Source organism: Lynx canadensis, chromosome X (assembly GCF_007474595.2).
Source record: "Lynx canadensis isolate LIC74 chromosome X, mLynCan4.pri.v2, whole genome shotgun sequence".
Classification (NCBI taxonomy): Eukaryota; Metazoa; Chordata; class Mammalia; order Carnivora; family Felidae; genus Lynx; species Lynx canadensis.
This window is the reverse complement of record NC_044321.2, coordinates 104040306-104112394: the sequence shown is the minus strand read 5'-3', so window position 1 is coordinate 104112394 and position 72089 is coordinate 104040306. Positions and strand designations below refer to the sequence as shown.

At 37.6% G+C, this 72089-nt stretch overlaps 1 pseudogene; it reads right to left on the bottom strand.

Annotated features, from left to right (window-relative positions):
• Positions 1 to 17746: 17746 nt before the first annotated feature.
• LOC115506889 lies at positions 17747 to 71240 on the bottom strand (annotated as a pseudogene).
• Between the last annotated feature and the right edge of the window lie 849 nt (positions 71241 to 72089).

Here is a 72089-nt window from a genome sequence, read left to right as displayed (position 1 = left end):
ATATCCTTATTGCTTCATAATATCACAAGTTGAGAATATGTAAAAGAAGGTGGAGTAAGTGAATAAATGAAGTGAAAGCTTTCCACAGTTGTGAAGTAACAATTCAGTGGTCATTTTCTAATCTTTCTTTTTTTAGACTTATATAGTGGTAATAGATTATAGGATGAAAATAGACCATGCCTTGACTTGTGCCAGAAAAGTTGGCATTGAGTTGTTTATGTTATCTTTTTATTATCTTTTTAAACATATGTAATATCTATAGTGATATCTCTTTTTTTTATTCTTTATATTGCTAATTTGAGCCCTCCCTTTTGGATTTGTGTAATAAAGAATTTCTATTCTAAAAAACACTTGAACAGATATTTCACAAAACAGGATATTGAAATGATTAACAAGCATCATTAGTCATCAGGGAAATGCAAATTAAGACCACAATGACCTCAACTCTCAGGAAGGCTAACATTAAAAAGACTAACACCACCAAGTATTGTCAAGGATGGGAAGCTCCTGGAACTCTTATTCACTGTTGATTGGAATGTAAACTGGTACAACCACTTTGGAAAACTGACAGTATCTGCTCAAGTTGAATATAGATGTATCCAGTGACCTAATAAATCTGTTCCTGTATATATACAACCAACAGAAATGCATATATTTCTGTAATAGTACCAAATGGAAAGCAATCCAAATGTTCATCAGCATTGGAATAGATAAGTAAATTGTGGTATGGTATATTTAAGTAATAGAATGTCACACAGCAATTAAAAAGAGTGAACTATACTCTTATGTGGATCCTGAGAAACAACAGGAACCCATGGAGGAGGGGAAGGGGAAAAAAAAGAGGTTAGAGTGGGAGAGAGCCAAAGCATAAGAGACTCTTAAAAACTGAGAACAAACCGAGGGCTGATGGGGGGTGAGAGGGAGGGGAGGAAGGGTGATGGGTATTGAGGAGGGCACCTGTTGGGATAAGCACTTGGTGTTGTATGGAAACCAATTTGACAATAGATTTCATATATTTAAAAAAAAAGAAAAATTTAACTTGCAAAAAAAAATAAAATAAAATAAAAAGAGTGAACTAAATTACATCAAACAACTGGATGAATCTCACAAAGATAAGGCTGAGAAAGAAGTCAGATGCAAAAGAGAACCTATTTATATGAAGTTCAAACACAAGCAAAATTAATCTATGGTGACAGAAATCAGAATAGTGGTAGACCAGGAGGGACACGAGAGAGGCTTTCAGGGTTCTGATCTAGTTCTCAGTCCTGATATAGGTGGTGGTAATACAGGTATGCTGACTTCATAAAAATTAATTTGTACAAGTAAGATGTATCCTTATTATATATATGTTATACTTTAATTAAAAGTTTATAAAAATAAATAAAACAAGAATAAACATATTAAAGAAGAGGAGGGGATTACAGTGGATGATTTTAAGGTTCTCTCCAGCTCTAACATGTTTTTATCTCATGTGAAAATGCTTTCAAATTAAAAAGTTCTCTACAAGTATATGGTCTTTTACAGGTTACCAGTGGTACCTGATCTTTATTAGTGATTTCTTGACCAAATAATGGCAAATAATTTACTTAAATGTCTATGTATTTATTTTCTATTTGAAAATTTAAGTTACCTATCTGCTTTTCTGGTTATTGTTCATCTTCCAATTCCTTTGAACTTTTCTGTCAAGACCCTGGATGAGAAGCCAGAGACAAATATCATGGAGAATAATCCTGAATCTTAAATTTTGAGCTAGCAATAAACAATGACAAAGCCTCTAAATTCAAGGTTCAAGGTTAAAGGAAAATGGTTCATGACTTCTTTGAGTCAGCTGTGGCTTTGCATTCTTCAGACTAAGTTTTCTACTTAAATACTTAATGGAAATAACAATGATTTCCGCAATCATTTGACCTCTGTTAGGAGTCCATAATTCTAAAGTTAGGAGAAATTAATGCTAGAAGAATAGTAAGATACATTTGACATTAATTTTCAAAAGTAGTCATTCAAATTGTATCATTTTATCACTTTCTTTTCCTTGGCCTCGTCGGTAAAACTCAGTTAATGAATCTACCAGTAAAGCACAGTTGATTAAGTGGTTTACTTATTCTGAGAGATGAGGCTTTGGCTTCACTGAAGCCACTGAGCTTATTCAAAACCCAATATACAATTTTTTTTACTTCGAAGTTTTTCTCCCTTTGAGGTATTCTATTTATTAAGAACTCAACTTTCCTGGTATCTAAATGAAAGTTTCCTTTTAAGGTATATCGCCTTTCTAATTCGTGGCCTGGGAAAAAATGTCAGAAAATTCTTTAAATCTATTTAGTGAAGTATTTTAAATGCTCATCTTGCACTTTTGAGTGAAGTGTAATTTACATTTCATAAAAGTAGAAGCTGAGCAGTAAGCTGTAAGTAATTATCATATAATTAAATGTCTACTATGAAGGGAATGAAAACGTGAGCTCCTTCGTGCTTTCCGTGACTGGGTTATGCAATGGCAAATTAAATTACAGCTCTTTATCTCAGGAGGCTCCAGGGAACCAATTCAGGGTTTGAAGAGATACCTCTGAGTTGCCAATATAGTTTCAGTAGGAGGCTGAAGTGATGAGTTCACTGTCCAAGCAGGCCATATAAAAATGGATTCTGTAGCTTAGGTTTTAGAAATGGAAACCAAAGTGTCTATCCCTCTCAGTGACTTTGAAAACCACTTTTCCCTATGTTAATATTTATAAATGGGAAATAGCACCATGATAATTAATACTTAATTATCACCATAGATAAGTTTTATTTTTTTCAAATTCACAAAGCAGTTGGATTTGGGGATGATATTCAAATACATTTGTAATTAGGTGAAATGCTCCCTCTAATCTGATTTTATTTAATATCACTTAAAATATGCATTGAGTTCCTGCTAAGTTCAAGATGTCACAGGGCATTCAAAGGTTAAAAAGACATGATCCCTGCCTTGTGGAAGATTATAGTCAGGAAGGGGATAAAAGTTATGCACACAAACTACAAAACAAGGCAAAATTGGATAGTTATCAGAGAATACAAGGTGTGGAATAGCTCAGGGGAAGAAACAATCATTTCTATTTCTGGCTAGGTACAGCTGGTCAGGTTTCAGGAAGATGGTATTTAATCTGGTGCATGAGAAATAGACTTATTATAAGAAGACATATTGAAGAGACCATGAGCAATGATAGATGTGGGAAACCAGCACAGGGGCTTCAGGTTATGAAGTCGACCAATTTTGTTACTTATTCAACAGTCAGGGTGGCAATTTATCCAAATTTGTGAATGCAACTATTGGGTTTTTCAGACTTTCTCCCTAGTCAAAACCTATAATGTGATATTTTTTACGCTTTACATTGGAGCATTAGGTATAGTGAAAGATATGGATGAAAATGGAGATATGGAGCTGGGTTATAAAAGCTCTTGTGTAGATTTTATGCAAGGAAACATTCAATTAAAAAATCTTACTGATGGACTATTGTGTGCCAGGCATTTAAAAAATCATGGGGAGTATAGAGATGAATACCTTCCCTGCCCACAGGAAACTAATTTAGAGGAGGCTATGCATGAGAAGTGCTGAGAGCACCTATCCTAGACAGGATATGAGGGGTCAGGAGAGGCATTCTAGAAATGGTGATGTCTGAGTTGAAATATGAAAGAGAGTATCGGCTTTCCTGAAACAGAAGACATAGGAAGAGTGTTTCTAAGCAGAAAAATGAGAAGAACATTATAAGCAGAGAGAATATGCAAAGTCCCCAAGGTGTAGATAGCCTGGAGAATTCCTAGGAGTGATAGGCTTGAAATGAGTGTGAATTGAATGCTAAAGAGATGAGGCTGGAGGGATCAATAGGGAGCTCACCCTAGAATGCCTTATAGAAGCTATTTTAGTGATCCAGGTGAAGATGACACAACTCAGAATTAAAAATATAGTAGTGGGGCGGGGGCACTTGGGTTGCTCAGTGGGTTGAGTGTCCCACATAGGCTCAGGTCATGATCTCATGGTTTGTGAGTTCAGGTCCCATGTCAGGCTCTGTGCTGACAGCTCAGAGCCTGGATACTGCTTCAGATTCTGTCTCTCTCTCTCTCTCCTCCTCCTCCCCTGATCATGCTCTGTCTCTTAAAAATGAACAAAAGCATTTAAAAAATATAGTAGTGGGGAGGAAGAAGAGGGCATACGTCCATCTGAGAGAGATTGAAGGGGTATAATTGACAGGATTTGTTAATCAATGAAACGTAAGTGTTAAGGTACATAATAGAGTGCAAGGATGATGTTCAGGCTTGGACTTGGGTGTCAGGGAGAGCCATTCACTCAGAGAGGGAACACAGGTAGATGAGAAGATTTGAGAGGGAAGTCATAAGGTAAGTTTTACCTATGTTGAGTGTGAGAGGCCGGTCAGATATCCAAATGGAGAAAATAGCAAAAAGTTGGATATATTATTTGGAGTACAGGAAGGAATGTAGTTTGAGCTGCAGATATAGTTTTTAGAGTCACAGTATCAGGAGTTGCAAATCCAAATGTCTACAGGATCCAGGCAGGTAACATAAATGGATGACTCAGTCTGGGCTGATATGGGGTAAAGATAAAAGGAGGAGATGTACATAGGCCCTGCCCAGGGCATTCAAGTTGAAAATAATCTAGTAAGCCAGCTAAACAAAACCCAGCTACAAAGCCATATGAATTTTCAAGCAGCCAGTTTTCCACCTTTGATAGAGATCACAATTAGCCATAAAGGGAATGTAGAGTTTTGGCAGAGAGAATGTAGAGTACAGAAAAAAAAAATAAAACCAAGGGCATAACTCCAGAGGAGAAATATAAGGAATAGATAGATATTTGGGGTTAGGGGAGAAGAGAGTAAGAGAGAGCGAGAGCAAGCCAGGCAAGAAAAATTAACTGAATTTGCACCATGGAGGGGATTGCTAACTTCGCTAACTTTAACTGAAATCATTTCATTGGTGTGGTGGGTGCTGAAACCAGATTGTAGTGGATTGAGAATTTAATGGAGGAAAAGAAGTGGAGACTGAGTATGGACAACTCTTTCAAGATATTTGGGTGTGAATGAGAGGTGAGCAGTTGGGTGATAGTTGGTTATTTATACATGCATGTATACCAGGAGAGACATGAGCGCAATTGTATGCTAAAGGGACGGGGTAAGGTTGAAGATGGAGGAAAGAAAATGATCTGTCAATTATCTGAGGTCCCTAGAGAGGTGGAACCAGAGGAAATTCAGAGCACAGGTGGAAGGATTAGCCTTGAGGTAAGAAGAGTGGCACCTACCCTACTGAATTTGAAGATAATTTCATTTAACAAAGATTTATGGAGCTTCTGTACTGTACTAGACACTGTTATAGGTGTTAAAGATGTAGCAGTTTAAAACAGCAGGAAAAAATTTCCTGTTGTCATGGAGCTTATGTTCCAGAATGAAGTATGTACAAGAACAAATACATATAAGCCATGCTTGGGCTTGAAGCACACTGTGGTTGAAACATCCAAAGGTCAAAGGTTGACCTTTGTTGTTCTTTAATGACCTATATTTCCTCTGTGACTGATGCAGGAGATCTCAGAACAGTAGGCTCAGAAGATGTTGGAGAAGCTTTGCAATAACTACTGTGGTTCATGTAATAGAGGGGTCTAGGAACAAACAAAGGTACTTCTGAGTAGCAATGAGACCTATAATTGTCTTGTAGTGGAAGAGGGATCCACTGACTTTTCTGTAAAGGACAAGACAGCAAATATTTCGGGCTTTTCAGGCCAGAAAATATCTGTCACAAGTACTCAACTATGTTGTAGTACCAAAGCAGCCATAGACAATAGATAAATGAATGGGCATGGCTGTGTTCCAGAAAGACTATTTACCAAAACAGGTGGAAGTCTGGATTTAGCCTGTGGGCCTTAGCTTGCCAACTGCTGTAGTAGAGCATTCATAGGATGACAACTGCTTCATAAGAAAATTTTATTTGAAGCACCAAGGAGGTGGGTAGGAGGGTGGAGGACAGTGCATTGGTTCAGATGAGTCTTAATAAGGATCTGGAGCAGTGGGAATGGAAACTAGCATTGGAGCAGTGGGGATGGAAAGGCCAGGAGAGCAAGGAGAGATACAGTGTAATGCCAGTCAGGGAAGGAGTTGATAATCAATTATGTCAGATACTGCAGAGAGGTCTAGGAAACTGGGGCTAGAGAAGAGGATTTGTTATTGAGGAGGTTGGTGCTCCCCCTTTCTTGAAAAGTTTACCAAATTTTATCAACACATTGCACAATTGTAAAACATAAAATAGTTAATAGGCCCCGCCCATTCCCTCTCTTCCTTCACATCCAGCCTGCTAGAAGACCAACACTTAAGTCTTCTGACTACTCCTTCTGGTAGTTGTTTTCCATTTGTATAAATAATATGCTTTTAGTGCTATTTCCTGTTATATGAATTCTAGACAGCATCTATTGACATTTTCTTATGGAATATGGGGATTTAATACTTTTACTTTACCCTCTGCTTATCTTCTTTTCCCTATATCCACTCAATATAATTAAATCATCATCTTTGTTCAAATCAGTATGCTGTATTTTTCTTAGGATAGCTATGTAAGTATGGTTCACTGCTGAGCCAAGTAACATACTATGATTCTTATGTCTTTCTGTATACAACTTTTTGTTCATCCTGGAGTTAATAACTGCTTCATATTTTGCTTAATTAGAAACAATAATTATTTTAATTAAACTTTTTATTTTGAAATGAATGTACATGATAGTTGTGAAAAATAATACAGGGAGATTCCATGTCCCCTTTATCTAGTTTCCTAAAATGGTAACATCTTGCAGAACTATAGTACACTATCAAAAACAGGATTTTGACATTGATAGACTCAAGATACAGAATATTTCCATCACCACAGGATCCATTGTTTTGTTTTTCTTTAAAAAAAATTTTAAACGTTGATTCATTTCTGAGATAGAGAGACACAGAATGTGCGCGGGGGAGGGGCAGAGAGAGAGGGAGACCCGGAATCCGAAGCAGGTTCCAGGCTCCAAGCTGTCAGCACAGAGCCTGGTGCGGGGCTCGAGCTCACGAACCATGAGATCATGACCTGAGCCAAAGTTGGACGCCTAACCAACTGAGCTACCCAAGCACCCCTGTTTTGTCTTTTTATAGCTACCCCCACTACCCTTCCACCCTCACCCCCTCCTTAACCCGTGGTAACCACTAATCTGTTCCTCATTCTAAAATTTTGTCATTTCAAGATTCTTAAATAGAGTAATATAGTATGTAGCCTTTTGAGACTATTTTTTTTCTTTTCACAAGAATAATTCCATGGAGATTTATCCAGGTTGTTGCACGTATTGATAGATTAAGCCTTTTTATTACTGTGTAGTATTTCATGGTATGGATGTATCACAATTTAGTCATTCATCCTTTAAAGAACATCTAGGTTATTTCCAGTTTTTGCTTATTATGAATAAAGCTGCTATAAATGCTTGTGTACAGGTTTTTGTGTTAACATAAGTCTTCATTTCTGTGGGACAAATGCCCAGTAGTGCAATTTCTGGGTTGTATGATAATTGCATGTTTCACTTAAAGAAAGGGCCATACTGTTTTCCACAGTGGATATACCATTTTATATTCCCACCAGCAACATAGGAGCAATCCAGTGTCTGTGCACCCTCACTAGCATTTGGAGTCACATTTTTTTATATTAGTGATTTTGACAAGTGTATACTAATATCTCATTGTTTCAATTTGCAGTTCTCTACTGGCTAATGATGAACAACTTTTCAGGTGCTTATTTGCCATCTGTACATCTTCTTCAGTTAAATAGCTGTTCATGTTTTTCCCTATTTTCTAATAGGATTTTTTTAATTTTGAGTTTTAAGCGCTCTTAAAATGTTCCAGCTAAAAGTCCTTTGTCAGATTTGAATTTTGCAAATATTTTCTCCTACTCTGTAGTTAGTCTTTTCATGCTCTTAACAGGGTCTTTTTCAAAGCAAACATTTTTAATTTTGATAAAGTCCAATTTATCAATTTTTCCTTATGAATTGTGCTTTTGTTGTCAAGTCTGAGAACTCTTTGCTTAGCCCTACACCTCAAATGTTTCTCCTATGTTTTTTTCTAAAAGTTCGATAGCGTTATATTTTAAATTTAAATGCTTGACCAGTTTTGAGTTAATTTTTCTATAAGGTATGAAATTTATTTTTTATTTTTTATTTTTTTCAATATATGAAGTTTATTGTCAAATTGGTTTCCATAGAACACCCAGTGCTCATCCCAAAAGGTGCCCTCCTCAATACCCATCACCCACCCTCCCCTCCCTCCCACCCCCCATCAACCCTCAGTTTGTTCTCAGTTTTTAAGAGTCTCTTATGCTTTGGCTCTCTTCCACTCTAACCTCTTTTTTGTTTCCTTCCCCTCCCCCATGGGTTTCTGTTAAGTTTCTCAGGATCCACATAAGAGTGAAACCATATGGCATCTGTCTTTCTCTGTATGGCTTATTTCACTTAGCATCACACTCTCCAGTTCCATCCATGTTGCTACAAAGGGCCATATTTCATTCTTTCTCATTGCCACGTAGTACTCCATTGTGTATATAAACCACAATTTCTTTATCCATTCATCAGTTGATGGACATTTAGTCTCTTTCCATAATTTGGCTATTGTTGAGAGTGCTGCTATAAACATTGGGGTACAAGTGCCCCTATGCATCAGTACTCCTGTATCCCTTGGGTAAATTCCTAGCAGTGCTATTGCTGGGTCATAGGGTAGGTCTATTTTTAATTTTTTAAGGAACCTCCACACTGTTTTCCAGAGTGGCTGCACAAATTTGCATTCCCACGAACAGTGCAAGAGGGTTCCCGTTTCTCCACCTCCTCGCCAGCATCTATAGTCTCCTGATTTGTTCATTTTGGCCACTCTGACTGGCGTGAGGTAATATCTGAGTGTGGTTTTGATTTGTATTTCCCTGATGAGGCGCGACATTGAACATCTTTTCATGTGCCTGTTGGCCATCTGGATGTGTTCTTTAGAGAAGGGTCTGTTCATGTTTTCTGCCCATTTCTTCACCGGGTTATTTGTTTTTCGGGTGTGGAGTTTGGTGAGCTCTTTATAGATTTTGGATACTAGCCCTTTGTCTGATATGTCATTTGCAAATATCTTTTCCCATTCCGTTGGTTGCCTTTTAGTTTTGTTGGTCGTTTCCTTTGCTGTGCAGAAGCTTATCTTCATAAGGTCCCAGTAGTTCATTTTTGCTTTTAAGTCCCTTGCCTTTGGGGATGTGTCAAGTAAGAAATTGCTGTGGCTGAGGTCATAGAGGTCTTTTCCTGCTTTCTCCTCTAGGGTTTTGATGGTTTCCTGTCTCACATTCAGGTCCTTTATCCATTTTGAGTTTATTTTTGTGAATGGTGTGAGAAAGTGGTCTAGTTTCCACCTTCTGCATGTTGCTGTCCAGTTCTCCCAGCAACCATTTGTTAAAGAGACTGTCTTTTTTCCATTGGAAGTTCTTTCCTGCTTTGTCAAAGATGAGTTGGCCATACTTTTGTGGGTCTAGTTCTGGGGTTTCTATTCTATTCCATTGGTCTGTGTGTCTGTTTTTGTGCCAATACCATGCTGTCTTGATGATGACAGCTTTGTAGTAGAGGCTAAAGTCTGGGATTGGGATGCCTCCTGCTTTGGTCTTCTTCTTCAAAATTACTTTGGCTATTCGGGGCCTTTTGTGGTTCCATATGAATTTTAGGATTGCTTGTTCTAGCTTCGAGGAGAATGCTGGTGCAATTTTGATTGGGATTGCATTGAATGTGTAGATAGCTTTGGATAGTATTGACATTTTAACAATATTTATTCTTCCAATCCATGAGCATGGAATGTTTTTCCATTTCTTTATATCGTCTTCAATTTCCTTCATAAGCTTTCTATAGTTTTCAGCATACAGATCTTTTACATGTTTGGTTAGGTTTATTCCTAGGTATTTTATGCTTCTTGGTGCAATTGTGAATGGGATCAGTTTCTTTATTTGTCTTTCTGTTGCTTCATTGTTAGTGTATAAGAATGCAACTGATTTCTGTACATTGATTTTGTATCCTGCGACTTTGCTGAATTCATGTATCAGTTCTAGCAGACTTTTGGTGGAGTCTATCGGATTTTCCATGTATAATATCATGTCATCTGCAAAAAATGAAAGCTTAACTTCATCTTTGCCAATTTTGATGCCTTTGATTTCCTTTTGTTGTCTGATTGCTGATGCTAGAACTTCCAACACTATGTTAAACAACAGCGGTGAGCGTGGACATCCCTGTCATGTTCCTGATCTCAGGCAAAAAGCTCTCAGTTTTTCCCCATTGAGGATGATGTTAGCTGTGGACTTTTCATAAATGTCTTTTATGATGTTTAAGTATGTTCCTTTTATCTCGACTTTCTTGAGGGTTTTTATTAAGAAACGTTGCTGAATTTTGTCAAAGGCCTTTTCTGCATCGATTGACAGGATCATATGGTTCTTATCTTTTCTTTTATTAATGTGATGTATCACATTGATTGATTTGTGAATGTTGAACCAGCCCTGCATCCCAGGAATGAATCCCACTTGATCATGGTGAATAATTCTTTTTATATGCTGTTGAATTCGATTTGCTAGTATCTTATTGAGAAGTTTTGCATCCATATCCATCAGGGATATTGGCCTGTAGTTCTCTTTTTTTACTGGGTCTCTGTCTGGTTTAGGAATCAAAGTAATACTGGCTTCATAGAATGAGTCTGGAAGTTTTCCTTCCCCTTCTATTTCTTGGAATAGCTTGAGAAGGATAGGTATTATCTCTGCTTTAAACGTCTGGTAGAACTCCCCTGGGAAGCCATCTGGTCCTGGACTCTTATTTGTTGGGAGATTTTTGATAACCGATTCAATTTCTTCGCTGGTTATGGGTCTGTTCAAGCTTTCTATTTCCTCCTGATTGAGTTTTGGAAGTGTGTGGGTGTTTAGGAATTTGTCCATTTCTTCCAGGTTGTCCAGTTTGTTGGCATGTAATTTTTCATAGTATTCCCTGATAATTGCTTGTATTTGTGAGGGATTGGTTGTAATAATTCCATTTTCATTCATGATTTTATCTATTTGGGTCATCTCCCTTTTCTTTTTGAGAAGCCTGGCTAGAGGTTTATCAATTTTGTTTATTTTTTCAAAAAACCCACTCTTGGTTTAGTTGATCTGCTCCACCGTTTTTTTAGATTCTATATTGTTTATTTCTGCTCTGATCTTTATTATTTCTCATCTTCTGCTGGGTGTGGGGTGTCTTTGCTGTTCTGCTTCTATTTCCTTTAGGTGTGCTGTTAGATTTTGTTTCTTGAGATAAGCCTGGGTTACAATGTATTTTCCTCTCAGGACTGCCTTCGCTGCATCCCAATGTGTTCGGATTGTTGTATTTTCATTTTCATTTGTTTCCATATATTTCTTTTTTTTAAATTTTTTTTAACGTTTATTTATTTTTGAGACAGACAGAGACAGAGCATGAACAGGGGAGGGGCAGAGAGAGAGAGGGAGACACAGAATCTGAAACAGGCTCCAGGCTCTGCGCTGTCAGCACAGAGCCCGACGCGGGGCTCGAACTCACGGACCGTGAGATCATGACCTGAGCCGAAGTCGGACGCTTAACCGACTGAGCCAACCAGGCGCTCATGTTTCCATATATTTCTTAATTTCTTCTCTAATTGTCTGGTTGACCCATTCATTTTTTAGTAGGGTGTTATTTAACCTCCATGCTTTTGGAGGTTTTCCAGACTTTTTCCTGTGGTTGATTTCAAGCTTCATAGCATTGTGGTCTGAAAGTATGCACGGTATGATCCCAATTCTTGTACACTTATGAAGGGCTGTTTTGTGACCCAGTATGTGATCTATCTTGGAGAATGTTGCATGTACACTCGAGAAGAAAGTATATACTGTTGCTTTGGGATGCAGAGTTCTAAATATATCTGTCAAGTCCATCTGATCCAATGTATCATTCAGGGTCCTTGTTTCTTTATTGACCGTGTGTCTAGATGATCTATCCATTTCTGTAAGTGGAGTGTTAAAGTCCCCTGCAATTACCACATTCTTATCAATAAGATTGCTTATGTTTATGAGTAATTGTTTTATATATTTGGGGGCTCCCGTATTCGGCGCATAGACATTTATAATTGTTAGCTCTTCCTGATGGATAGACCCTGTAATTATTATATAATGCCCTTCTTCATCTCTTGTTACATCCTTTAATTTAAAGTCTAGTTTGTCTGATATAAGTATGGCTACTCCAGCTTTCTTTTGACTTCCAGTGGCATGAAAAATAGTTCTCCATCCCCTCACTCTCAATCTGAAGGTGTCCGCAGGTCTAAAATGAGTCTCTTGTAGACAGCAAATAGATGGGTCTTGTTTTTTTATCCATTCTGAGACCCTATGTCTTTTGGTTGGCGCATTTAATCCATTTACATTCAGTGTTATTATAGAAAGATATGGGTTTAGAGTCATTGTGATGTCCATAGGTTTCATGCTTGTAGCGATGTCTCTGGTACTTTGTCTCACAGGATCCCCCTTAGGATCTCTTGTAGGGCTGGTTTAGTGGTGACGAATTCCTTCAGTTTTTGTTTGTTTGGGAAGACCTTTATCTCTCCTTCTATTCTAAATGACAGACTTGCCGGATAAAGGATTCTCGGCTGCATATTTTTTCTGTTCATCATATTGAAGATCTCCTGCCATTCCTTTCTGGCCTGCAAAGTTTCAGTAGAGAGATCAGTCACAAGTCTTATAGGTCTCCCTTTATATGTTAGAGCATGTTTATCTCTAGCTGCTTTCAGAATTTTCTCTTTATCCTTGTATTTTTCCAGTTTCACTATGATATGTCGTGCAGATCGATTCAAGTTATGTCTGAAGGGAGTTCTCTGTGCCTCTTGGATTTCAATGCCTTTTTCCTTCCCCAGATCCGGGAAGTTCTCAGCTATGATTTCTTCAAGTACACCTTCAGCACCTTTCCCTCTGTCTTCCTCCTCTGCAATACCAATTATGCGTATATTATTTCTCTTTAGTGCATCACTTAGTTCTCTAATTTTCCCCTTATACTCCTGGATTTTTTTTATCTCTCTTTTTCTCAGCTTCTTCTTTTTCCATGATTTTATCTTCTAGTTCACCTATTCTCTCCTCTGCCTCTTCAATCCGAGCCGTAGTTGTCTCCATTTTATTTTTCAGTTCACTGATAGCATTTTTTAGCTCCTCCTGGCTGTTCCTTAGTCCCTTGATCTCTGTAGCAAGAGATTCTCTGCTGTCCTTTATACTGTTTTCAAGCCCAGCGATTAATTTTATGAGTATTATTCTAAATTCACTTTCTGTTATATTGTTTAAATCATTTTTGATCAGTTCGTTAGCTGTTGTTATTTCCTGGATGTTTTTCTGAGGGGAATTCTTCTGTTTTGTCATTTTGGATAGTCCCTGGAGTGGTGCAGGACTATGGGTCACTTCCCCTGTGCTGTCTTGAATACCTTGTGTTGGTGGGCGGGGCCACAGTCAGACCTGATATCTGCCCCCAGCCCACCGCTGGGGCCATAGTCAGACTGGTGTGTGCCTTCTCTTCCCCTCTCCTAGGGGCGGGATTCACTGTGGGGTGGCGTGGCCCGTCTGGGCTACTTGTACACTGCCAGGCTTTTGGTGCTGGGGATCTGGCGTATTAGCTGGGGTGGATTGGCAAGGTGCGCAGGGGTGGGAGGGGCAGGCTCAGCTCTCTTTTCCTTCCGAGATCCAGGAGGGAGTCAGACCCACTGGAGGGATGGATCCGCAGAAGCACAGCGTTGGGTGTTTGTGTGGTGCAAGCAAGTTCCCTGGCAGGAACTGGTTCCCTTTGGGATTTTGGCTGGGGGATGGGTGAGGGAGATGGCGCTGGCAAGCGCCTTTGTTTCCCGCCAAGCTGAGCTCTGTTGTCCGGGGCTCAACAACTCTCCCTCCCGTTGTCCTCCAGCCCTCCCATTCTCCGAGCAGAGCTGTTAGCTTATAACCTTCCAGATGTCAAGTCCCTCTTGCTGTCGGAACACACTCGGTCCGGCCCCTCAGCTTTTGCAAGCCGGACTCGGGGGCTCTGCTTGGCCAGCAGGCAGCCCCTCCACCCCGGCTCCCTCCTGCCAGTCCGTGTAGCACGCACCGCCTCGCAGCCCTTCCTACCCTCTTCCGTGGGCCTCTCGTCTGTGCTTGGCTCCGGAGACTCTGTTCTGCTAGTCTTCTGGCGGTTTTCTTGGTTATTTAGGCAGGTGTAGGTGGAATCTAAGTGATCAGCAGGATGCATGGTGAGCCCAGTGTCCTCCTACGCCGCCATCTTCCCAGGATCCCCCCTAAGGTATGAAATTTAGATGCATGTTCATATTTTGACTATGCATGTCCAGGTGCTTGAGCACTATTTGTTTAAAAGCTTATCTATCCTTTATTAAATTGCTTTTATACCTTTGTCAAAAATCAGTTGGACATATTTGTATGGGTCTTTTTATGGGTTCTCTATTTTATTCCATTGATTTAAGTGTCTTGTGTCAATATTACATAGTCTTGATTGCTGTGGCTATATAATAAATCTTGAATTTGGGTAAGCTGATTCCTCCCACTTTATTCTTTTGTGAAATTGTTTTTGCTATCCTAGTTCCCTTGCTTTTCCATATACATTTTAGAATAATCTTGTGTATATCTGTGAAAAAATATTGCTGGGAGTTTATAAGAATTGCATTAAATCTATATATCAGCTTGGGGAGAATTTAGATATTTAGTATGTTGAATTTTCCACCCCATGAACATGTCTCGTATCTCCATTTATTTAGATCATATTTGACTTCTTTCATCAACATTATGTAGTTTCTAGCATGTAAGTTCTGTGTGTATTTTGTTAGATTTACCCTTAGGTATTTATTTTAAAAGCAATTTTAAGTGGTATAGTATTTTTAATTTCAGTGTCTGTGTGTTCATTGCTGTTTATATAGAAATACAATTGATTCTCATGTTATTATCTTATATCTTGTAACCTTGCTGAACTCACAAAAACTCAGTTTTGGAGGGTTCTTTGGGTAGATTTATTAGGGTATTCTATGTAGACAATCATGTCATTTTCAAATAGGGACAATTTTCTTCCTTCATTTCCATCTGTATGCCTTTTCTTTTCTTGCTTTATTGTACTGACTAAACCTTCTAACACTATGTTGAATAAGAGGGAGTGAGAATGGACATCCATGCCTTGTTCTTGATCTTAGTGGGGGACCATTCAGGCTTTCACAATTGAGGTATGTTAGCTGTAGGCTTTATGTAGATGCTCTATATCAAGTTGAGAAAGTTCCTCTCTATTCCTATTTTCTGAGAATTTTATCATGATGGTGTGGAATTTTGTCAAATTTTTTTTTTCTGCATCAATTGATATGATCATGTAATTTTTCTTCTTTAGCCTATTAATATGAGAGGTTGCATTGATTAATTTTTCTAATATTATACCAGTCTTGCATTCTTCATATAAATTGTACTTGATCTTGGTGTATAATTAATTTTATGTGTAGCTGAATTGTTTTTTCTATTATTTTGTTAGACTTTTACATATGTAGTCATGAGAAATATTGGTATGTACAGTTTTTTTTTTTGCACTATATATTTGGTTTTGGTATCAGGGTAATACTAGTTTTATCAAATGCATTTTGAAGTGTTTCTTCCTCTTCTATTATCTGAAAGATACTGTGTGGAATTGGCATTTATTCTTTAAATGTTTGGTATAATTCTACTAAATTTAATTTTATTATAGTGGTACTCAAATTATCTATTTTATATTGGGTGAGGTTGTGGTAGTTTGGATTTTTTGAAGAATCAGTCCATATCACCTAAGTTGTTGAATTGTGTGTATAGAGTTTTTCATACCAATCTCTTACCATTTTGTTGTCTACAGGGTTGTGGTGATATCCCCTGTTTCATTCTTATGTTGGTGATTTGTGTTTTATTTTTATTTCTTTGTCAGTCTCTCTAGAGGTTTGTCAACTTTATTGGTCTATTTATTTATTTCAGGTTTGTAGATTAATTTCTTAATAAATAGGTTAAAGAGAAGTTACATCTTTGCAATATTGCAATTTTCTACTAATAAACACAACCTATATCTACTTGTTCCCATAGTGTTTTCAGTTTTTTATATGCCAATATAACAGCTATTCATTTATTATAGTAACATATAATTTGCTTACCAAAAAACTAATTAAAGAAATTTTGAAGGGGCACGTGGTGGCTCAGTTGGTTAAGCATCCAATTTCTGCTCAGGTCATGATCTCACAGTTCATAGGTTCGAGCCCCACATTGGGCTCTGCACTGACAGCTCAGAGCCTGGAGCCTGTTTCAGATTCTGTGCCTCCCTCTCTCTGCCCCTCCAACACTTGTGCTCTCCCTCTCTCTCTCTCTTTCTCTCTCTTTCAAAAATAAACATTTAAAAAAACAACAACAAAAAGAAATTTGGACAACAGAAACATAATATAAAAGAAAATACAGAGGTAAATAACAATCCCATATAGTTGTATCACACATAGAAATCGACTGTAAATAGTCTCTCGTGTGTGCTGGGCATTATTATGCAGCATATTTAATTTCACGTTGTGTAAAAATGAAGCTTCACATTTGATCTCATGATAGTAGATATTCTCTAAAGTACAATTTATAACTGCCAACATTATATCACATAAATATACCACAATTTTTTCAACCAGTCTTCAGTTGTTAAACATTTCACGGATTTTTTTGGTAATGTTTTATTTTTTTTAAGTGGCACTACAGTGAACAAACACACTTATAAATATGTATGTGTTCTCTTGGTTCTTTAATTGTTTAAATTTTTAAATTTTAATTAAATCCATGTTACTTAACATATAGTGTAATAATGGTTTCAGGAATATAAATTAGTGATTTATCAGTTACATATAACACCCAGTGGTCATCCTAGCAAGTGCCCTCCTTAATGCCCATCACTCATTTAGTCCATCCCCCCACCCACTTCCCCTCCAGCAACCCTCAGTTTGTTCTCTGTATTTGAGTCTCTTATGGTTTGCCTCCCTCTCTATTTTTATCTGATTTTTCCCCTTTCCCTACGTTCATCTGTTTTGTTTCTTAAATTCCACATATGAGTGAAATCATATTTGTCTTTCTCTGACTGACTTATTTCTATTAGCATAATACATTCTAGTTCCATCCTCAGGAAACAAGTTGTTAATGAGGATGTAGAGAAAGGGGAACACTTTTGCACTGTTGGTGGGAATGCAAACTGGTGCAGCTGCTCTGGAGAATAGTATGGAGGTTCCTCAAAAAATTAAAAATAGAACTATTCTATGACCCAGCAATTGTACTACTTGGTGCAGCCATTCTGGAGAACAGTATGGAGGTTCGTCAAAAAATTAAAAATAGATCTACCTATGACCTAACAATTGCACTACTAGGTAGTCAAAGGATGCAAAAATGCTGATTTGAAGGGGCACATTGAGCCCCAATTACTCAGTGATCAAAAAGAATGAAATCTTGCCATTTGCAACAGCATGGATGGATCTAGAATGTTTTATTGATCTTTTAAAAGAATGATCTCTTTGTTTTGAGTATAAGACAATTATAAAGGTTTTAATGATTTCAAAAGCAGTCAGGTTCTAAACCCATTAAGTTCTGACTTGCAACTGAACCCCATGAAATCTGATATGCCCACTTTGAGGAGGTTGTCTGACCATCCAGGTCAAGCTGGATCACCACAAGGTAGAGACAATGGAGTAAGGCAGGCCTAGAGCTGGTGTGTCTTCCAGGATAGATAGGCATTCCAGATAACAGCAACACACTGGACAAGGGCCAAGCTGTAATGAAGGTGAACCAGGTGGAAGTTGGCTAACTGCACACCAGGCTAGAGATTATAATTGGTAATAAGGAAACTAGGATTGTCCTGCTGTAGCTTGGCCCATCTGTCCTGGACTGAAAGTCCATTGAATGCTCCTACCAGTGGGAAGAAACAGCCTAGAAAGCACAGGGCAAAGCTCCACTGATTTAATAGCATCGTCTTTAGTGCATCTACCTTGGTGGTGCTGGGGATAAGCTGGTCAAAACCCCTGTACAAGCCTTCTACTACAGAGCCCACAAAACCACAGCCCAGGGAGACCATAGTTAGGGTCCAGCCAGTCTGGTGTTCCTACAGACATCACCTCTCCACCAGCTGCTGTGAGATAATGTCACTCAGAACCATCAGGGATGCAGCTGTCATGACCTGTACTTTCCATGGATTTTGTAGTTTCTACAAAACTAAAAGGCAATCTACAGAATGGGAGAAGATATTTGCAAATGACATATCTGATAAAGGCTTAATATCCAAAATATATAAAGAACTTATAAAACACAACACCCCCCAAAAATGAATGATCCAATTAAAAAATGGGAAGAAGACATGAACAGACATTTCTACAAAGCAGACATCCAAATGGTCAACAGACACATGAAAGGATGCTCAACATCACTCATCATCAGGGAAATGCAAGTCAAAACTACAATGAGCTATCACCTCACACTTGTCAGAAGGGATAAAATCAACAAAAAAGAAACAGGTGTTGGTGAGGATGTAGAGAAAGGAGAACCCTCTTACACTGTTGGTGGGAATGCAAACTGGTGCAGCCACTCTGGAAAAGTGTGGATGTTCCTCAAAAATTTAAAAATATAACTACCCTACAGCCCAGCAATAGCACTATTGGGTATTTACTCAAAGAATACAAAAATACTAATTCAAAGAGTTACATGCATCCCAATGTTTATAGCAACATTATCTACAATAGCCATATTATGGAATCAACTCAAGAGTCCATCGACTGATGATGGATAAAGAAGATGTAGTACATACATACAGTGGAATACTACTCAGCCATAAGAAAGAATGAAATCTTGCCATTTGCAACGACATAGATTGAGCTAGAGAGTATTATGCTAAGCAAAATAAGTCATTCAGAGAAAGACAAATACCATATGATTTCACTCATATGTGGAATTTAGGAAACAAAACAAATGAGCAAAGCAGAGAGAGAGAGAGAGAGAGAGAGAGAGAGGGAGAGAGAGAGAGAGAGGGACTAAGAAACAGACTCTTAGCTATAGAAAACAAACTAATGGTTATCAGAGGGGAGGTGGGTGAGGGTGTGGGTTAAATAGGTGATGGGGATTAAGAAGTGCACTTATTGTGATGAGCACCAGGTGTTAAATGGAAGGGTTGAATCACTATTTTGTACACCTGAAACTAATATTATACTTTATATCAACTAACTGGAATGGAAATAAAAACTTGAAAAAAGTAAAGAACCATCTGTTTATTTCATAGATTTTCTCTATTATTTTTCTATTTTCACTTTTATTGACTGCTGTTTATTATTTCTTTCCTGATTGCTTTGGGTTTATTTTTCTTTTTGTTTTCTAAGTTCTTAAGCTGAGAGTTTAGATTATTGATTTGAGACTATTACTGTTTTTTAATATATGCATTTAGTGCTATAAATTTCCCTCTCAGCACTGCTTTAGCTGTCTTAACAAATTTTATATATATATATATATATATATATATATATGAAATTTATTGACAAATTGGTTTCCATACAACACCCAGTGCTCATCCCAAAAGGTGCCCTCCTCAATACCCATCACCCACCCTCCCCTCCCTCCCACCCCCCATCAACCCTCAGTTAGTCTTAACAAATTTTAATATGTTGTGTTTTCATTTTCATTCATCCATTCTGAAGCACTTTTTGATATCCTCCAACATTTCCTCTTTAACTCATGGATTAATTAGGAGTGCATTTAGTTCCCAAGAGTTTGAAGATTTTACTGTTATTTTACTGTTATTGATTTCATGTATGATTCCATTATGGTTGGAGAACACACTTGGTATGATTTAAATTCTTTTAAATTGATTGAAATTTGTTTTATGGCCCGCAATATGATCTATCTTCGTATGTGTTTCATGGGTACTTGAAAAGAATGTGTAGTTGACTGTTATTGGGTGTAGTGCCCTATTTATCCTGTTGGTTGTGTTGCTCAATTCCATATACTTGCATATTTCCCCCTAGTATAATTGTGGATTTGTCTATTTTTCTAAATAGAGAAAGAGTTCTGTTTTTCCAATTCTAAGAACAGTTCTATCAGTTTTTGCTTTATAGATCTTTCAGCCCTGTTGTTTGGTGCATACACATTTAGGATTCCTGGTAGACTTTTCCTTTTATCATTATGTAATGCCCATCTCTGTCTCTGGTAATTTTCTTTGAAGTTTACTTTATGTGATATTAACATGGCTATTCCTAGTGATACTAATATGGCTATTCCTAGTCTCCTTTGCTTGATATGTCATTTTCTCTATTTTTACTTTCAACCTGTCAATATCATTATATTTTAAGTGAGTTTCTTGTAGACAACATAAAGTCAGGTCATGTTTTTAAATTCCCACTGCTAATCTCTGTCTTTTAACTGGTATATTTAGACCATTGTAAATTATCAGTATATCAGGGTTGAAGTCTGCCATTTTATTTTTTGTTTTCTGTTTTTGATTTATAGGCTTTACTTATTTTATTTTCCTGTGGGTTCCTTGAACATTATTTAGAATTCCATTTTGATTTATCTAAAGTGTTTTTTTAAGTTTATTTATTTTGAGAGAGAGAGAACATGTGTGTACATGTGAGTGGGGAAGGGACAGAGAGAGAGAGAGAGAGAGAGAGAGAGGGAGAGAGAGAATCCCAAGCAGGATCCACACTTTCAGTGCAGAGCCCGACATGGGGCCCAATCCCACCAACTGTGAGATCATGACCTAAGCTGAAATTAAGAGCCTGATGCTTAACCGACTGTGCCACCCAGGCACCCTTAGATTCTTTCTGTATAGAATTTTTAGTGATTACTTTTGGTATTACATTTTATATACATGTATGTAACTTATTACATGTATCATCATTTTACCAGTTTGAATGAAGTATAGAAACTTTAGCTCCCTTTATGTCCTTTTACCCTCCCTATTTATAATGTGATTGTTTTAAATATTTTCTCTACATATGTTTAGAACCACATCAGACAATATTATAATTTTTGCATTAACCATAAAATATACTTTAGAAAACTCAAGAGAAGGAAAACCTATTGTATATACCCATACTTTTGGTTACTGTGTTATTTCTTTTCATGATGTTCCAAGTTTCTTTCTTTTACTATTTTCTTTCTGTTAAGAGAACTTCCTTTAGCCATTCTTATAGGTAAGTCTGCTCATGATAAATTCTATTAGTTTTTCTGCATCTGGGAATGTCTTGATTTCCCCTTCATTCTTGATATTTTTTCTGGATATGGAATTCTAAGGTGATAGTTTTTGTTTCAGCACTTGAAAGTGTTGTGCTACTTTATTTTGGCATTCATGGTTTCTGATGAGAAGTCTGCTATTCAAATTGTTTTCCCCCTATAGATAAGTAATCATTACTCTTTCACTGATTTCAATATTATTTCTTTGACTTTAGTCTAAGAAGTTTGACTATGATGTATTGGTGTGGATTTTTTTGCATTTACCATTTTTGGATTCACTTAGCTTCTTGAACCTGTAGGGAACCATGTGGGAAGTTTTCAGCTGTTATTTCTTTGAGCATTTTTTTCAGACCCACCCTCTCACTCTTCTCCTAGGACTCCAATGAGAAATATTAGATTTTTTGTTATAGTCCCATAAGTCAATGCAGCTTTGTGTATTATTTTTCACTATATTTTCTATTTTTCAGATGGGGTAATTTCTATTGCTCTGTCTTCTAGGTTACCAATTCTTTCCTCTATCCCCTATAATCTGATGTTGGGACCATCAATTGAGCTTTATATTTTGGTGATTTTATTTTTTAGTTCTAAAATTTGCATTTTGTTCTTTATGTCCTCTGTTCCTTTGTTGAGACTTTCTATTTGTTCCTGAGTTTCTCTGTTTTATCATTTGCTTCAATTGTGTTCATCATTGCCCACTGAAGTATGATTATGATGATGGTTAATCTTGGACCGATATTCTAACAACTGTGTCATCTTGGGGTTACCGTTTATTTTGTCTCTTTTCATTCAGTTTGAGATCTTCATGGTTCCTTGTACAAGTAATTTTCAGTTGAAGTTTGAACATTTTGGCTGTAATATTATGAGGCTCTGGATCTTTTTTAAACCTGTTTTAGCTGGCCTTTTTTGATACTGATTTGGCAGGTAAGAGGGGTGTCACCTCATTATTTCCAGGTAGGGGTAGAAGTCTATATTCCCTATTCAACCTCAATTAACACCCAAGGTTGGGGAAATTTTCATTACTCCTGGAAAGGGTAGGATTTCCATCTCTTCACTAGACCTCCACTGATGACTCCCTGGCTGGGAAGGAAGGAAGTGCCTTGTTAATGCTCCACATCTGACTTTCACTCATACTAAAAGTTATAGGGGTTTCATTTATGTTGGGCAGTTAGCTTTCTCTAACATCACCCCAGTGCAGAAATCACCTTGTTACTGTTGAGGGTGTGTGGAAGACCAAGCTTCTCAGGTGATTTCTTTTCTTTTTAATTATTAATTTATTTTATTGTTTAAATTACATCCAAGTTAGTTAACATATGGTACAACGATGATATCAGGAGATTACTTAATGCCCCTTACCCATTTAGGCCACCCCCCTTCCCACAACCCCTCCAGCAACCCTCTGTTTGTTCTCTATATTTAAGAGTCTTTTATGTTTTGTCCCCCTCCCTGTTTTTATATTATTTTTGCTTCCCTTCCCTTATGTTCATCTGTTTTATCTTAAATTCCACATCTGAGTGAAGTCATATGATGTTTGTCTTTCTCTAACTGACTAACTTCCCTTAGGATAATACCCTCCAGTTCCATACACATAGTTGCAAATGGCAAGATTTCATTCTTTTTGATTGCTGAATAATACTCCATTTATATATATATACCACGTCTTCTTTATCCATTCATCCATCGATGGACATTTGGGCTGTTTCCATACTTTGGCTATTGTCGATAGTGCTGCTATATACATTGGGGTGCGTTTGCACCTTTGAAACAGCACACCTATATTCCTTGGATAAATACCTAGTATTGGAATTGATGAGTTGTAGGGTAGTTCTATTTTTAATGTTTTGAGAAACCTCCATACTGTTTTCTAGAGTGGCTGCACCAGTTTGCATTCCCCTTAGTCATGCAAAAGAGATCCTGTTTCTCCACATCCTTGCCAACATCTGTTGTTGCTTGAGTTGTTAATGTTACCATTCTGACAGGTGTGAGGTGTTATCTCATTGTGGTTTTGATTTGTATTTCCCTGATGATGAGTGATGTTGAACAGTTTTTCATGTGTCTATTTGCCATCTGAGTGTCTTCTTTGGAGAAGTATATATTCATGTCTTTTGCCCATTTCTTCACTGGATTATTTGTTTTTTGGGTGTTGAGTTTCATAAGTTCTTTATAGATTTTGGAGACTAACCCTTTTTCTGATATGTCATTTGCAAATATCTTCTCCCATTCTGTCGGTTGCCTTTTAGTTTTGCTGATTGTTTCCTTTGCTGTGCAGAAGCTTTTTGTTTTGATGAGGTCCCAATAGTTCATTTTTGCTTTTGTTTCCCTTGCCTCTGGAGACGTGTTGAGTAAGAAGTTGCTGTGGCCAAGATCAAAGAGGTTTTTGCCTGCTTTCTCCTCGAAGATTTTGATGGTTTCCTGTCTTACATTTAGGTCTTTCATCCATTTTGAGTTTATTTTTGTGTATGGTGTAAGAAAGTGGTCCAGGTTCAGTTTTTTGCATGTTGTTGTCCAGTTTTCCCAGCACCACTTGCTGGAGAGACTGTCTTTATTCCATTGGATGTTCTTTCCTGCTTTGTCAAAGATTAGTTGGCCATACATTTGTGGGTCCATTTCTGGGTTCTCTATTCTGTTCCATTGATCTGAGTGTCTGTTTTCATGCCAGTACCATACTGTCTTGATGATTAAAGCTTTGTAATATGTATTGAAGCCTGGGATTGTGATGCCTCCTGCTTTGTTTTTCTTTTTCAAGATTGCTTTTGCTATTTGGAGTCTTTTCTGGTTCCATACAAATTTTAGGATTGTTTGTTCTAGCTCTGTGAAGAATACTGGTATTATTTTGATAGGTATTGCATTGAATATGTAGATTGCTTTGGGTAGTATTGACATTTTAACAATGGCATGGAATATTTTTCCCTTTTTTGTGTCTTCTTCAATATCTTTCATAAGCTTTCTATAGTTTTCAGTGTATAGATTTTTCACCTCTTTGGTTATGTATATTCCTAGGTATTATATGGTTGTTGGTGCAAACATAAATTGAATCGATTCCTTGATTTCTCTTTCCATTGCCCCATTATTGGTGTATAGGAACGCAGCCAATTTCTGTGCGTTGATTTTATATCCTGTGATCTAGCAGTTTTTTGTGGAATCTTGCCATCTGAGAAGAGTGAAAGTTTGACTTCCTCCTGGCCAATTTGGATGCCTTTTATTCCTTTGCATTGTCTGATTGCTGAGACTAAGAGTTCCAATACTATGTTGAATAACAGTGGCGAGAGTGGACATCTCTGTCTTGTTCCTGACTTTAGGATGATATTAGCATTGGGTTTTCATATATGGCTTTTATGATCTTGAGGTATGATCCTTCTATCGCTACCTTCTTGGGTTTATTTATGGAGAAGGGATGCTGTATTTTGTCAAATGCTTTCTCTGCATCTATTGAGAGGATCATATGGTTCTTGTCCTTTCTTTTATTGATGTTATGCATCACATTTGTTGTTTTGTGAATATTCAACCAGCCCTGCATTCCAGGTATAAATCCCACTTGGTCGTGGTAAATAACTTTTTTAATGTATAGTTGGATCCAGTTGGCTGGTATTTTATTGAGGATTTTTGCATCCATGTTCATCAGGGAAATTGGTCTATAGTTCTCCTTTTTAGTGGGGTCTTTGTCTGCTTTTGGAATCAAGGTAATGCTGGCTTCATGGAAAGAGTTTGGGGGTTTTCCTTCCATTTCTATTTTTTGGAACAGCTTCAAGAGAGTAAGTGTTAACTCTTCTTTAAATGTTTGGTAGAATTGCCTTGGAAAGCCATCAGACCCTGGACTCTTGTTTTTTGGGAGCTTTTTGATTAGTAATTTGATTTCTTTACTGGCTATGGGTCTGTTCAAATTTTCCTCTTCTTCCTCTTTCAGCTTTGGTAGTGTATATGTTTCTAAGAATTTGTCCATTTCTTCCAGATTGCCCATTTTATTGGCAAATAATTGCTCCTAATGTTCTCTTATTATTGTTTTTATTTCTGCAGCGTTGGTTGTGATCTCTCCTCTTTCATTCTTGATTTTATTTATTTGGGCCCATTCCTTTTTCTTTTTGATCCAAACCTAGTGGTTTATCAATTTTGTTAATTGTTTCAAAGAACCAGCTTCTGGTTTCATTGATGTGTTTTACTCTTTTTTTTTTTTGTTTGTTGTTGTTTTAGATCACAGTCATTTCTGCTCTAATCTTTATTATTTTCTGCCTTCTGCTGTTTTGGGGTTTTATTTGCTGTTCTTTTTCCAGCTTTTTGAGGTGTAAGGTTAGGTTGTGTGTCTGAGACCTTTCTTCCTTCTTTAGGAAGGACTGGATTGCTGTATACTTTCTTCTTATGACTGACTTTGTTGCATTCTAGAGGTTTTGGTCCATGGTGTTATCGTTTTCATTGGCTTCCATGTACTTTTTAATTTCCTCTTTAACTTCTTGGTTAGCCCGTTCATTCCTTAGTAGGATGTTCTTTAGACTCCAAGTATTTGTAATCTTTCCAAATTTTTTCTTGTGATTGATTTCAAGTTTCATAGCATTGTGGACTGAAAATATGCACGGTATGATATCAATCATTTTGTGGTTGTTAAGGGCTGATTTGTGTCCGAGTATGTAATCCATTCTGGAGAATGTTCCCTGTGCACTCGAGAAGAATGTGAGTTCTGCTGCTTTAGGATGAAATGTTCTGAATATTTCTGTTAAATCCATCTGGTTCAGTGTGTCACTCAAAGCCATTGTTTCCTTGTTGATTTTCTGATTACACGATCTGTCCATTGCTGTAAGTGGGGTGTTGAAGCCCCCTACTATTATGGTATTATTATCAACAAGTTTCTTTATGTTTGTGATTAATTGATTTATATATTTGGGTGCTATCACATTTGGAGGACAAATGTTTACAACTGTTAGGTCTTCTTGGTGGATAGACCCCTTAATTATGATATAATGCCCTTCATCTGTTGTTATAGTCCTTATTTTAAAATCTAGATTATCTGACATAATATGGCTACTCTGCCTTTGTTTTGTTGACCATTAGCATGATTGATGGTTCTCCATCCCCTTATTTTCAATCTGAAGGTGTCTTTAGGTCTAAAGTGGGTCTCTTGTAAACAGCATAGAGATGGATCTTGTTTTCTTATCCGTTCGGTTACCCTGTGTGTTTTGATTGGCGCATTTAGACCATTGACATTTAGAGTGAGTACTGGAAGACATGAATTTATTGCCATAATGTTGCTTGTAGAGTTGGAGTGTCTGCTGGTGTTCTCTGGTCCTTTCTCGTCTTTGTTGCCTTTGGTCTTCTTCGGTTTTCTTTTTTTTTTCACTTTTTCTCCCCTCAGAGAGTCTCCCTTAAAATTTCTTGGAGGGTTGTTTAGTGGTCATAAACTCCTTTCATTTTTGTTTGTCTGGGAAATTTTTTATCTCCCTTTGTATTTGAATGAGTCTTGCTGGATAAAGAATTCTTGGTTGTATATTTTTCCAATTCAGCACATTGAATATATCCTGCCACTCCTTTCTGGCCTGACAAGTTTCTGTGGATAGGTCTGCTGCAAACCTGATCTGTCTTCCCTTGTAGGTTAAGGACTGTTTTTCCCTTTCTGCTGTCATGATTCTTTCCTTGCCTGAGTATTTTGTGAATTTGACTAAGATATGCCTTGTTGATGGTTGGTTTTTGTTGAATCGAATGGGAGTCCCCTGTGCTTTCTGGATTTTGATGTCTGTGTCTTTCTCCATGTTGGGAAAGCTTTCTGCTATGATTTGCTCACATAATACTTTTTCTCTCTCTTCATCTTCTGGGACCCCTATGATTCTGATGTTGTTCCTTTTTAATGAGTCACTGAGTTCTTTAATTTTTATTTCGTGCTCTTTAATTTTATTTCGTAGTCTCCTTCTTTTTTCTGCTTCATTATTCCCCATAAGTTTGCCCTCTATATTGTTGATTTTCTGCTCTGCCTCATCCATCCTTGCCATCATGGCATCCATTCGAGATTGCAGCTCAGTTATAGCACTTTTATTTCATCCTAACTAGCTTTTACTTTTTTTTTCGCCACAGAAAGGGATTCTAATCCAATTTTTGACCCCAGCTAGTATTCTTATTAACGTGATTCTAAATTCTGGTTCAGACATCTTGCTTGTATCTGTGTTGGTTAAATCCCTGGTTGTCGTTTCTTTCTGCTCTTTCTTTTGGGGTGAATTCCTTCTGTTTTTTATTTTGAAGGAAGAAAAGGAATCAATGAGTTAAAAAATTAAAATTAAAAAATTAAAGACAACACACACATACACACACACAAATCAAATAAATTATGCTAGATCCTAGGTGTGTTTTGGTCTGGGTGTTGAAAGGGGCTTGACAGATTAGAGAAAAGGAGGAAAACAAAACAAAAACAAAAAAAGGAAAACATTTGAAAATTTGAAAAAATGAATACAATGAAATAGAATAAAATGAAATTATGGAAGTAAGTAGTATTTGAAAATTTACAAAAAAGTTATAAATATAGTAGAAAATAATTAAAGAAAAGTATTTTAATAAAAATTGAAAAAAATTTTCTCTTTCTGTATTCAAGATAACAAAAAGAAACAAAAAAAAAAAAGAAAATTGAATAGATGAACCAGCATGAACAGACTGAGATACGATTGAAAGTACATTGTTTACCCCTAGAACTCAACCTATGAATCACTTTATAGTCCATAAACTAAGCAGGCATAGAGATTTTTGGTGTTTCTTAAGAGCAAGGTTAGCCCAGTTTGGCGGGACTTAGTGTAATGGTTCTGTTCTTCCTTAGATGGTGCTGCTTAGCTTACTGGAGTGGATTGTTATGGCCCTTGTAGGTGAGTATGCACATGTGTGGGAGAGGTTAAAATGGCATCACCCAGCTACCCAGTCTCTAGTATCTGAACTCTGTTCTCTCCAGTCAGCAGTCACACCCTTATCCTTTGTCTCCGGCTTTCATCCACTCCCCTTTTACACTGTCCATGACCAAGTCATCAAGTTGCCAAGTGGCACCTGCCTCCTGAGTTTTATCTCAGATGTGGCTGCTTTTCCCAACCCCTTAATTCTGAGCAACTGTGGCTTTGCCCCATTCTGCCCCTCTGCAGGAGGTTCTCACCAAGCAATGGCCAGGTGCGGGCTGTACCCAGGAATGCCTGTGGGACCGTGCTGCTGCAATGCCTAGAGATTGTGGTTGGATGCCATCCTGCTCCAGAAAAAGTTCATGTGATCGTGTAGCAGCATTGTTTCAGGCATTATGGAAAATCACAACACACACCTGGCACTAGGCTTCACCCTTAACGACCTTATTCCAGAACTAGTGAATGTCGTTGTTTTCTAGGGTCCACTGGGGCCTTTGCCTCTGTGGGGGGCACACAGCCTCTACCAAATGTCCTCCCAGCAGGGGAACCGCCTCTCCTTGTGTGGCCCGAGGCCCCCTGGACTTCACTCTGCTCCCGGGAATTCATTCTTCTCACCAGAGCACTGCCAGGTATCAAGCTGAAGAATTTCAGACTCTGCACCTCCCCTGTTTATAGAGTCCTAATGGAATTTAAACCCTCCCCTTTCTCCTTTCTCCTTTTTTAGTTTGGTCCCTGCAGCTGTTTCCACTTTTCCACTTCCTCTCCAACTACTTTTGGTGGGGGGTGCTTTTCCTGTATTCTCCTCTCTCCACCCCCCCCACATCTCCATCCTCTCTCTGCACACAAAGACAGCTCCCTGCCCCTGAGGCTTCTCTCTCTCCCCCAGTTCATCTCTCTGCACCATGAACCTGCTGAATTCTGTGGTTCAGGTTGTGCAGATTGTTGTGTTAATCCTCAAATCAGTTTTCTAGGTGTACAGTATGGTTTAGTGTTGATCTGGCTGTATTTCATGGACGTGAGACATAAGAAAACCTTCCATGCTGTTTCGCCATCTTGGCTTCTCCCAACCCCTCCCTTCTGAGGGACTGTGGCTTTGATCTGCTCAGACCCTCTGGCGGACGGTCTCGCTGAGCAATGGCCAGGTACTGGCCCACCCCCAGGAACGTTTGAGAGACCACACTGCTGTTGATGCCTAGAGACTGTGGCTGGGTGCCAGCCTGCCCCAGAAAAAGTTCACTCGATCTTGTAGCAGCAGCATTTCAGGGATTCTGGAAAATCACAACACACATCTGGCACTAGGCTTCACCCTTAATGTCCATGTTCTAGTACCAGTGAATGTGATTGTTCTCAGGGCCCACTGGGTCCTTTGCCTGTGGGGAGTCTGCACAGCCTCTACCAAGTGTCCTCCCAGCAGGGGAACCACAACTCCCCATGTGGCCCGAGGACCCCTTGGACTTCGCTCTCTGCCTCTGGGGATTTGCCCTTCCCTCCAGAGCACCACCAGATATCGAGCTGCAGAGTTTCAGAGTCTGCATTCCCCCTGTTTATAGAGTCTTAATGGAATTTAAATCCTGTCTTTTCTCCTTTCTGCCCCTTGTTTTCAGTCCTGTGGCTGTTTCCACTTTTCCACTTTCTCTCCAGCTGCTTTTGGTGGTGGTGGTGGTGGGGGTGCTTTCCCTGTACTATACCCTGGTCTACATCCTCTCTCTGCAAGCAAAAATAGCTCGCTGCCCTCTGCGGCTTCCTCTGTCCCCCAGTTCACCTCTCTGCGCCATGTACTTGCCAAGATCTGTGGTTCAGGTTGTACAGATTGGTGTGTTAATCCTCAAATCAGTTTTCTAGGTGTGCAAGATGGTTTAATGTTGATCTGGCTGCATTTCAGGGAAGAGAGACATAAAAAAAAACTTCCATGCTGTTCTGCCATCTTAGCCCCTCCCTCAGGTGATTTCTACTAATGGGGCCTCATTATTGCCCAGGAGTGAAGAAATTCCAACTCCTTACATGGCCTTTTCTGGTGCCACCCAGTGGAGGTTTTGGGCAGCACCTTATGAATTTGCAAGAGTGGATGCATGCAAGAGTGGAAGCATAAGTTTCCCATTCAGCCTTTGCTACAATGAGTAAAGGCGGGGCTACAGTTGCTTTCCATGGTGTTCGACTAGAGTATAGTGCTAATTGTCTAGAAGTTTCCTGGTCCTTGGACTAGTGAAAGCAGACTTTAATTTGTGCTTTCTTTTTGTCTGTACCCACTGGTGTTTCTGGGTTGCTGGCTAGATTCTTTGTCTCTAAGTCTGAGATATATTAAGCAAAAAGAAAACTGGAAGAACTTACAACTGAGATCCCTAGCTGGTATGTCTTCTTTTCCCCACCTTCAATAGTCTTCCTATGCTTGTTTTATATATAATTTCTAGGGTTTTTAGATGTGCTTAGTGGGGAGAATAAAGAAAAAATGTATCTACTCCATCTTCCAAGAAGCAGAAGTTGTGTTATTTTTTAAAATCAAAGTAATTCATTTGCATAATTTAAGAAGTTAAGGGATTTATGACATAAATCTGCAATTCCTTACCCCTTTCTTATGTATTCCTGGATCTGACTCTTTGGAGGCAACCACTTTCAATATTTTTAAGTGTTTCTTCTATTATTTACTTCCATGTTTCTAGACAACATCCTCACTCTACTATTTATTGACTTTTAAAAATTTAATATCTATTGTTTTTTTGTAGTGGTAGATAAGGATTTAGCTTTCTCATCTATTTTTCCTCATTTTCTTCATCTTTTCAATACAGTCATGTCACCATTTATTTTCATTAAATTGGTATCAGTGTTTATATTATTATAATAAAGTAAATAGTATTCTTAAATTTTTTCCAAGTTTTTCTATCAAATATTCCCCCCACCTTTCCTTTTCTCTTCTCTCAAATATTTCATCATATTAACTCATCTACCATAAAATTTCTTTTCCTAAAATTTGCTTTTCTTTAAGGTTCTTTGCTCTCTTTTTCCCATATGGACTGTTTACTCCCTTAGCTTGCTGTACAAATGTCATCCTGGGACTTTTCTGAAGTTTCAGTACTGTGCCCTGGTATAGGTAAAGCTTTTAACATTCATTTTGTTGGAACTTTCGTGAGCAGTTTTAATCTGGAGACTCATGTTTTTCAGGCCCAAAAAATTCTCTTATGGTATTTCTTCGAAAATTTCTTCTTCACTTTCTCTCTCTCTCTCTCTCTCTCTCTCTCTCTCTGTGTGTGTGTGTCTCTCTCTCTCTGTCTCTCTCTCTGTCTCTCTAGGACCTAGCATTAATTAGTTGGATATTAGAACTCTTGGATTGATTATGGAGAACAGTAATTTTTTTTCGATTTTCTGACTTCCATTCACTTTTGTCCTACTTTTGGGGAATTTTCTGTGATTTTATTTTTTCGTTTTCTATTGAGTTTTTATTTTATTAAGTTACATGTATTAATTTTACATAAAATGAATTAAACTAATTTTATTAAGTTTTAATTTTTAAGAGTTTTTTTAACCTTTTTCCTGATTGTTTTCATAACATTTTATGTCTATTTCATAGAAGCCATAATTTCTCATATTTTTCAGCTTTTTCTCCATTCTCTGAATTACTTTCTTCAGTTTCTTTCTTTCTGTTTAATTTTGCTTTTTTCATATGTTGAGAGCTTTCATCAGTGATATGATGATTGGTTACTTGCTTATATGTAGGTTTGATGCATAAAACATGAATAGGGGCTTTGTGAATATGGGCAGGGTGTACAGTGTGCAGAAGTTTGCTACTGATTGTTCACATAATTCATTGGGGACCCAAACTGTCAATATGTAGAAGTCTTTTCTTTTAAACTACATTTCTCCAGAGATGGTTCTTTCAATTACTTGCCTGAGGTTACTGATTTGGTTAGAAGACTTTCTGACCATGGTATAGAGAAAGGGGTATGCATGGGTGTCTGACCATTTCATATGCAGCATTTCAACTTACATTCAACTTTGTATTCATCCTCACCCATCATCTTTCTTGCTATCCCTGATTCCTCAGATTTTTGTTCAGCTTCTCCAGTTAATAAGTCTCTATTGGTTTCTGGTTTACAGAGTAGGTTCTGGCTGAGGATGTTCTGTGAGTGTTGGAAGTAGTGTGTGTGTGTGTGTGTGTGCGCGCGCGCGTGTGTGTGTGTAGGGGGCAAAGTTTGATTATTCCACATATACATTTTCAATCTATCCCCATTTGTACCCCGTAATTCCATTCCTACACACTGCCAGAAATGATACCTCTAAGATTTGAATCTCTCCTGGATTCTGTAGATATTTCTAGGCATCTTTTCTTTAAAATCCCCTCTTTGAGGGGTGCTTGGGTGGTTTAGTTGGCTAAACATCCAACTCTTGATTTCAGCTCATGTCGTGATCTCGGGGTCATGGGATCAAGCCCTGCATTGGGCTCTGTGCTAAGTGTGGAGCTTGCTTAGATTCTCTCTCTCCCCCTCTGCCCCTTTCCCCCACTCTTGCGCTTTCTCTCTCTCTCTCTCTCCCTAATAAAATAAAATAAAATAAAATAAAATAAAATAAAATAAAATAAAATGAAAAATAAATAAAATCCCCTCTTTGCATCCTTTAGGTCATGAACTTCTCTACTTTGACAAACGAGTGACCACTCTTTCATCTACTTTCTGTCTTCTAAAAAATTTCTTGAAATCTTTATCAGCTGACATTTCCTCTCTTGTTTTCATTTTCCTTGCTGGTCCTTCATTCTGATGAAGAAATAAATATGCTTAAAAATATATATTACCATTTTTAATTTTACCACATCTCTAGAAGAGCACATTTCAAAATTTAATGTGCATAAGGGTCACCAGCAGATCTTGTTAAAGTAAATATTCTGATTCCATTGTTCTGGGTGGGGCCTGAGATTCTCCATTTACAACAAGCTCCAAGGTAAATCTCCCTGATTACACATTGACGATAGTCTAAAGCATTTTATCTGCCTCCTTTCTTTGATTTTTCTTTCTATCATGTTTAGGAGGCAAGCTAAAGTTGGCTGGCTACTGTGGGATGTGCATGTAAGAAACTGAATTTGAAAGGCCCTACAAAGATACTTCTATCAGGAACCTTTATCGATAGTTTGCAGCATCCTAAAATGTTCCCATATTGACTATTATCAACCTTTTTTACTTTCAAATGTACTATATATCTATGGAAGGAACTTTTTCAGGTTTAGTGAGATATAATTTACATATAACATTGTGTATGTTAAGGAATACAATGTAATAAGTTGATATATATATATATATATATTATAAAGGGATTACTGCAATAAGGTTAGTTAATACATCTATCACCTAATATAGTTACCATTTTTTTGTATATGGTGAAAGAAAACATTTAAAATCTACAGTCTAAGCAGTTTTCAAGTATACAATATAGTATGGTTAACTAGTCACCATGCTGTACATTACATCCCCAGAATTTATTCATCTTTTAACTGGGAGTTTGTATTTAAAAAAATTTTTTTTAACATTTATTTATTTTCAAGAGACAGAGAGAGACAGAGTGCGAGTGGGGGAGGGGCAGAGAGAGAGAGAGAAAGATACAGAACCAGAAGCAGGCTCCAGACTCTGAGCTGTCAGCACAGAGCCCGATGAGGGGCTCGAACCCACAAACAGTGAGATCATGACCTGAACTGAAGTCGGTCGCATAACCCACTGAGCCACCCAGGCGCCCTGGGAGTTTGTATTTTTTGACCACTATCATCCATCACCTGCTCCCCAGCCCCTGGCAATCACCTGTTGCCATGAGTTTTTTTTTTTTTTTTAAGATTCCACATGTAACTGAGATCATACAGTATATGTCTTTCTCTGTCTGACTTATTTTCCTTACCATAATGCCCTCAAGGTCTACTAATGTTATTACAAATGGCAGGATTTCTTTTTTTATGGATAATAATACTCCATTGTTTATATATGTCATATTCTTAATCCATTAACCCATTGGTGGACACTTAGTTTATTTCTGTCTTTTGGCTATTGTAAATAATTCTACAATAGATATGGAGGTGCAGATATGTCTTCAAGGTAGTGATTTTATTTCCTTCAGTTATGTACTCAGAAGTGAAATTGTGAGCATCTGGATAGCTCAGTCAGTTAAAGCATCCAACTCTTGGTTTTGGCTGAGGTCATGAATCTCACAATTTGTGAGTTCGAGCCCCACCATTAGGCTCTGTGCTGATAGCGTGGAGCCTGCTTGGGATTCTTTCTCTCCCTTTCTCTCTGCCCCTCCCCTGCTCACCCACTCACTCTCTCTCTCTTTCTCTCAAAATAAATAAACTTAAAAAATTTTTTAAAAAAGAAGTGGAATTGCTGGATCATAGGGTAGTTGTATTTTTAATTTTTTGAGGAGCCTCCGTAGTGTTTTCCATTATGGCTGTACCAACTTACATTCTGACCAACAGTGCATAAAGGTTCCTTATTTTCCATGTCCTTGTTAGCACTTATCTCTTTCCTTTTTGATAATAGCCACTCTAACATGTATGAGATGATATCTTATGGTTTTGATTTGTATTTTCTTGATGAATTAGTGATGTTGAGCATCTTTTCATATACCTGTTGATTATTTGCATATTTTCTCTGAAAAAATGTCTATCTAGGTCCTTTGATCATTTTTAAATTTGAATTATTTGTTTTGGGGTTTTATTGTGTTTTGTTTTGTGTTTTTGCTATTGAGTTATAGGAGTTCCTCATATATTTTGGAAATTAATCTCTTATCACATATATGGTTTGCAGATATTTTGTTCCATTACATAGGTTGCCTTTTTTATTATCTTGACTCTCTCTTTTGCTGTGCAGAAGCTTTTGAATTTGATGTAGTCCCACTTGTTCATTTTTTATTTTATTGCTTGTCATTTTGGTGTCATATCCAAAAAAATATTTTCTAAGACCTGTGCCAGGGAGATTTCCCCCTGTTTTCTTCTAGGAGCTTTATGGTTTCAGGTCTTATGTTTAAGTCCTTAATCAGTTTCAAGTTAATTTTTGTGAGTGTTGTAAGATAGAGGTCCAATTTAATTCTTGTGGAGGTGAATATCCAGTTTTCTTAACACCATTTGTTGAAGATACTATCTTTTCCCCATTGAGTATTTTGTCTCCCTCATCAAATATTAATTAAGCATATAAATATGGGTTTATTTCTGAGCTCTTAACTTTGTTCCATTGGTTTATGTGTTTGTTTTTATACCAGTACCACACTGTTGATTACTGTAGCTTTGTAATGTAGTTTGAAATCAGGAAGTATGATGTCTCCAGCTTTGTTTTTCTTTCTCAGGATTGCTTTGGCTACTTTCGTGGTTCCATAAATTTTGAGACTGTGTTTTTTATTTCTGTGAAAAATGCCATTGTGATTTTTAAAAGTTTATTTTCAGAGAGAGAGAGAATGTGCACACAGGGCAGGGACAAAGAAAGAGGGAAAGAGAGAGAATCTCAAGCAGGCTCCACACTCAGCTTAGTATGGAGCCTGAGGAAGGGCTTGATTCCATGTTCATGAGATCATGACCTGAGCTGAAATCAAGAGTCAGATTCTGAACTGGCTGAGCCACCCAGGCACCCCACCATTATGATTTGGGTAGGGATTGCATTGAATCTATAGATGGCTTTGGGTAGTATGGACATTTAAACAATATTCGTTCTTCTGATCCATGAACACAGGATATATTCCCATTAATTTTTGTCTTCTTCAGTTTCTTTCATCAAAGTCTTGTAGTTTTCAGTGAGATCTTTTCCTTCCTTGGTTCCATTTATTTCTAAGTACTTTATTGTTTTTGATGTTATTGTAAATTGAATTGTTTTCTTTTTTTTAAGATTTTATTCTTGGTAATCTCTATGCCCAATGTGGGACTTGAACTCACAACCCTGAGATCAAGAGTTGCATGCTCCTCTGACTACACTAGCCAGGTGCCCCTGGATTGTTTTATCTTTTTTGATACTTTGTTATTAGTGTATAAAAACACAACTGATTTCTGTATGTTGATTTTATATCCTGCAACTTTATGGAATTCATTTATTAGTGTTAAGTATTTTGGTATAGTCTTTAGGGTGTTCTATATATAATACCGTGTCATTTGCAAATAGAGACAGTTTTACTTTTTCCTTTCAGTTTGAATGCCTTTTATTTTTGTTTCTTGCCTAATCACTCTGGCTAGGATTTCCAATGGTATGGTGAATAGAAATGGTGAAAGTGGATACCCTTGTTTTGTTCCTGATCTTAGAGAAAAACCTTCATGCTTTCACCACTATGTTAGCTGTGGGTTTGTCATTTATAGCTTCATAGTATTGAGGTATGTTCCTTCAGTACCCACTTTTATTTATCGTGAAAGGATACTGAATTTTGTCATATGCCTTTTCTGTATCTACTAAGAGAATAATACAATTTGTATCTTTCATTCTTTTAATGTAATGTATCATATTTATTGATTTGTATATGTTGAATCATCCTTGTATCCTAAGGATAAATCCCACTGGATCACGGCAAATGATCCATTTAATGTGCTGTTGAATTCGGTTTGCTAGTATTCTGTTGAGAATTTTTGCATGTATGTTCATCAAGGATGTTGGCTGGCAGGTTTTTTTTTTTTTTTTCTCATACTGTCCTTATCTGGCTTTGGTATCAGGGAACTGCTGGTCTCCTACAATGTGTTTGAGAGTGTTACCTCCTCTTCAGTTTTTTGAAAGAGTTTGAAAATGATTGATGTCAATTCTTCCTTAGATGTTTGTTAGAATTCACCCATAAAACCATCTGGTTCTGAGCTTTTCCTTGCTGAGAGATTTTAGATTACTGTTTCAATTTTCTTAGTCATAACTGATGTGTTCAGAATTTCTGTTTCTTTATGATTAAGTCTTGTTTGGTTGCATATTTCTAAGAATTTATCTGTTTCTCTTAGGTTGTCCAATTTGTTGGTTTATAATTATTCATAGTAGTCTCTTTGTGCTTCTGTAGTATCAGTTGTAATGTGTTTCATTTCTGGTTTTATCTATTCAATTTCTCTCTCTTTTTTCTTGGTTAGTCTAGCTAAAGATTTGTTAATTTTCTTTATGTTTTCAATAAATCAACTCTTAGTTATGTTAATCTTTTCTATTGCTTTTCTATTCTCTATTTAATTTATTTCTGCTTTAATCTTTATTATTTTTTTCCTTCTGCTAATTTTGGGCTTAGTTTTTTCTTTTTCTAGTTCCTTGAAATGTAATGTTAGGCTGTTTATTTAAGATCTTTCTTTTTTTCTTAATGTAGGTATTTATAGCTATAAATTTTTGTTTTTCATTCATTGTGTAAGTTTTGGTAGGAATTTTTTAAAGGATAAGAAAAAGATTATAATTTATAATTATAATGCTACATATTTTAAGAAAGAAAACATGCCACACTGTCATTTTAAAATTCACAACCAACAGTTCTGTGTTCTGATTGTAGTGATGGTTACTCAAATCTACACATGTGATAAAATTTTATAGAACTGTATGTCAAAAGAGTGCTTATAAAAACTGGTGAACTTCAAATAAAGTTTGTACCTTAGTTAATAGTATTGTAGCAATGCTAATATCCTGGTTTTGACATTGTACTATGGTTATGTAAGATATTAACATCGGTAGAGACTGGGTGAAAGGTACACAGGAACTCTATAATAATTTTTACAATTTATTCTGAGTCTTAAACTATTTCAAAATAAGATGTTATTGTGAAAGTCCATTCAAATGAAAAGATACCCAACATCACTCATCATCAGGGAAATGCAGATCAAAACTACAATGAGGTATCACCGCACACCTGTCAGAATGGCTGAAATTAACAACACAAGAAACAACAAGTGCTGGTGGGATGTGGAAAAAAAGGAACTTTCTTGCACTGTTTGTGGGAATGCAAACTGGTGTAGCCACTGTGGAAAACGCTATGGACATTCCTCAAAGAGTTAAAAATAGAACTAGCTCCCAATCTAGCATCTACCCCAAAATACAAAAACACTAATTCAAATGGATACATGGACTCCTATATTTATAGCAGCATTATTTACAATAGCCAAATTATGGAAGGAGACAAAAATGTCCATTAATAGATGAATGGGTAAAGAATATGTGTTACATATACACAATGGAATCTTATTAGCCATAAAAAAGAATGAAATCTTGCCATTTGCTATGACATGGATGGAGTTAGTATTATGGTAAACAAAATGAGTCAGTCAGAGAAAGAAAAATACCATATGATTTCACTCATATATGGAATTTAAGAAACAAAACAAAAACAAGCAACAGGGAAAAGAGAAAGAGAGACAGAGAGAGAGAGAGAGAGAGAAACCAAGAAACAGACTCTTAGCTGTTGATAACAAACTGATGGTTACCAGAGGGAAGGTTAGGTGGGGGATGGGTAAAATAGGCAATGGGGATTAAGGAGTGCACTTGTCATGAAGCACTGGAGGATGTCTGGAATTGTTGAATCACTCTTTTGTACACCTGAAACTAATATAACACTGCATGTTAACTACTGGAATTAAAAAAAGTCCATTCAAGGGATAAAGAAGGAAGAACTCTACAAATCTTATCACCAAGAAATATTACTATTAAAATTTTGTTGAACATTTTCCCTGATATCCCTATATTTATTGAGCACTTCTTATATGCCAGGAACCCTTCTAAGAACTTTATATATATTATCTCATCAATTTCTTACAATAGCCCTCTGTGGTTGATACCATTATTATCCTCATTTTACAATGAAAAAACCAAACCTTAGAGAGATAACTTGTCTAACGCTATATAACCAGTAAATTTTAGAGCTAAGATGCAAACAGATTTGTCTGATGCCTAAATTCAAGTATTTTGTTCTGCACTGTATTAATTCTTCTAAAAAACACACTTTGATCAAGCCCACCTTGTCTTCTTCCAGGTGCTAGAAAGTGAGCTTTCTGAATGTTGGATTTATTGTCCCAGACACCTACCTCAGTGGTTCACATTAGCATGGCTTTATATCACCCAAACTGCTTGCTCAGTCTTAGCCTATATGATAATAACTTACAAATTCTCCACATTTATTTTATTTTCCTCTGATCTTTATTTTGATTTCCCAAGTTATTCCTGTGTTATTTTCCTACAAAGTGGATGCCAAGAATTTTCACCACTTACAGAATTTTGCTACTAGCATATTTGCCTTTGGCTTATATATTTATAACTTTTCACTTTGTCTGATTTTAGCTTCTCTGCCTTCTGTGTATCTTACCAGAATGTTTTCTTCTGAAAAATATTTAACTGGTTATATATAAACCATCCCCCTTTCATCTTTAGACTTTTGCTTTCTTTTTAAAAAAAATGTTTAATGTTTATTTTTGAAAGAGAGAGACAGAGTGTGAGCAGGGGAGGGTCAGAGAAAGAGGGAGACAGAATCTGAAGCAGGCTCAGGCTCTGAGCTGTCGGCACAGAGCTTGACACAGGGCTCAAACCCACGAACCATGAGATCATGACCTGAGCTGAAGTAGAATGCTTAACTGACTGAGCCACACAGGTGCCCCTAGACTTTTGCTTCTTTCAAACCTGACATAAGTTTCCATAAGAGAGGTGTGGCAGACCACTTATAAAGGTAAACTTTCCTTGCTTCACTATTATTTCAGCTTCTTCCCTTATCTACCCATTGCTATGTGTTATATTCTTCGATTTCATCAATACATCTGGCATTTCATTTCTCTGCAAGTGTTTGAGAAGAAAAACATATACCAAAGGTTTTTTTTTTGATCCAGACACATTTCACAGCCTTTGACATTTAATGAATTTCAGAGAAATTCTAATAATTGTCAGTCAAATATTGCCTATCCCTTTATTGCTGTTCCTGGGCTTTGAGAAGTATGAATTCTGCCAGTTTCAGCACCTTTTGCAGCTAGATTCCTTGTGTCACCTTGATGGCCATTTCCCCTTCCTCCTAGGTACCACCGAAAACAGTAGCTTCAAAGCTTTGCTGAAACTTCTATCCTCCAATGTTGTGTTGAACTCAGCAGTGAGGCTGTCAGGGCTGAGAGCATTACTCTTTTTCAACAACTGGATCCTGCTGCTCACTTCTGGAGCCATCATGTTGGCTCTTCTATCAGCTGTCTTTTTCTCCTCTGATTGGCACCTCAACATAAGACCATGGCCTCTCCCTTCTCTTTGCTCCTGAAATAATTCTGAAAAGAACCCCATGATACAAATTTCTCATTTTGCACTGTCAGTCTGTTCATTTTGTCCATTAAGGCCACCACCAGACAATATTCTTCTCTCTTAACTTACCAATTCTCAAATGTTCATAGGTCCTGTCTTTAGTTTGTCTTTAGCTTTATCTTCTTCACTTATCTCCTTGACTTGCTATATAAATTCTTCTTATTCTTTGATATTTGCTATTTTGATTGTTTTTTTCTCTCTACTCTGATGAAATACATCTTCATTTCTGAATTTGTGCTTAATTCTATAAAGCCATTGGCTTGGCTCTTTCCTTTGGGGCTTTCCTTGGGATAGTTTGTAGGTCATTCCTGTCACATCCTGAAAGTGGCACAAAATTTATGAGAATTAATTCTGAGGAAATAGTAATACATGTGCATGAAGATGTGTGTACATAAAAGGTTTTTAGCATAATAATATTTAAATTGTGAAAAACCAGGTACAATCAAAATCTGTATCAATAAGAGATTAAATAAATTTTGGTACAACCTTGTAATGAAATAATAAACATGCATTTGAAATGACAATGTAAAGTTATATTTACTGACACTGAAAGATTCTATAATATTTATTGAGTGAGAAGGCAGGTTACAAAGTGTAAATATACTATGATATGTATGGTATATTTGTTAAACAGTGGTGATTCATGTTAGGCACATTTGAGTGTAAATATTGGCTTCATTATTTACTAGCTGTCTGACTTTGGGCAAATTATGAACCTCCCCATGTCTTGATCTGCACATTTGTAAAATGGGGATGATAATAGCACTTACTCCATAGGGTTTTGTAAGGATTAAATGATATAATTCATGTTAAGTGCTCAGAACAGTGACTGGCCATTATTTCCAGTATTTGAAACAAATAAAAATGTATATGAAAGTGCTTCAAAGGATAGAAAGTGACTGAGAGGTGATTGATAAATATCAAAATGTATCATGGCTTTGTACGGATAATATTGAGTATGGGAGAAATGTCTCCTAAATTCTGAAATATTCCATCTCCAAGATATGCCACATAAAGTTGAGAGGACTTCCCCTCATAATAAGGGAGTGGAGCCAAGGTTATTTCTGCACACAGGAACTTACAGAAGTTTCCTCAATATTCTCAGCCCTACAATATCTCATGCCTTAGACAAAATGACTTAAGTAGTTTCTTCCATGATGTCTTTCATACTCTTCCTTTTTCCAGTTTCCAATCAGAAACCAGGGATTTCAGTATCATCATAGGGGAAAATGAGTAATGGTGAGGATTTCTGAGAGTTTGTGTCAGGTAAGTTGGCAGGTAGGATAGATCTTTATGTAAGTAAACCTTTGAGCACTAACGCTCATCACACTTCCCCTTTGTTTGAGAGAGACACAACCTCAACTATTTTGATATTTGAAGATGTTATCATAGTTGAAGAGTTTTCTTACAGGAGAACTTCTTGGAGCATTCAGCCCACCTTCTTGCGCAGGCTCCAGCACCTATTTCCCTTAGGTGAGAGGATGGGTCTTCCTTGTTTTTTTCAGCATTATTGATTTGGTCAAGTTCTCTCCTTATTCAGTTTCCTAGAATTTAACTGTTTTTAGACTTGACAGTTATGGTTCTTAGACTTTAACTTTTCTGACACATTTATTTTTAGGGAACAAATTATTTTATTAAAAAATAATGCTTTTGTCTAATCATCTGTAGTTAGAAGTTTACAAAGGAATAAGGAATGTGCAACTAGTGCTCAGAGTGGGTATGGTGGGTATTTGCTGATTTCCTGAATATTTTTTTATTGAAGGATGGTTGACACACAATGTTAGTTTCAGGTGTATGACATAGTGATTCAGCAAGTCTATATATTGTGCTATGCTCACCACAAGTATAGCTACCATTTGTCACCATATAATGCAATTACAATATCATTGACTATATTCCATATGCTGTGCCTTTCATCCCTGGGACTTCTTTATTTCCACACTGGAAGCCTATACCTTCCACTCCCCTTCACCTATTTTGCCAATCTCCCCATCCCCTCTGCTCTTTGGGAACCATTAGTTTGTTCTCTGTATTTATGAGTCTGTTTCTGCTTTTCATTTATTTCTTTGTTTTGTTTTTTTTTTTTAGATTACACATATAACTGAAATCATATGGTATTTTTCTGACTTATTTCATTTAGTTTAATACCCTAATGTCCATCCCAATGTCCACCCCAATGACAATGTCCATCCCAGTTGTCACAAATGGCAAAAATCTCATCCTTTTTTATGGCTTATATTCCATTGTATATAATACCATATTTACTTTACCCATTCATCTATTGGTAGACATTTGGGTTGCTTCCGTACCTTGGCTGCTGTAAATAATGATGCAGTAAACACAGGGATGCAAATATCTCTTTGAATTAGTGTTTTTGTTTTCCTTGAGTAAATACCCAGTACTGGAATTGTTGGATCATGTTTTTAATCTTAATTTTTTCAAGAACTTCTATACTGTTTTCTGCAGTGACCATTCCCACCAACAGGGCATGAAGGTCCCTTTTTTCTCCATATCCTCATCAATACTTGTTATTTCTTGTCTTTTTTATTTTAGCCATTCTGAAAAGTGTCAGGCAATATCTTATGTGGTTTTCCTTTGCATTTCCCTGATGATGAGTGATGTTGAGCATCTTTTCATGTGTCTTTCAGTCTGTCTTCATTGGAACAATGTCTGTTCAGGTCCTCTCTCCATTTTAAATGAGATTATTTGTTTTTTGTATGACTTCCTGAATATTCTTTAAAAATATATGTCAAGGTTCCTGGGTGGCTCACTTGGTTATGTATCCAACTCTTGATCTTGGCTCAGGTCATGATCTCATGGTTTGTGAGTTTGAGCCCCACATCAAGCTCTGTGCTGACAGCACAGAGTCTGCTTGAGAGTCTGTCTCTCCCTCTCTCTGCCCCTTCCCCACTCACTCTCTATCTGTCTCTCAAAATAAACAAACTTAAATAAATATATAAATATGTCAAAATAACATGAATTCGTTGAAGATATGTACACACATTATCACATGATAAAAATTCCGTGTCACATATAAGTAAAGCTTCATTATTCATGTATTCAATAAGCATTGTTTTATCCTACAATGTAAGAGACATAGTTCTGGACACAGTGAGCTGAATACATAGTGAAAAAGGTGTAGTATCTGTATTATAGTCTGGTGGGGGGGTATAAGACATATGTCCATAGGTAGAATGTGATCAGTATCACAGAGCCAAGGAAACTAATAGTTCTAGGAGCTTCAGAGGAGAGACTGATTTCTTCTGATTGAAAGATTCATGGAGGGGATACCATTTGAACAACATCTTAAAGGACAAGTGGAGAGTGACATTTCCAATGGAGGAAATGGCATGAGCAAAGACAGGAATGCTGAAAAGAACAAGTTGTTTTTCTTTTTAAAGAGAACTAATTAGTACAATTGGATAGGAGGGGAAAAATGACTAGAAATGTTGAATCATAGAATGTCTGCCCTTGAAGGGTCATTTGAGATAATTTAGTCTTCCCCCTTCATTTTATAGGTGGAGTCACAGGTAACTTGTTCAAAGTAATTAAGCTGGTCTGTAGTAGTTTGGCATTATAGCTTTAGATGTTCAGTTAAAGATATTTCAGTTTATTTGAAACTGGCAGCAGAAAACCCTAGCAATTTTTGATCAGCAGGGTGGTAACAGTAGATAATAATAATAGCTCATACTTACTGCACATTTACTGTGCACCAAACCTGGGTCTAACTTATATGTTGTATCTCATTTATTCCACTTTGTGAGATAGATACCATATTAGCCATATTTGAAAGATGAATGAAATAATGCTCTTTTAGTTTAGGTGAATTCTCCAAGCTCACAGAGCTCATAAACAGTAAAGCTGAGATTTGAACCCAATAGTCTAGCTCCAAAGTTTACGGCCTGAATGACTATACTAAACTGCCATCAAAATGATGCATTACAAAGTGGCAGTAGGGCAGAGGATGAGCAGGAATTTGAGAAAGAATGGAGATAGGAAGACCAGTTAGGAGACCATTGTAATAATCCAGGAAAGAGGTGGTTAGGCCCAAATAATAGGTGGGAGTTATGGGAATAGAAGAGAGGGAGATATCCAAGAAGTTTTTTAAAAGAAGACCAGATAGGGGCGCCAGGGTGGCTCAGTCGGTTAAGCGGCCGACTTCGGCTCAGGTCATGATCTCGCGGTCCGTGGGTTCGAGCCCCGCATCGGGCTCTGTGCTGACAGCTCGGAGCCTGGAGCCTGTTTCGGATTCTGTGTCTCCCTCTCTCTGACCCTCCCCTGTTCATGCTCTGTCTCTCTCTGTCTCAAAAATAAATAAACGTTAAAAAAAAAAAAGAAGACCAGATAGATTGGATGAAATGTTGGGAAGGAGGAAAAAAGTGATTAGGAAACTCTGTGAGTTAAGAGTATGAGATGATTTCCAAAGGAAAGGAGTACAAGTTTAAAAATCATCAATGGAAGTATAATAGCTAGGGAAAGAAAAATAACAGTTTTGCCTTAACAGCTATGGTTAAGCCAGACTTAAAGCATCCGGTTCTGAGATTTGAGGAGATTGATAAACTGGAGCATGTTCAAAAAGGGATGACTAGGATGGTGAAGGGACTTGATGGCTAACAGCCATAGGAATACAGCCTGCTTAGCTTGAAGAAGAGAAGGCACAGGGATGGTCATGATAACTGTCCTCAGAAATATGAAAGACTGTCATACAGAGGTAAAAACAGGTTCCTTTTTTGCAAGGTATCATGAGGCAGAACCAGGGCCAATTGGTAGAAGGAATCAGTAGAAGAGATTTTGGGCACAATATGAAGAAGAAATATATATAAATGAGAACTGTGCTGATAGGGAAAGGCACAGTGCAAGGTGTTGGTGGAATGAATACCTTGGGAAATGGTGGTTAGCCTGGCTCTGGCTCTGTAATGGTCCAAGAATCGCCTAAGGACAACTTGTTGGGAATGCTGGAAAGCATATTCAAGTAACAGGTGGCTAGACAAGGTGAATTTTAAGGATTCTTCCAACACTGAGATTCTTTGGAATTGGTGTTGGAGAAAGTTTGAGAACTTGAAACTATAGCAGGCATTTGTTCTCAAGTATGGTGAACTAAAGCTTTTGGTGGAACTGTGGACCAAGTCTCTAGAAAGACATTAAATCTATTAAGTATGTGTAGTCCTGAAACTGAAAAGAGATAACTCAGGAAGATGTTTTCCAGTGACCAAAAGGTATACTAGAAAAGAATGGTGCTACTCTAGATTAGTCTCTGAGTTGGTCAAAATCATTTCTAGGGTATGGCAAAATGAGTTGAATCTTTTGGATCTTATTTTGGGGGGTGCCTCAGTGGCTGCTCATAGAAATAAGGAGCAGAAACTATTCAATGACTCACACAGCAAAAGGTAGAAAGAGGTGCAAGTATATCCAATTGGTGCAAAACCTTGTCACTTCCAACAGTATGCAGTTAGGACTAGGCAGGTGGTCAGGAAATAACACTTTCCTGCCTTTTCCCCATCCCTTCTCAGACTGTGCCAACTCTTCACCTTTGAATCATGGGTGTGCTTGTACACATATTTTGATTTGCTTCAGGTCTTACCCATAAGTTGATTGTTCCCTACCTTTTTCTGACCCCCCAAAATGGTCTGAATCATAACAATTTTCTTTCCAGGAGTAATCTGCTGCTTGCTTCATGGGCCTCTCTGGAGCAAAGATGATAAATAGATTTTATATATGGGGCCAATTCTGATTGAATAGTAATGGCTGCATAGGACACTACAAGAAGTCATTTGAGGCCTCATCTGAACACAGCAGGAAAGAAGGCCATGACTGATCAATGATGTCTGTTCTGTAGGTATGGGATGGAAGATTGACAGCACACACTTCAAAAATGTACTATCCTTGAAGTAGAAGAGAAAGTTATAGATTTCTGCCAAAAACTATCATTATCTGCACCTTGCTAGGTCAACAGGTTAAAACACATGACTACTAAACCCTAATCTTCATGTATTTTCTGGATGTCAGCACCGGATATAAGTTGAGCCTTGATTCTGGCCACAATATCATTTCCTGACTGTAGTTAAAGCTGAGTCCTGGTCCTGGCCACAGATTGAGCCCCAATCTGGCCACAGTTGGCACCTTAACTCCAGACAGCTCTTACACTAATGATCATTGTCAGATGGGTTAAGGCAAACCAATTCTCACCACTGGACACACAGTTCAAGGCCTGTGCTTTACTAGAGGTGGGTCAGTAGCTGTGCCTTTTGTCTGTGAAGGGCAGTGCATTATTGATATAGCAATATGCTTATCAGTGTTTCTTCTCCAATTATCCAACTGCAGAGAGCACAAATATTTTATTGCCATGATAAGACAGTCTTTTATTTAAAAAAATGGAAAGAAAAAATGAAAGTCAAGTGAAAGAAGTAATTTCCTGTGACTGTGAAAACATAAGCAAATGACAGAACATGATTTTAAATGGGTCTGTGAACATGGCTGCTGGAAGGAAGCTTTCTTGGAAAGGACATATACTGTGAGTGCTGCTGGGTACAGAGCACATTAGGGGGCAAGGAAGTCAAGAACCATGTGCTGGAAGTCAGTTTCTATTAAATTAGTAGACTTCATACAACTACCAATTCTGGTCTGGATAAATGGGATTTTAGAATAATTTCTTAACAATCATGAAGTGACTTGATAAGGTAGTAATAAAACTGTCAGAGTCTCCACATTGAAGTGGAGGTATAATAGGGATTTAAAAAGATATCTAAATATTTCAGAATGTGGGCATGGGGGAAACTGAGGAATTAAAGTTCCATTTGATCCCTGTACAGGGGCAGGGAAGGTGTATAAGAATAGCTCTGTCCAATAGAATTTTCAGTAATGAAGGAAACGTTCTGTATCTGCATTGTTCAATATAGTAGCCCCTGGCAACTTATGGCTATTGAGCACTTGAAATGTGGAAAGTGTGACTGAGGAACTTGGTTTTAAATTTTATTTAATTGCAATTAATTTAAAATTAAAATTAAATAGCCATAGTGGCTACCGTATTGGACTGCATAACATAGAATTTAGGTCAGTTGCCAGATCCAAGAGCAAGAAAAGTATAAGGAAAAGAGAAAACCCAGAAAATCCATATGTCTAAACTCAGTTTATACCTCTATTGAGAAGAATAGGCTTTTGTTAGCTTTAGACAGACACTTTACCTTGATTTTAGAGGAGAGCATGCCAGTATTTGTGGAGCATGTATCTCTGTGGTCAGTCTAAGGATATGGAAAGTTCAAATTTATTTTTCTTTACTAATGGGCATTAATGACTTTAATGTAAGTAATGCATTTTGTTTGAAGCAGAGAAATTAATATTTCACAAAAGAAATGTAAATAATATTTTGATTAAAGAATTTGCTAATGTTTCTTCTGTGTTTTGGATATAATAACCAGAGTTCCATCTTTATATGGGACATTTATAATTAAGTGAAAGCCAAAAAACTTAATATCTATTTCAATATCATACTGTTGGAGACTTGGACTATAGAATTAAACAGGAAAAAAAAATGATATGCCATTAACCAAATCAATGTCTTGAGTATAGTTTGAGTTATGAAGCAGATCTGAGGCTTGATTAGCTTCCATTTATCCTACTGTTCCTTTAATTGTTATAATTTTGAGGTATAGCTCTTGAATTTGCAACTCATTTCCTATGTGCTACCCTTATGCTTTTTAATCTTCCCCCACTTTATCATAGTGCATTCACTCAAATAACTTGAAGAAGTCTACTGTGGCAGGTGCATTGATTATAATGGGGTATGGTAAAAGATTAATAGCAGGGAGAGATTATGAAGGGCTTTGAAGCCATGTTGAACTATTTAGACTTTATCCTAGGAACAGTGGGAGTGACATGAGGTTTTTAGAAAACTTAGTTACTGCAGCATGGGGAATGAACTGGAGGGCAAGAGAGGCAAAACCTTGATGAGTTAGAAGGTTAGTGCAATGGTTAAGGTGAAAAGTGATGATGATGACCTAAGGTGATAATTGCAATATAGATCAAAAGAAGTAGACAGATTAAAGAAATATTTAAGAGGTAGCATTGCTAGAACGTGGTGAGTGATTAGATGAAGAAGGATTCATTAGATGAAGAAGGACTCCCCCTGGTTAGCCTCTGCTTTTGCCCTATGCTTTTCCTGAGATAAGATTCATCACTCTGTCATTCATCCCACAAATAAATCCACTTCCATTAATGGACAATGTGCATTTTGCTGAATATTTCATGGGGAAATGGAAGACCTGGTTACACTGAACACCGTAGAGTGAAATTCAATCTGATTCCTTCATTGAACATATCTCTCCCAAAGTCTCTTTCCTATCTAACTCTCCCCAGGTCTTCCCCTCTTCCTCACTTTACTCTTCCTGTCTCAGCTCCTCTGCTGTCTTGCATCCTCCTAGATTCTACTTTACTTCTATCCTCTTTCTTATAGAGAGCAACTTAACTTTTCTCTGAGCTTCTTCAATTTATATCCTCATATGGCAACCCAGGCTTCCATTTTGTTTGGGATCTTCATATTTAGAAGGCAGAGGACATTCCATATAATGATCAATATTGCTGATTTTTTTCTTTTGCTTTTAGGCTCCAATATGGCTGGATAGTGCCATTTACTGATCCTGTGTTTATTTAAAATTTTGATATTTTATCATGTCTTTGCATTATTTTTTATTTTAAAAAAGTTTGCATTGAAGTATTTATCTTGATTCTGAGTCTTTTGCTGCCTTCTTACATTTTGCATCCAAGGGGAATGCCTCACTTGCCCTGGCCTTTGATAACCTGTAGGAATTTTAGACATACATTTTTATTCACTTTATGCAAGTTTAATTTTCCTGAAATACAGGCTTTCTTGAGCCACCCAGTCTGACCTTTTGTATATTAATGCTTCTTTCTGTCCATCAGAAGGTGGTATTAGAGCAAAAGTTAGGAATTGACTTTATTCCAGAATACATGAGGTAAATAGTTAGTCATATAAGTCAGGGTATGGTTAAGTGGTAAATGTGTGAAACAGTGTTAGACATGTTAGAAGGAAGCAAGATGGGCCAGGGTAAGAGACATCTGGAACTGGAAACTAAACCAGTATGTCAGGGAGATTCCCAACTCACTAATGGATTCAGCTCCACATCTAGTACAGGCAACAGGAAGTGATTTAGGTAGACAGCCAGAGTCAGGAAATCCACCAAGGGCACACTTTTCCTGGAGAGGAGGAGGAGAGCAGCACTGCAGAGTTTAGAAGCAGAAAGAATGCAAAAACACAAGAAGATATTTGATGAGATGGAAGCCTGGTGATAGTTGGATTGGGTGGCTTTAAAACTGAAAGAAGGGGAAATGAAAGTTGAGGATAATTAACATTTTTTGCCCTGCATGGTTGGAGCAGGGAAGACCATCAGCTGAACCCCTGAACTGACGTTCTTGCAATTTCCTCCTTGATCAGGAACATGTTGGTCCCAAGCTTGTGGCTCATTCTGCAAATGGCTTTAGCAATAGGGAGTGGCACACAGAGAGGAGAGGAACCAGGCAAGACACTGGAGTTAGGAATGGGAGAATATGTATAATGCCTTCTCTATACTATGCATGTGTAGAAACAGAAAATTTTAAACAGCAATTCTTTGTTGTTGTTGTTGATGATGATGATAAGGTAATTTAAATGTAATATTACTTAGAGAAAAGCATCCAAAATATGCTTTGCTTTTATCACTAGAAAAATGGTTTTCTTCCAAAGTTTAACTCAATTTCTCACCTCCCCCAGTATGCCAGAACCTCAAAGTCTGCAGGGTGTTAGTTATGCATTCAATTCACCTTCTCATATTCATGATGGCTAAATCATTTTTACTTTTATATTGCTTCTTACTGATAGTTTGCCAAATTCACATATGCACAGGAAGAAAGTTGATATTTTCTCTCTGTTAGCATGAGATGCTTTATTGCTGAACTCAATGGCACCACATTAATTCAAAGGGAGAGAGGCCAATGAGATTGGAAATCAAGCCCTTCAATTCTGAATTTCCACATTTATTGCATTTGAGGATGCCAAGGCGTAATGATAAAGCATTCCAGCAGGCAGAACGCACGGTTTTAAACCTATTTACTCTGCTGTAGCTGAATGTCTCTGCATATGACAAATGTTGTGAATAAGTATGTTTCAAGGCCAAAGAGCTCTATGAGAAATCCCATCGTTCTAAAGATCACAAAATCATTTCAGAAATTGAACAATATTACAGAAGCTTAATAGCAGATTTGAATCTTATGTCTCCAACATGTCAAGAGTCGTTTAAAGCATCCTGTGGGTGGTTTGTGCACAACAGCCAGTATTCCTGTGCTTTGGAACTTCCAGGAACCAGAACTTAAATTCTCCCAAAAAGGGAATTGTCTCAGTACTTAGTTAGCAACAAACTATTTTAGGTTCTCATGGTGGATGAACTCAGGAAGTCAGCCTTTGTTGGTGCAAAAGAGTCATTTTGATGGAACGATGAACCCATCATACAGCTTGAAATTAGGGAATTCACTTCTGGATTTTAGAACCTGAATCCTTTATGTAAACCAGTTACATTTATTACCTTAAAAGCATTTGTCCCTTTTCCAAAAAGGCTTATAACCAAAGCCTAATAAAATGAGTGCTAAGGAATCCCTGTTGTTTTATATTTGTACACCAGCAATATGTTCTGAATTTTCTGGAACAAGATCTTTTTAAAAACTGTCCTCTTAGACCCCTGAACTACTGACACTCCCAAAACATTCCAACATTTTCTCATGCAGACCTTATCTCCCTTACAACTGTTTTCATTCTGAGACAGAACAGAAATCTTTTGTAAGACAGCATGAGACAAAGCTGGTATCAGCCTTGTTTACCATAATTGGGATTTTCAGTTTCCGAAAATAGAAGAAGATCATTGCTTTGGAGCTTCTTTATGTGAGGGGAGCACAGAGAGAAGGTTACCCCAAATTTACTTGGTCTGTCCAGACCTAGCTGTGACCAAAGCAGGCTCACGTTTGAGTATGCTTTTGGGAAGGGGGTAAAATAGGAGGGAAAAATAAAGACACTTGGGAAAAGATATGGCCTTCTCTGTATGCTTTAGTGAAGAAATTTGATGCATATTCCTCACATGACTTATTTCAACCTGAATCTAAATCCACTGATCTGTAAAGCACTCTTTGAATTTGCACTCCTGATTTTTAAATTTACTGATAATAAAGTCTCCCCTGGGCCTCATCAGCTCTTAATTGTTAAAGTATCTCACTGTTGCTGGTATGGTTTGTACAAACCCTAATTGAACTGCTAACATACCTTGAAATCTCAGCAGGATTAATTTTTTCACAGTTTGAGCGATTTTTATCAGATTAATTACTACCTCCTGTAGTCCAATCCCTCACTCTCTGCCAACCCACCTCAAGAACATATATCTATTTCTGGAGCTGTGAGAAATCTAACTGTCATGATGTATTTAGCTGAATTTTTTTTTTTTTTTTTTACAAAACTAGGTTTTTCAAACAATCCTTGCTGGGCTAATGGTTGAAAATTGAGATGCTACATGTAAATAGGTACAGTGCTTTCAAGCAAATAGCAAAGTGCTTTTGTTTGGATTTCAGATTTATTACTATGAATAGCTGACTGCATTTAATGTGTGTTATATAAAATTTAACCCACTAGTAGGACTTCCTATAGGTTTACTAGTTTTTTTTCCTTTTATCACCAGATGTACATGCCTTCTTTCTCTCTTAAAGTGTCCAAACCCTTCCGTATATATTTGGAACCTCCACAGGCTTCTACCATAATATTTTAGCCAGCCCCTATTGTGAATGGCAGAGCCAGGTGTAGGAACCATTAAAGCGTGCATCTATTTATAATTAATAAATAGATAAAAAAACAAATAAATTGGGGAGAAAGGGCTCCTTATGCCAATGATATATGTAGAAGGGGTGGTAGAGCTGGGAAATCATCATTTTGCTGCCCTTATAGTATAGAATGGTTTCGGCAAGAATCATCAACAGATGCTAACTTTGGTGGGGAGGTTTGATGAGGAGCTAGATATATGCATAGTCTCAAAGTGCCTCCTCATAGATTGCTTTGTAGTTATGAAGCGAGAAAGAGTAACTATACAGTGGAAAAACTGGACAATTCCTTGACCAGACAATCAAAATCAAGATCACAGATAGCCTCCAAATGTGATGCTCTGAATAGGACACAGTGCATATGTAGTTTTCTGGCTGAGAATGCATAAACCTGAATGTAATCATAAGGAAACATCAGACAAACCAAAACTGCGGAACAGTCTATAAAATAATTGGCCTCTGCTCTTCAAAAATGTCAGTGTCATAAAGACAAAGAGAGCCTGAGGAACTGTTGGGGATTAAGAGAAACTAAAGAGATATGACAACAAAATGCAAACACGATACTGGGTTGCTTCCTATACTGGAGGAACCAAAATGCCATAAAGGACATTATTGGGACAATTGATAAAATAAGATGGACAGCAGATAAAAATATTGTAACAGTGTTAAGTTTCCTGAATTTGACAACTATACTGTGATTATCTAAGAGAATATCTTTGTCCTTAGGAGAGACACAAACTGGAGTATTAGGGGGCAAAGGGGATTGATGTATGTCATCTGCCTTCACATGGTTCTGAAAATAAATACACATATATTGAGTAAATATATATATATATAGTTCTATATAAGATATATGAATTAATTATATTTAATAAATTATGTACACACACATGTATGTATGTATATATACATTCTATGCTTTTGGCCACTCTGCTATCTGCATCTCAAAGTTGTGTATATGGCAGGGAGAGAATGAGATTAACCTGGGTAAAAAGTATAAAGGCATTCTCTGTACCATTCTTGCAACTCTTAAGTTTGAAATTATTTTCAAAGAATGATGACCTGTTTCCCTTATATGTATACCTTTTGGATTCCCATCTCCATTCCTTCACTCCTTCACTGACATCACTCCCACAACAATTCTCCCCAATGTGGCAAATCAATTTCTCCAATCCTACCTGGATCAACAGGTTCAGTTCGAACAGGCCCCTTCTCTACATTCCTCCGGCACTGCTGGTGTCAGTATCATTTGACCTGATCTTGTTGATTGGCTTTGTTTTGGGATGTAGACAGCATAATGGCTAAATGCACAGACTGTGGAATCAGACTGCCTGGGTTCAGGTCCCAGTTCTGCCGCTTAAAAGCTGTGTGACCTTGAGCAAATTCCTTACTTTCTATCAATCTTGGTTCCTTTGACAGGAAGCAGCATTGCATAAGGGAGGAAAGAGCACTCACTGGGAGTTCAGAGGCTTGATTCTACTGTAGATTTGTCACAAATGTGTGACCTTGTGGGTCTCAGTTCTCACACATGTAAAATAAAGGCACTGGATGAATAAGTGGTTCTCCACCCAGGCTGACATTAGAATCATCTGGGGAGCTCTAAAATACATATAAAATATATCGGCATCCAACCTCCCCCTCCCCGACCAAAAACTCTGGTAAAAGGTGAATCTTAGGCATCGTAGTTTTTAGAAGGTCTTTGCAACTTTATGATTTCATGAAAAAAGGCTGCTGTGGATTGTTTGTTGTTGTTATTGAGGCCCCTTCTGTCTCACCCACAATGTGTGGCCTAGGGCTTGATCACATGGTAGGGACACACAATGCCAAAGTGTTAACTAAAATAATGATCAGCTAAGATTTTCCTTTTTTCCCCCAGCTAGAAAGAGAGATCTCTGACAATCTCAGCATCTTGACAGAGTGATTATTGCCTCCCAGAATCCCCTACTAGCCATAGGAAATTAACTGTAGGAGTGTATGCCCTTAATGGGAATCTAGCATGTCAATGGGCTATTTCTGTCATTGTGATTTAGTTTAATATTCCAATATGCCCCCGCTGATTTTCATGATACTTAGCAAAAAAAGAAGAAGTGGTGGTTCTCCCTTGGTTCACATTTGACCAATTGCTATGCTTGAGGCAATCACAAAACACCATAGGTGTTGAGAATGATTAGGGACAATTAAGATAGTGCAGCCTCCAAGGAAGAAGCCAGTATCAAGTCTTCGATCTCCCAAATGCACAGGTTGTACGTTCCTGCAGCAGCAATTACCTAAAAATATCTAATACTTAATTACTTTCGAAGTGTCAGTCTTCATAACCGGGTATTAGAATGTTCTAATTGATAGCGCAGCTGCAAACTTCCCTGCCTGACACTGGCATATGGCTTGCAATATTCTTCCACCTTGATCAGTTTTCTTTCTTCATAAAGCTTACCTAGAGATTGCAGATTGCAGGCACGATCTACCTAGGATTGGAATTACCCGGACTTTTTTTTTTCTCCAATTTCCTGCTTTGAGCAAAAGGGGAAAACACACACACACACACACACACACACAAGTAAATGAAAAGAAAAATAAAAAATAGCTCAGCTCAGAGGCTTATGGCAACTAAATTATGTTGTAAAACTTCCTAGTTCCTGTTGCTTTTGCCTTTCATTTTAAGAAAACCCTATACACATGCAATATAGATATCAGCTAGAGTCACTCCTATCATCCTTAGAATCTAAAAAAGATTGGCTGGAACCTCTATCCCAGTGATTGTGAAAAGTCCAAAGCCCTCCACCAGCTGTGAATGCCATTGTAGCCACTTGTAGCTCTGAGCGCTTGCCACTTTGAGTCTATTTCAGTCTGCTGTACGTGCAGTTTCTGTTCTACAGTATGTTGACTCAAACTCAGAACATAGCCCCTTTCCTTAATTTTCCAAAACCCCACTCACTCAAGGAAAGTGGATGTGGCAGATTTTAATGAAGCTTGGGTAATATGGAGGGATTTTTACCACAGGCATGCAAATAACTTCAAATGGAGTGGTAGCTATTCTTGTCCTTCAAAGTCCCTTAGCCCAAGCTCTAGCCTCCTACCACATTGCTTAGCCTCCTTGATCTTTCTTCATGGCTTCTTCCCTTTTCTTTACTTTTTGTTCCTGTCAATTCAGGAAGAATATACAGGTATTGCAAGTTATCTTGAGCAGAGCAATTGGGCTCTCTAGTGCCAATTCCAAAACTTAATTCTGGGCCTCCCTTTGTGTACCCACAGCTGTAAATTTACTGCCTAAAAGGGCCCATCTGATTGGGTTTGTTTTCTAGTATATACATAAAATGTGTGTATGTATGCATGTGTATGCATAGATACATATGCACACATATATATTTCTAAATTTATAAAACTTTATAGCATATATCAATTAAAACTTAATCTTTTATTTGGCAACAGTATTTCCTATAAAACAGCCTCTTAACTCATGTGCAGGGCTCTAGGGTCTTTCTAGTCCTAATTGAGTCTCTGTACAGCTGTCAAATGAACCTTCCAGAAACTTTTTTCGTCATGTTATTTCTCTGCATACCACCCTTCATTAATATGATGATCTAGTGAATATCTAGAGATTAGTGGTTGATAATGATTATTTATTTCTAGAAACTTATCCATTTTATCAGGAAGTTTTAATGTCTTGAATTAGAGGAATGAGTAAAAATCTACATGATATGCTTAAACAGATTCTGGAATATAATAAGGGCTAGTAAAGGTTAGTGACTAATATTGTTGTTGTTGCATTATTATTGGGATTTTGGGTGTGGTGGTATAGAGGAGGGTATAGACAAGGTATGGGGACTTGTTGGTGCAGCTCAAATTCCTATAGTTAAACAGCTTATTTTACCTGTGAGTAATGTCAAAGCTAGGATTCACAAGTACCTCCTTCTCTGTTGTGTTCATTATCGCCCACCAACTTCCCCCAGCCAAGTCAGGAATTACCATTAAGTGAATGTCCACATTCTTCAGCCTTCCATGCAACATGTGGCATGATCAGACTCCTGATCTTTATTTTTCCAAACTTTTATTCCTCTGCATACATATATAATTTTATGTTCTAGTTATACTTGTCTCATTTTTTTTGCTTGTCATATAACTTTACCCTAACATATTATACTTGTTAAGATAACGTTATTTAATTTTTTTAAAGTTTATTTATTTATTTTGAGAGAGACATAAAACACGAGTAGGGTAGGGGCAGAGAGAGAGAGAGAGAGAGAGAGACGAGAGAGAGAGAGAGAAAGAAGAGAGAGAGAGAGAAAGAGAGAGACAAGAGAGAGTGAGAGAGGGAGAGAGAGAGAGAGAGAGAGAGAAAGACAATTCCAATCAGGATCTGTGCTGTCAGCACAGAGCCTGATGTGGGGCTTGATCTCACGAACTGTGAGATCATGACTTGAGCCAAGATCAAGGGGTTATCATCCCTGCTAAGATAACCTTAAGTGAGAGTTTTTATTTGGAACTGAGGAAACTATACTGGGATCTACCTAAGAGGTGGTGGGTGGTAGTTGGGGTTAGGAAATTGGGAATTAAGTTAAGAATTGTTGAAGTCTGCCATCATTATGCATTTCCTATTTTCTAAACAGGGTCATATGGTGATCATCTGCATTACTTTTTACCTTTCATTAAGCATAGGTTCCCCAAACCTATGATTAAAATGTTTTCTGAATTACACTGATATCTTACTGTTTCACTGAGCAGGACCGTTTCCCTCTTCTCTGAATTTAACCTCTTAAGTAAGAATAGACAAAGCCAGTGTGGGTGATCTTACCTAGAGTAAGGCAGGGTTCTTTAGAGGCCAGAATCAAGCACCAACTCTGTTAGCAGAGCCAACAGAGGCAAGGCTCTCCGTGAAGACTTCCAAGCACTGGCAGATGGGAGGTAGAGGATTTGGGCATGCTTCAGTAGGCTAGGTCTCTACCTAAAGTTTGTTCCAAGAACAGTTACATACTGCAGAAGTCTGGCTCATTTGTTGGTCCACACTTTAATGAATAGTATCTATCAAAAACCATGCTACTTGCCCATAACCGGGTTTATTGTTGTCTTCCTGAAACAATTTTTTGGCCATCAAGTCCCCCAACAAATACCATATTGATGACCATATTGTGAAAACACTGTTTTTTGTAAGATGGTAAAATTGGCCCATCTGTTTCTCTCTCTGCTTACTTGTGGACAGGGGAATGGTGAGACACACCCCTCACCATGGTCTGGACACATTTCAATGCATTATGCCAGCCAGAGAATCTCACCTCATTTACTTCTGGATATTGTTTCCTTTCACAAGGAGAAGAACACAGACTGCTTTGGGAAAAGATCATAGTCCTGTCATGGATTTCTCTGACCAGATCCAGCTGAGTGGAGGAGTAGAGGATAGGGAAGTCTGGATTCTGAAGAAAAAAAAGATGGCTGGGGCTGGTATACAACACCAATATCAGTGTCTGAATGTCTTAAAGGGATTGGAGGGGGAAGGTATGGAACCTGAAGGCTTAGATCATACTGTTTACTTCTGTCCATGCACTAAAGTGTCAGTCAGTAATAGTGTTCTCAGTTTTTGCCTCTCCCTTATCCTCACCCAATGTATGAAGCAGTTTCTTCACTTGTATTAATACCTTGCCCTGGAAATCCCACAGGCTTCTTGTGAGACTCAAAGTGGTAATGATTGTGAAGATCTTTGCAAATGGAAAATTGCTGTACAAATGTAGGAACTTGGCTAGAAAACCAAAGAATCTTAAGATTTGATGAGACTTGAAAGGTTACATAGTCCAATCCCTGTCCTGTGCTTGAAGAAACCACCATAATTATTATACTTACTTGAAGATTTACAAGTATAAGCATTACTTGGGGAGTGAGTTATCCAACAAGCATTTATTGAGCACCTATTATTTTTCAGATGCTGTTCTATGTGCTGTAAGATAAAACAGTGAATGAAGCAGATGAGGCCTCTGCCCTCAAATAGCTTAAACTTGAGTAGGGAGGGCTATTATCATGTAAATAAAATAACATAGATAATTTCTGATAGTAATACATGGCGTTCAGGTAATTAAAATAGGAGTATGTGATAGAGCGACTGGGGGGAGCAACCTTAGATTATGTTTTCAGAGACGGATTCTCTGAGGAGGTAATACTTAAACTTAGTTTTTAATGAAAGAAGGAGCCAGACTGCAAAGACCAAATGGAAGAACATTCCAGGTAGAGGATATAGCCCTGGGGGAAGGTATATTTTAGGATCAGTGTGGCTAGTGCAGATTTTGTGAAGAGGAGAGTACTAAGAGAGGAGACCATAGAGGTAGGCAGAGGCCAGATCATGAAGGGAATTTTAAACAAACAAACAAACAAATCATTTATATTTGATTCTAAATGAGATGGGAAGCCATTGGAAGGTTTTAAGCAAGGGAATCACATTATCAGTTTTGAATTTTAATAAGAATCTTCTGGTTGCTGTGTTGAGAAAAAAACAGAGGCACCAAGGGTGGAAACTGTTTAGCCATTAGGGGTCTGTGGTAATTGTATATTTGCTCATAAGTATTTGTTTCTTCCTTGCCATGATTTCCTGTAGGCTGAGATATTTTCCTTCTCCTTTAACTTTGGGCTTGGCCATGTGACTTGACTTGGCCAATTAAATTTGAGAAGATGTAACCTATATCCTGTCAGAGCAGAGCTTCAGGTATACTTGTGGTTTGGCTCTGCTGCCCATGATCTTCTGTTCTCCACTATGAGAATTGCATCGATCTTCAGGGTCCTTCTTAGACACATGGAACTAAGTTCATCCCGCTGAAACCCAGCAGAGTTCAGTTGAACTGCAGCCCTCATGTAACTTGAGCAAGAAATATTTATTTTCAAAAGTCTCAGAGATTCTGGGATTGTTTGAGGCTACCAAATACAAAAACAAAACCACAAACCCAAACCCAAAAATGAAGAAAACCCAAAACCAAAAAAACTGGTAGCAGTGGAAACGGTGAGACTTTACATACATATTTTTTATTTATTTTTGTTGTTCATTTAGTTTTGAGAGAGGGACAGAGAGAGAGAGGGAGACACAGAATCCGAAGCAGGCTCCAGGCTCTGAGCTGTCAGCACAGAGCCTGATGTGAGGCTAGAACTCATGAACCATGAGATCATGATCTGAGCCAAAGTCGGATGTTTAATCGACTGAGCCACCCAGGTGCCCCAGATTTTACATATATTTTGAAGACATAACTAAAAAGACTTGCTGATGTTTGCAAGATGTGGGATGAAAGAGAAGGAGAAGAGTCAAGGATGACTTTTGAGCAACCGAGAAAATAGGGCATCCTTTACTGAAATGGGGAAGAATTAGGGAAAAGCTAGTATGAGGGAAACCAGGCGTTCATTTTTGGCCATCTTATGTTTGAAGTGATTATTAGAGATCCATATGTTGATCTACTTTTTCCTCCCAACAAATTCTTACTTTATTTATTTGTTTGTTTTATTTTAACCTACAAAAAGAATATTTGGTAGCTTAAAGTACTGGTAAAACCACGAAAGCAAGGGGATTCAGAGGGAAAATTATATTGAAAAAGTCTGGCAGAGGAAAACTGCAATTCAATGCAATTAGTTTTGAGCTTCTTAGTAACCAAAATGAAGAGGCAGAGGCAGTGAGTTATAAAACTCTCATTTTCTGGGGCAATGGTTCTCAATCTTGGCTGCAGAGTGTAATCCTGGAACTTGGCCAAGCACATTGTAAATGGTGACCCCTGATGCTGCACAATTTAACAGTCCTGTCCAGCACCCGCTTCTAGAAATCCAAATTTAACTGGTCTAGGATGGAGCTGGCATGTAAATATGTTTACTATTAGATGACTCTAATGTGCAGCCAGAGTTGAGAACTATTACTTTTATAGAAGAAAGAGTACCCATTGATATGGAAAGATAAACTTGTTCTTGAGCTCTGATTAAATTTGTCTCAGGCATCTTTGTGTTGGGGTATTGAGCTATGTAATGAATGATGCTATAGATTAGCAATTTCACATGAGATACAGAAGCTTTTCTCCTTTATTGCTTATTATATGTATCCTCAATGAAAGCTGAAGTTATAAGGTTAAAATTATAGTTGTGTAAAAGCAGAAGCAAGAGTGATAGGGTGCAGCTATGTGGCTTTCTAGTATTAGGTTTAGCAGAGCAATAAATCTTGGAAAATCATGAAGAGGAAAGAGTTAGTGGGATCCTCATGAACACCAGTAGATTCAAGAAGACTTTGCTCAGTTTGTCCATGAAGCCATTCTGGAGTATTTCTCAAGTGTCTGAGTCTTTCAGATGGCTCTTTCCCCCTTAACTGAGGCCTGCCTGTGGTTGGACAGGGAGTGGTTTGTGTTCTCCTTCCCTTTTAGTTTTGTCACTATTGTGCTTTCCCATGCCAAGCAGGTTTTTCCTTTGGGGGAAGACACTTAGGCAGAAATGAAATTAAGAAATAATGTAATGATGATGGCGGCAATTCTTTGCGCAGTCTAAGAGCAGTTGGCTGCTAATTGTGAAGCGGTAATAAGGGGGGCCCTGGGCCATAAGGTTTGCATTAGGAACACCTGTAGTTTTCATTTAACACCATGGATCATTAAACAGCTGCTCAAAATAGCCTTATTAAAACAAACACAGTTGCACTGTTTTATGTGTGTGTTATATTGCAGTGAGCAGATCAGATGAAAACAGAGAGGTCTTGTAAAAAAAAAAAAAAGATACCCTAAGCATATTTAAAGGTACTATCACATAAAGGCAATTATAGCTGGGTATTTTTCTGCTTTTGTGAAGTTGAAACTGATTGAACTTGTTGGATTTTGCCTTAAGCTTTTTCACTGGGGCTGAGTGGCATGGAAACTTGATGAGAGTCTTCTTTGGAGGAGGCCCTCATTGAAGTCACTGGCATGCTCTGAAACTGGCCTGTCATGTGTGTTCCTTTCACTGAAGAAAGCAAATTGCACTATCCTCTGTAATGTGAAGATGACCTTCTGGGAAGAAGAGGAGCTCTGGAGTTTTTCTATCATTGAGGATGTGTTTGTTCTATGTCACCTGTACTTTCACATTGATATCCCCTTACCTGTTTAATTACATGTTTGTAATATTGCTAATTAAAATTAGATGTTGAGTTTGTGCCCAGAGTCAGGGTCCAGACTAAAGCTGGAATGTAGAAGTTTTTTTGATTTAAAAATAATTGGTCTTTGGTGGAAATATTTTCTAATTATTTGTCAAAGATAAATTTTAGATGCTTCAGGATGCAAGAGCCTTGAGGATGTAGTCTGGACAGTGACATGCTGGTGTTTTTAGATATATTTTTATGAGAATGACAGTAGAGGATGTATGAGGTGTGTGTGTGTGTGTGTGAGAGAGAGAGAGAGAGAGAGAGAGAGAGAGAGAGAGAGATGGAGAGATTGAGAGTTTGTTCCATCAACATCAAGCTCCACATGTGGGTTAATCTCTTCTATAATTGCATAGATTTATGACAAGTGACACTTTATGTCTTACCCTAATTCTGTGCAGGAAGCCTTTCATAGACATTGTGGGCTTGATTTCATTAAAGGGCCCCATGTGCCTTCCTGTTTTATAATCACACAGTCAAGTAGTCTTCAGGCTAGAAAAGAGATCTTGGTGAGTCTGGGAACCTGTCCAGGAATGTAGAGGAGTGGGACAGGGAGGAAAGACTTAGATCTCTCAGTGGTATGAATTACAGTTACCATAAAGAAAAGTAGGTGAATCCTGAGCATATGCATTTGGCTCACAGTTTCCTCCACATATGTGTCTGTCTCTTCTGCTCCTTTGCTGAGGTTCCTTACTTCCCTAATCCATTTCCTGGCTCTGGTATCTATTGCAAAGTTAATCTTTGGTAAAATTGTTAAAGCTAGCAGTTTGTTCATGGTGTTTTTTTGCCATTCCGGCTGACTTCATTCTTTTTGTTTTCCCCTGATGGGCCTGCCTTTCCTACACTCCTACCCTCCCTGACAGGTTCCCAGACACTTTCAACTTTCTTCTATCTCATCTTGTCAAAACCTTCTCTTGAAAAGGATGGAGAACTTCTACAACATGATGAGGAAATGGCCAATGCAGCACAAAGGGCCCATGAAGTAGGGAACCCAACCTTTAGCTGATGAGATGAAGTACTACCATTGGATATTTAGGCATCTTCTAGCTGGAAGTGAAGTTGGGGGCAAGGGTAGGGTGGGACATTTTAGTTCCTTCCTGTTATATTCTGAGATTAAATCACAAGTGAGTGGTAATTTTTGGTGTTCTTCTTTTGCTATACTCAGTTTTGTATCTCTCAGGTGAGAGCCTGGACAGTGATAACCCCTCAATGAATTTTTTTGAATGATTGAATGAATGAATGGGCAGAAGGAACTCCCCCATACCTCCTTACTTCACAGTAGTAGCTCTGCCTACTTACAAACTAGACCCTTTTCATAAACAGCAATGCCTTCAAGCAGAAGAGTATTGTGCTGCCAAGAGTATGGAGTATTATGTTGTCAACGTATTGTCCAGGTCTTCAGTGTGTTGTCAGGTTTCAGTGTAAGACACTTCCTTTGCTGAACATTATGGCCCACAAGATGCATCTGATTCCTCTTTCACAGTTAAAGAAGAATGGGCATAAACAAACGTTCCCTTTCCTTTAAGGAGAAGATGCTTCTCCTTAGGCCTACTTGCAGATATCCTTAATCTAGCCTTGTCAAATCCTTAATCTAGCCTCGTCAATAAAGAATATGATTGATATAGCCCACATCATTTTCAACAGACCTTCTAGGATTCCAGAGACAATGGAAGGAAGAAATCATGTCTATTTCAGTTCTGTTTTATTTACATGGAAACTAATTACTTTCAATTTTTGCCTGTTTCTTTCAGGCCCTGAACCTTTGGCTTCCAGCCAATTTGCATCATTTAAAAAATTTAAAACACACACACACACACACACACACACACACACACACACCTCCCAGGCAGACCACACCTGGCTCCAAGAGTCTACTTTAGGTTTCTAATCTATGAAGCTTGATTTGGCTAGAGAGGTAAGTGTTCAAAAACTCAAACCATTGGCATTCCCTTCTCCATATGTTCCTCATCACTTTTGCTTAAAACTTCTAGGCCATTTGGGAAATCCTAGGTTGACCACTGAGAGAATTCTTGATTCTAGGATTACTAATTAACATCTAGAGAGACACGTAAATAAAGTGTGTGTGTCCCTGAAGAACTTCTTTGATCCTTAATGTATTACAAGCAGGATTGTTTTTAGACAGTGCTCTAGAAAGAAATTTAGTTATTAGCTTATTCATTTTTTACTCATTTCATTCCTGCCATGACCTCAGATGAGCACCTAGGTTACAATGGAGAACCAAGAAATGGGCTTTATGGCCTCAGGCCCCAGGAGTAAGTGTTTATTTTCTTCTGCCTTGGCAGAAGAACTTGAAAAGCATTGTTACTCACTATATAAATTCTCTCTAAACAAGCATGTTTGCCTGAAGTTACTCACTTAAAAAAATAATGTTTGGGGAAGAAAAATAAACATGCAATGCTCCTCATTTGAAATAAAGTGAGAGAAAGTTTCTACTGATAAAAAACCTGATTTATAGCATAACGTTTAGAAAACTATGTTTTGTTTAAGTGTATGTAGTGAATTAACTGTTAAAAATATGGGTAAAGAGATGTCCTGCTATCTCTGGGATGATAGGTGTTTTATTAAGACATTTTTATAATCATAAAAATAATATATATACTATAGAAAATATTGAAAATACAGAAAACTTAAAAAAAACAAAGTATATGATTCCACTACTCAGAGACAACTGCTTTTTTTTTTTTTAAATTTTTTTTTTCAACGTTTTTTTTATTTATTTTTGAGACAGAGAGAGACAGAGCATGAACGGGGGAGGGGCAGAGAGAGAGGGAGACACAGAATCGGAAACAAGCTCCAGGCTCCGAGCCATCAGCCCAGAGCCTGACGCGGGGCTCGAACTCACGGACCGCGAGATCGTGACCTGGCTGAAGTCGGACGCTTAACCGACTGCGCCACCCAGGCGCCCCGAGACAACTGCTTTTAATACAGGTCTACAGGGGCGCCTGGGTGGCTCAGTCAGTTAAGTGTCCGACTTTGGCTCAGGTCATGATCTCACAGTCCGTGAGTTCGAGCCCCACGTCGGGCTCTGTGCTGACAGCTCAGAGCCTGGAGCCTGCTTCGGATTCTGTGTCTCCCCCTCTCTCTGACCCTCCCCCGTTCATGCTCTGTCTCTCTCTGTCTCAAAAATAAATAAACATTAAAAAAAATTTAAAAAAATACAGGTACAACCCTTATCTGATTCTTAGGACCAATTGTGATTTGAAATTCAGAATTCTTCAGATTTTAGTGAGGTAATCCAATATGTGTACCTAACATTCTATGATATCCTCAGTGGAGTGTGGTCAGTGCTCCACAATCAGACATAGTAATATTTCTGCAGCAAATTGTATAAATATTCACTCTAAGAAGGATAGATATAGACTATAAATAATCTCATAATTGTTCATGTCAGATTTTGATGGCAAATGAGTTATGAATATCTTTCCATTTCAGAGCCCTTTGTATTTTGGAATTGGATACAAAGGACCATGGACTTGTATTTTATCACACTATTTAGATAATTTCTAAGCATTTATCGCATGCTAGGTCTTATGGTGGTTTAATGTGCAGAGATTTGTGCTCTTCATACTGATAGAGGCTTATCTAAGGGATTGGGGTCCAATGCCTTCAAAAGGTGCCTGATAACAAGGAAATGCTGTACATAGTATCTGTCTGTATCTACCCTAGTTGTCAGGCCTTTTAAAGCTTTGGCCTCAGTTTTGTCCAAGGATGTTAACTCACATTCATCCACTTGGATCTGTCATTCCCTGCTGGGATGACCCTATATTTGATCCTAACTCTGCTCCCAATTCTCTTTGGCTCAAAGGCCAGATTGTGGCTGCCTGCCCATGTTTTCCAGGCCAACAGATCCCAGGCTATCCTTGGTTTTGCTTTTGCAAATCTATTTTGGCACTGACATTTCACGGTGACCCTGCCCTGCTCTACTTGGTCAAGTTAAGACAAGCATGACCTGAAAAATGGTATAGAAAAAAAGTTGAAGTTTAAGTGTATGCAGTATTCATTCAATTTGAAGAGATGGCTTGAAAGGCAAGTGTCAGAAATTAAGCAAGTATTAACAGAACACCATGAGTCATTGGTTTGTAACTTGAGGGCTGCCTGTCTGTACCTCTTACTGTGTGCTCTAGATTTCAAAATTCTGCCAGATAATGAGTATTTGCAGAAGCAAATGTAAGAGTTCTTTATTTCATGCAAATAAAGACAGGAAATTTGGTGAAATTATATCTAATAAATTAAAAAAATATTGAAAGCCTGCAATTATCTGTGGTAAACAATATGTTGTGCTTTCGTTTCTCTGTTCTGAATCTGCCACTGTATTTTTTCTTGTCTAAGGCAGCATTTCAAGCCAGTATTGCTTTTCAATTATGTGTCTCAAGCTACAGTTCCTGCTGACAGTGAGAATGAAAGCACATTTTAGTTATTATGTTTTTCCTTCCCTTCCTCATGGACTCCAAGTGCCTATATGCTAATATATGCTCCAATGACAGGAAGCCCAAATGGAAATCTTATTAGAAAGCTGTGGATATGTAGTTAATGAAATATGTATGATTACAATATTGTAGGACATGTGTAATATTGATGGGGACTCAACTGATATCAATATTTAATAAAGGTTTAATTTAAAATATGGGTACTTGGGGGAGTGGTTGTTTTATACTTTTTGCAAATGTGGCATATATTAATTTCTTGCTGAAAATTTGTGTAGTGGATTCAATTTCCTTCTATAATTTCTCATTTTGAATTTCCCATTTTTGAAATCATACTTCTTTGTGCTGGTCTGGGCTTTGGTATTCCAGAATGCCTGAGGGTTAGAGAGAGACTAATAATATGTTTGGAAGTGTTCTGGAGAAGCTAATTGGCTCATTAATGATTCCCCATGGTCTATTTTAATTAAAATTTGAACCCACTCTCTGGAAATTTGGGCCTATAATGTAGCTTTAGACGTTGTTCTTAAAGAACCTGAATGTTTAGGTGTTGGTTAAAATGATGGATGATACTAGGAAAGGAATTTATGAGGACTGAAATTGTTTGTGTATTTACTAGAGATTGTACTTGAAGATTGGTTGAGCTCTGGCCATTTTTGAATGCCAAGAAAATGACAGTCTATACAGATCATTAATACTGAGCATCGGAGGTTCATAGATAGACAATTGGAAACTGTAAAAATCCTGTCTCCTTGGATTTATAAGATTATTTTATAGTCACTTTTGATTTCAAATAGTTGTCCTTCTGATAATTTATGAAATTTAAAACAAAATGATAATATATTATTTTGTATCTTTTTTCCCAAATGTTTTCACACATACGTGCATTTTCTCCTCACTAAATCCCTTGTGAAAAGAAATCTGTGTACCCATTTTAGAGCTGAGAAAATTAAATCAAAGAAAGGTTAAGTAACTTGCCCTAGATTTAACATGGAGCTAGAAAGTAGCAGAGTGGGAATTGTAAATTAGGTTTATCTGTATAAAAACAGAAATTAAAAACAATGGTTAGTTCATCAGGTGTGAAATATGAAATGATACAAAGCGGGAGAAATAGAAGAAACAGTTTTGAAAAATTGGTTAAAATTTATCTTTGAGAGGGGTGCCTGGGTGGCTCAGTCAGTTGGGTATCTGACTCCTGATTTCAGCTCAGGTAATGATCCCAGGGTCATGGGATCAAGCCCAGTGTCAGGCTCTGTGCTGAGCATGGAGCCTGCATAAGATTCTCTCTCTCTCCCTTTGCCCCCTTCCCCGGCTCTCTCTCTCATATAAAAAATATATATATATGCAAGATTTATTTACCCTTATGGCCTATTTCTCTGTAAGACTGAACCTTGGACCATAGTAGAGAATATGGATGACATGGTAAGAGTCATCTCTATGTTGGAGAACCAACTTAAAATGAGTCTCCAACTAATAGCTAGCCATGGGGATCATATCCAGATGTGGAATAGAACAGTTTTGTCTTATGAGCCAGACTAAGTACCTTAAACTGGTTCTGGGAGGATAATTTTGCTACTAACCCATTTGCTTAGAGTGAAAGAGCATAGGTTTCCAATCAAACAGCATACTTACTTGCCTGTAGAGAGAGTGGACTGAACAGAAAAGTTCATGAACAGGTACATTTTTGTTTAGCCTATTTTCTATGTTGTTTGAGGATTGCCCAGAAGGGTAGGCTGTGATGGAGTACCACTCTGGTGGACTCTGGGAAACTAGGGGTGGGATGTAAGTATTAAGTATGCTCAGAAAGGATTCAAAGGTAAGAACTTTATCTTTGCTATCAGACTTTGTGGGATGGAAAACTGGCTCTGCCACTCACTATGTAAACTTCCTGAGCCTTATTTTGCTCAGTTGAAAAACAGGGATAATAAGTGCTTGACTAATAGGAATTTTGGGAGGATTGGATGTGGTTTTTACATATAAATAGAGAAGTATCTGGCTCATAGTAAGACCAACAGGTAACTGTTGGCTATTATTCCTATTATTTCAAGAGCTGACCCAAAGTGGAATATATTAGTCTGTAGAAAAGCTTTTTGGGAAGTGTTTTCCTATCTCCAAGAGCCCAACAAATGAGATGACATTTCTTGTGATATTCCAACTGAGTTCTTATATTTATCCCATTTAAAAGAAAAATTTTTTAGAGGCGGCTGGGTGGCTCAGTCAGTTCAGCATCCAACTCTTGATTTGAGATTCGAGCTCAGCTCATGATCTCACAGTTCATGAGTATGAGCCTTGCATTGGGCTCTGTGCTGACAGTGTGAAGTCTGCTTGAGATTCTCTCCCTTTCCTCTCTGTCCCTCTCCTATTCTCTCTCTCAAAAGAAACTTAAAAAAATTTTAAGACAAACATTCCAATTCTTTTTTTTTAATGTAGTGATTCAGTAATTCCATACCTCACCCCGTTCTCATCACAAGTGCACTCCTTAATCCCCATCACCTATTTAATCCATCCCCTACTTCCTTCCCTTCTTATAACCATCAGTTTATTCTCTATAATTAAGAGCCTGTCTCTTGATTTGTCTCTTTTTTCACCACTTTGCTCATTTGTTTCGTTTATGAAGTTCCACATATGAGTGAAATCATATGGTGTTTGCCTTTCTTGGTCTGGTTTATTTCACTTAGCATTATTCTGTCTAGCTCCATCCATGCTATTGCAAATGGCAACATTTCATTCATTTTATAGTTGAATAATATTCCATCATATATACATGCCACATATTCTTTATCAGTTCCTCTATCAATGGACACTTGGGCTGCTTCCATATCTTGGATATTGTAAATAGTGCTGCTATAAACATAGGGGTGCATGTATCTTTTTGAATTAGTGTTTTTGTATTGTGTGGGTAAATACCCAGTAGTGTGATTGCTGGATTGTAGGGTAATTCTATTTTTAACTTCTTGAGGAACCTCCATACTGTTTTCCAGAGTGGATGTATTCCCACTAACAGCGAAAGAGGGTTTCTTTTTCTCCACATCCTCACCAACACCTGTTGTTTCTTGTGTTTTTGATTTTAGTTGTCCTGATAACTCATTGTAGTTTTGATTTGCATTTCCCTTATGATGAGTGATATTGAGCATCTTTTCATGTGTCTGTTGGCTATCTGGATGTCTTCTTTGGAGAAATTCTGTTCATGTTTTCTGCCCACTTTTAATTAGATTATTTGTTTTTTGGATATTGGGTTTTATAAGTTCTTTATATAATTTGTATATGAATTCTTTATTGGATATGTTACTTGCAAATATCTTCTCCCATTCAGTAGGTTACCTTTTAGTTTTGCTGATTGTTTCCTTTGCTGTGCAGAAGATTTTTACTTTGATGTAATCCCAATAGTTTATTTCGCTTTTGTTTCCCTTGCCTAAGGAGACATATCTAGAAAAGAATTGCTATGGCTGATGTCAAAGAAGTTACTGCCTGTGTTCTTTTCTAGGATTTTTATGGCTTCAGGTCTCACATTTAGGTCTTTAATCCATTTTGAATTTACTTTTGTGTATGGTGTAAGAAAGTGGCCCAGTTCTTTCTTTTGCATGTTGCTATTAAGATTTCCCAACATCATTTGTTAGAGACTGTCTTTTTTCCATTGGATATTCTTTCCTGCTTTGTTGAAGATTAATTGACTGTATAGTTGTGGGTTTATTTCTGTGTTTTCTAGTCTGTTCCATTGATCTATGTGTCTATTTTTATGCCACTGTCTTGATCACTACAGCTTTGTATCACAGCTTGAAGTCTGGAATTGTGATGCCTCCAGTGTTGCTTTTCTTTTTCAAGATTGATTTGGTTAATTGGGGTGTTTTTGCAGTTCCATGAAAAATTTAGAATTATTTATTCTAGTTCTGTGAAAAATGCTGTTGGTATTTTGATAGGGATTGTATTAACTGTGTAGATTTCCTTGGGTAATATAGACATTTTAACAATATTTGTTCTTCCAATCCGTGAGCATGGAATGTCTTTCCATTTCTTTGTGTCATCTTCAATTTCTTTCATCAGTGTTTTATAGTTTTCAGAGTATAGGTCTTTCACCTCTTTGGTTAGGTTTATTGCTAGGTATCATTATTTTTGGTGAAGTTGTAAATGGAATTGTTTTCTTAATTTTTCTGCTGCTTCATTATTGGTGTATAGAAATACAACATATTTCTTTTTTTTTTCAGTTATGCCATGATATATTTATAGAAAAAGTCACAAAATCAAGCCCAATTTGAAAGGAAGATGACATACATAGACCCCACTACTCACTGTGAGAAATATCAAATAAATTTTTTCACACACTTTTTAAAACTACCAAAGAAGATTAAGATAATGTGTACAAAGATGTCTTGGGCATAATCAGGATCAACTATTCATTTGACAATGTATAATTAATTGAATTAAAGGAACAGTGTCAATTTCTAAAAAGCCTGTGCTCATTTGTAAATGAATATCTAGAAACAACAATAAAAATAATTCCAATGACCTTCTTATTATAAGCCTAAAATATAAACTCAGGCAATATTTTTGTATGGGATAAGTGTAGCAATTTTCTGTAATTATTAGCTTATATGTGTGATTGAATATTTTATATTCAAGTTCAGGTTTGAATAATATTTTCCACAATATTTCATATCAATCAGATGGCAATTTTTTTAAAGACCTAAAAAAAGGAAAAATCTATCAGGCTACTGTTTTGTATCTGTGAGATCTCTGCTTTCCTACAACATATTTCTGTACACTGATTTTATATACTGTAACTTTACTGGATTTATCAGTTCTAGCAGTCTTTCAGGTTTTCTATGTATAGTGTCATGTCATCTGCAAATAGTTTTACTTCTTCCTAATCTATTTGGATGCCTTTTCTTTCTGTCTGTCTGATTGCTGTGGCTAGGACTTCTATTTATCTCATTTTTAAAGTTCCTTTCCCTGAGTTTGTATTTGGTTCTAGGACTGCTATTTTAAAATGTGTCATTTCTGTCCTGGAACTGATGATGAACATGTTCACTAAATATGCCCAAGTATAAGCAGGTTTTCTAGAAGTGCAGTAACATACATTAAGAAGGAAATTGATTAACCAAAGCAGACTTTAACTGACTTGTCCATGTGAGTTTGTCATTTTAATTATTAGGTTTTTAATACCATCAAATCAGTTAATGGCACCGAGAAAACAACTGCTCTTGTCAGAGAGTAAATAATCTATAGTCATTCTAGTGTGAAGGTTATTTTTGTATCATGTTTCATTGTGCTAGCCTGTCTGATTTATGGCTGTAACCAGCCAACCCTGGCTCTGGCCCCTATCTACTCACACAGTAATTTTAAGCCTCTCCCTCTCAAAAAGACACTGCCAAAGTATTTATGGGAGTCCCCAGGGGTTATCTTACATGAGTTCTGAATTAGCCAGACCACCATCACTGCTGCTGATATTGTGCCCCATACTGTCAGTGCTGCTGCCACTGCCTTGCCAGCCTGCTGTATCCTGCTGATTATTCTGGCTATCAACGCTCTCAATCCTCATAGAACAATGAGACCTAGGCAATCAACTGCAAAGTCAGAAGGGGCAAATCTTTCTCCTTCCTGCATTATGCTCCCTTGGGGGAATCTCATAGCATGGTTATTTGGGTCCTGAGGTGTTAAAAAGTTTAGTTAGCTCATTTGCCTTTTACTCACAATCCTAATACCTCAGAACACATATTTGCCCAGTCAGAATAGTTGGGTTGAGATGGATTTAGGCAACAACTATCCTATAACTGTAAACTCTGCTTACCCCTTATTCTCAGCCCCTGTTGCTAAATCTGACTCTGTGCCTTGACATCTTTTTGCTGGTTGGTGGATTCTTTCCCAAGAGCCCTACAGTCTTTTCAGAAACATATCTTCAGCTAGGTTCTCTTCTCATTCAATAGGAATCCAAGAAGAGATATGGCTGATGTCCTTTATCAGAAGATTTTGCACCAGTACAAATCAATCAGTATAATTGGTTTGTGAGTGGAGAATGGTAAAGAAAGCATAACTTAACTCTACCTGCCTAGATATGAGACCAATTGAGACCCTGCTGTTGAACTATGTTTACATATCTAATCTGCATGCCTGTGAAATTGCCATGGTCTGGAATGTTTTATCCCCCATCTCTGCAAATCCACATCTGCCCATTTTCAAAACCTTTAACAAAGTTTACTTTTTAAAAGAAGACTTCCCCAGTTCACCCCAACTGATTCACAAATTTTTATGCTCCACATTCTATGCTTAAATTTTATGCTGATATAATATGTACTTTCAATATGTTTTAAATGTTCCCTGTTTCCTCGCTCAGTTAGATATTCCTCAACATCTACTACATGCTGGGATATGGCAGTGAACAAAACAGACA